This window comes from Nuphar pumila, chromosome 6 (assembly GCF_984573655.1).
Source record: "Nuphar pumila chromosome 6, dmNupPumi1.hap1.1, whole genome shotgun sequence".
NCBI lineage: Eukaryota > Viridiplantae > Streptophyta > Magnoliopsida > Nymphaeales > Nymphaeaceae > Nuphar > Nuphar pumila.
In genome coordinates, this window is record NC_143254.1 from 68,347,917 (window position 1) to 68,420,005 (window position 72,089).

At 37.6% G+C, this 72,089-nt stretch overlaps 1 non-coding gene across 1 annotated transcript; it reads left to right on the plus strand.

Moving 5' to 3' along the window:
• The first annotated feature begins 22,512 nt into the window (after positions 1-22,512).
• Positions 22,513-22,615, plus strand: LOC149834910 (small nucleolar RNA R71). The gene has a single exon (XR_016432872.1). It is a non-coding gene; the product is annotated as a small nucleolar RNA R71 (small nucleolar RNA).
• Positions 22,616-72,089: the final 49,474 nt, after the last annotated feature.

The window sequence follows — 72,089 nt, forward strand, 5'->3', positions numbered from 1 at the left end:
CAGCCTTAAATGGCACAGCCGAATTTTCCTAAAGCAATAGATTTGATTTTGTCTAAAACTTAGGGAATTAAAAACCAAAATTTGAAAAAGAAAAGGAATGCGCCTCTCTTGAAACGGCCATTTCAAAAAAAATTTTAAGATGAGGTAACGGAACCTCATAAATGAAAGGGGCTGCGTTTTCTTTTTGGAGGGGGGATTCAAAATTCTTTAAGAAGGGGGGAGGAAAATTGTTTTAGAGGGTTTTTGGCAAGGGAGGAGAAGCCGAGAAGAATTGGAGACGTTTTGGGTCTTTGCAGGGGGCTCTCAAGTTGGAAAAGGGGTCGTTTTTCACCTTCTTCAGCCCTAGCCGGAGGGTCTTCCACCATCACCAACAGTTGCAGATCTTCAGCCACAGCCCAGCATACCCATTTCAGCCCCAGCCACTTGCTATCCAGATCCCTCTTCAGCCACTCCAGCCCAGCCGCAGGAGAGCCACCGCTGTTTTCCCTATTTTCAATCCAGCCCATCAGCTGGCCTTCAAAAGCTTTAGTCGAGATAATTGATCCTCTGCAGAACCTTCAACAGGAAAGGACCTTGTGGACTCGGCTAAATCCAAGGTAAAGACTTTATACACCCGTTTTATGTAAAGTAGAAATCTTATTTATGTCACGTTTTCCTGCAAATTCGTTTCAGCAATTGACGTATTTTGCATTCTGGTTGTCTAAGGTAGCAAGAGTTGAGGATATCGTTCAATGATGTTCTCAACTCAGTCCTAACTTTCAGCAGATGACTGCATTCTTTCATCATTTTTTTTTTTTTGTGCTTTCCCTAAAGTTTTCATATGATTTGATCCAGCATTATGAACAATTCCAAATAATTTTACTTCAAGTCATAATGTTCTTATGTTCATCTGATTCATACTCTCATACACCTGTACTTTATCATTGAAAAGGGTCGTTTTATCAGAAATTACTACCTTCAGTCCGTTGCAAAATGTGATATTTGAAGTTTTAGGTGTTACTTATGACCATTTTTTTTTTCTTATGGTTTTTCTAGCTTAAAATCTGGTTACAAACCTCTTTTCCATGTCAGGTGATATCTTTTTCTTTTCCTTTGCTGAAGACATCTGTAGATTGAAAGACACTGTGATAGCCGATAAGGCTCATCCTACAGAAAAGGGTGCTCTTAACCAGAGCACTACATTTAAACTTCGTATATTATTTCTTATATTCCCCTTCGTCAGCCATTTTTTTTTCATATAGCCTTCTGTTTCATGGTTTTACATTTTTTTTTTTTTAGAAAATTTTGTTTGTATGTCTCAAAATGACAAAGAGCTGAGCATTTTATGATTCATTGTGCATTTCTGAATGTTAGCATAGATCTGAGGCTGATGAGTGTAAGCAGGGTCTGTTTAAGTTCTGATGCTTCATTTGATTCCGGCCTCTTATATTTTTATATCTCACATCTCTTATATGGAGGTCGTTTCTTTGAGATTATAGCAGCATGAATAGACTCATGTCTGTTCAGATTTGCCCACAACAGCTATGATCAGAGATATGGCATTTATGGCTTAATTCTTATTAAGAAATTCAGACGATGAAATGGAAAGAAATTGCAACTTAGTTTTTTCTAATTCTGTGGAGAAAATACCTTCAGTTTTTATTTTTTTTTATTTTTTGTTTCTTTCCAAGTAACAACGTTGAAAACTGTTTCATAAGAGAGCAAGAACAATCGATTTGGCTGGACAACATCCGTTTGGCTCTCAGTTCTGAAAGGTATAATCTCATAGAGGAACTCAGGGCAAAAGCATGGCTTAACAAGTTGGTATTCATATGTCGCCCTCTTTATGTTATGCTATGTAGAATATTCAATGTCAGAAGTATTATTGGACCGAACAAGATAAAGTCCAGATTAGTTCATCCATTTTATACACTGTGGTGCTTATTCTGTCAGGGTATATGATGTAAATTTGTTGTTCACTATTCCTGTAGGATCTCTAAACTGGCTGTGTTCTGTTTTGATTTGATAATGCACCTATAATTTCCTTACACTTGCATCTTCATATTGTCTCATTCCATTGCCTATTTGATTTGTTGTTCCCTTTGTCTATTTGATGTCACGTGGTTCCCTTGAATTCGGGATGCTCAATAAAGAAACATCCACAATTCCTGTTTGGAGTAGCTATAAAGATGTTTGTATTTAGTTGCCTTCATTCAAGGGATCCGGATGTCTCGATAATTTCTTTGGACAAGGCATCCCCAACATATCTAAAAGACAACATTAGTCCCTTGGGTAGACTGTAATTATAGCCATACATAGGGTATGAGTATTGAAATCAGTGCAGGATTGTGATTATAAGGATAACTTGAGAATATAAAAAGTATGAGAGAATGACAATTGGGCCTAACATATTTTCTTTAGGTAAGTATAAGTAGTTAGGTATATTTTGTCTTCTTTCACTTAAATTTAGTAGTTAGTCATCTTGTAATCATCCCCTGCACCTTTGAAATCATTCCACAATACCTTTGCATCATGTGTTATACACGTTTTGGATATCATGCATTTAGCTACTAAATTTTCTGCAGGAGCGCAGTCTTGATATTTGGCCACGTCCATGGATGAATATTTTAATATCCGTTCAAGATCTCTTGACCATCTTTTGCACGTTTTATTATTGATATATAGAGAAGCTCTATACCCAATTTTATCGAAAAATATGATATAGTTTGGAAATTACGGCTGTGTAAAATTGCCTACAGAAACTGTATATACCTGTAATTTCTGGTTTTACCCATTATATGTAATTTCCATTAGCATATATATTTTCTCATTATAAATATATATATATATCTATGTATATGTATATTTATTGTATATCTACCTATATGTATGCATACATATATATATGTCTATATATATATATATACATGTATACATACTTAGATACATATATATATACATTCCTTCATGTGTACTTGTCATTACATATATTTTCCTTTTCTCTTACTCTTTGTAAATATATCTTCATTATCATATATCATTTATCATAAATTCAAGTATTTCTACATTTACTTGTATATCTTTGTTGTATATATAGTATATATACCAATTTCCTTGGTTATTTTGTACTAACTCTCATTTTGCAGGAAAATCTAGAAGATGCAAATTCCTTGGATCCATTTCAATTTTACTTTACTTTATGTTATGCAATGTAACAATTCAATGTAAACCTTGGAATAAGATTTACTTTCATTGCTTAGATTAGGCCGCATCTCATATAGTTTGATTTCAGTAATATCCTGATTATATGATGCATATATCTCAATTTTCTAAATTCACTGTGGATGAACACGAATGGCACGTGCACTAACTCTTAGAGCGTTGATGAACTCGGTGGAGTCCATATTTACGGCCCTAGTCGGAATATGGACGAGACCCAGATCCATCATCTCTCTACCAGTCACACTGAGCCTACACTCTTAGGCTATCTTAAAAATGCACCTCATATTTCCAATGTTTTCAAAATATTGTGAATTAACTCAAATAAATCCTGAATATATTCATGGCCACAGTCAGAATATATGAAGGATTTACTTTGGCTTAATCTACATTTTTCCAATAAAATCTTCAGAAATCTTTTCAAAAGTGCATTCATTCATTCACATCATCTGCATCATTTGTTTTTCTCATGATTTTCTCAAAAGATTTTCACTACATGGAATCGATTTTCTCAAGAAACTATGATGATATTCGAAGTTGGATTTCCCAAATCAAATGTTTTCCTGTGATCTTCCTTAAAAAGTTATTTTCTTAAGATCCATTTTCAAAAGGAATTTTCATATTTCTCAAGAATCAGAAATCAATTTTCCAACATTTCAAAAGACAAGATTCTCAGGAATTCAATTTCCTAAGTTTTGAATTTCCTTCTCCAATGAATTTTTCCTACAAAATTTTCTATCGTTTTCTTAAGAAAATTCTCAAAAATCCGAGTTTTTTTTTTCTGACAAATGCTTCCCTTTTCAAATATTCATCTTTTCTCAAGAATTCCTTATCTTTTCCCAAGATTCTCATTTCTTCATGGATTTCCAAGTCTTTCTAAACTTTCTCAAAATTTTCCTGAGATTCCCATTTCTTCATGATTTTTCAATTCTGATAAACTTTCTCAAGATTTTCTCGAGATTCTCATTTTTTTTCATGATTTTCCAAGTCCTTATAAACTTTCTCAAGATTTTCTCGAGATTCTCTCTTCTTCAAGATTTTCCAACTCTTTATAAACTTTCTCGAGATTTCAAACCTTCTTCATCTGAGTTTTTCTGAGAGATTGATTTCCATCTTTTCCTAAGAACTACTTTTTAACTTTAAATATTTTCTAAGCATACATCATAGTTTTCCAACTTATATTTTACCAAATCTCATAGCACATGCCTGAATTCTCTCTGCATTTAGGATAGAACATAATTTCAATGATTTTACTAAGTCAAGCATAATTTTGGTCCTTGGTTCGATTACCCCTGTTAAAGGCGGCAGGAACGGTCGAACCTCGTACCGACAGGTCGAGCCCCATCCCATGGATTTTCCCGCAATTTTCAAAACGGAGGCGAGTATTTCAAAACAATTTCCAAAATCTGGTCAAGTTTGAATCGCGAAAGCATTTCCCACTCTCTTCCGCAAGGAAGGAAAGACGGGAAAAATTTTGCGACGATAACAGTTTTGGCGACCGAGATGGGACCTGTCCTTGTCTGACCTAAATTATGCTTGACTTAGTTTAATTATCAAAATTATGTTCACCAAATGTCAGCTCTTTTACTTTTGATATCATGTGAGCCTAGGAGCCTAGATTCTGACCTAGCTGACATTGATTGCATATAGCTTAGGCATGGTTTGGTAGGACCATATTGAGGAGAAATTTTCATGCTCACATAGACTTAGGTCTAAATACAACTCTCCTCAATTTAGGATCTGAATGCAAACAATGTATGCTTCTTCAAAGTTTTCAAAAGTCTATCTCTCTAGGATTTAGAGCCCTCTATTTCTTGCATGTGATCATTTTTTTTAAAACCCCAATTACCTATCATTACCCGGTCTTCACGTTGCTGGGCTCTCTTCCAGAACCATAGTTCGGGACAGAGCCTCACAACTGGGCCAACTATTTGGGTTAATACCCCCCTACCACGTACCGCGGGCCACAGTCCGAAGTATATCGGTAGGCGCTCAAGGATGTTAGAAAACCTTACCTTAGAACCGGAGTTGAAATTCTATGCCACGTACCTCAGATTTCGGTTCGAGTATATCGGCATAACTGGACTGGACAAAGATGATCTGAACCTAGAGTTAGGATTAGGGTCCTACAACTGTTTTCAAAATGATGCATCTAGAGTCAGCCTTTTAGGGAGTGCTGAATGTGCATAAATGTTTGTGCAGGATGTGATTGTATGTGTATGATTTCCTTAATTTTTTATATTTCCCAATATTTTCCAACTTATTAGGCCTTTTCCAAAGCATCCTTATTTTCCCACAAGATCTTTTTCTCAAACCCTGGACGATTTTTTTTCAAATATCCCATTTCTTCCAAAACTCCAGGCGATTTTACATTCTTCCTTTCTACTGGATCTCGAATTTCTAGCTGCATTTTTATCCTGCCTGCAAAATTTTTTCAAAATTTCTCACATTTTCCTAATTCTCATTCTGAGTCTTTCTCTGTTTTCAGTTCGATGGCATCCAGTCAAGTCGATCCTATCTTTCCTGAAGGTCACATCTTCTTCGAGGTGCGACAAGGTCGTCCTGAACATCGAGCCCTTAGCACCGGAACTTTCATTCCCCGGTGGTATTATTCATGGCTAAAAAGCTTTTCCCGAATGTTCCCGGACCATTTGAGCGAGTGCGGATTGGAGCTGGCATCAGCAGTCGGAAAATAGACCATCAATGGCAACCTGATCCATGCAATGGCAGAGCGATGAAATCCTCGAACGTGTACCTTCTGGTTCCCGTGGGGAGAGATGACTGTTTTAATGGATGAATTTTTAGAAATCATGGGGTTGCCAGAACCAGCTGGTCGACCAAGCGACCCATTAGAGCATCAATTCCTTATCAATGTCAAGGGTTTGGACCCCCGAGACTCCTTAGCTCGTATGACAGGCCGCCGGTCTTGGCCCCTAATCCAGTTAGAAGGAAATGAATATGTTGACCTACTTGAGTTGTACCGCCAGTACGGGACCTTCGTCAAAGTTAGCTCGCTATCAAGAACAGCCAAAGAAAAGATTCAGAATGCAATGGTTCTATGCACTGTAGGACTGTCCCTTTTCCCAGATGGACAAAACTACATGGACATCAGAATAATTCAGCTCATGAGAAGATGGGGAAGTCGGCAGACTAATCGCCTCTCTATAGCCATGGCAGCGCTCGCCTTCCTATATCGAGGTCTGACTCGATTCTCACATTGAGAATCCATCTTAGTTGAAGGATGCATCTACGCGCTTCAATCCTGGTTCTTTCAGCATGTTCCAGCCCGAGCAAGCTCTTTCAGATATAATGGTCAAGAACTTCTTCCAGTGGCACAATACCGGTCTATGATCAACAACATTCAAGAAGATGATGTAGTCTGGGACTATTTTGATCGGCAATTATCTCCTCCCAGATACACCTATGCTTATGGCAAGAGGTTCAAGTTACTGGGCCCATTCTTCTAAACTTACTACCAACCAGAGAGATGTGTCCGGCAGTTCTCCCAGAGACAGCAGTACGTCGAAGCCCGATTGTTATCAGGTGTTATGGCAGAGTTTGATCTCACTTCCGCGCAATGGTCCGGGGCATATCATTCTACCCGCTACGGCTGGGATTCCTTTGTCTCTCTTAAAATTTTCCCTGGTCCTAGAGTGTCTGCTGATTATCGTGAATGGTGGCAAATTGTTTGTCCTCCACCTCTTTGTCAAGATCAATAAAATCATGTTTTCTCATTTTAATAAAATTCTCTCTTTTTCTATTATGGCTTGATGACCTCGCCTAGGTAACAAGGCATATTTTCGTTGTTTGTTTCTCGTGCTAAGAATTGACAACACAATTGTCGCGATGACTCAGTCCCTAGTAATGGGACATCTTCTTCAAATTGTCTATCATATTTTTCAATAAATATTTCTTCCAAAAGCCAATTCCTTCATAATCTAATCAGGTCTTTGCCCTGCAGAGAGCATCCGCAGCAAAATCTGAGAGCATCCATATCATTTGATGGTTGAGACAAGATCAGGCAAAAGAACAACGGTATCGCAGTACTCGTCAGCCTCAGAAGAAGAGATGGGCTATCCCCGATCCGAGAAGAGTCAAGAGCAGCAACAAGAGGATGATGGCATAGACCCTCAAATGTACGCCATGTTCCGAAAGATGATGAATAAAATGATGAGTGAACAGGCTGGGACTAGTACAGAAAAAAATCAATTCAGAGAAAAGTTCTACGGGCACAAGAATAAGAAGGCTCCCAAAAAGCAGATTCAATTAGAAGAAATCTCAGACGAATCTGAATCAACTGAAGACACTGAGGAAGAATATGAGGTGCCTCCAGCATTTCAGAAACGTGGCTGAGAACAAAGGAGGAGCCGCAAAGCAAAGAATCAAGTTACAGAGGAACCCCTGCAGTCGCAATTCAGGGAAATGGCCCGAGTTGTTAAGGATCTCCAAGCCCGTGACAAGGGCAAGAAAGTCTTTACCAGTGAGGACTTCTATGACGGCCTCAAAGGGGATGATGATCTCGAAAACCTTCCCCGAAAATTCATCAAGTTCGATGGCTCTGGCGATCCGAAAGCCCATCTCGCCACTTTCTTCGCAGAGTGTTCAAGATTCAAGAGAGATAACAGAGCACTGTTCCTGTGTTTCCCTCGCAGCTTGGAAGGAGTTGCAGCTAAATGGTATGCTGAGCACATCAATCCCATCGAGCTCAAGGAGTTCGATAAAGTGGTAAATTTATTTATTGAACGCTTTTTGTTCAATACAGAAGCGCTCCCGACATTAAGTCATCTCTGCAGTCTGAGGCAGAATGAGAATGAAAAAGCACGGGACTTCATTCACAGATGGAGGTCAGCCTGTAATAAGATGAGAGATCCTATCTCGGAAAGGCATGCATTGTCCCTAATCCTCAACAATTTTTCGCAGCCGTTAAGAGGATTGATCTCCACAGCGCCATCCAGGACCTTCATTGAATTAACTGAGCGAGCAGAATGGCTCGAGCTAAGCGTAGAGAATGGAGTCTATGAAGGCTTCACTTTATCCAAGAGTAACCCTCAAGGTGAGCAGAAGAAGAAAGCTCACTTCACCTTCTCTGCCAACAACAACAACAACAACAACAATAGCCGAAATCAGTATAAAGGGCAGAAGAAAGATTACTGCTACGGCGCAGGCAATCCCAACAATAAAGGAGATCAGAAAACGAAGTCTGCTCCTCAATACAGCAAGCCTTCTCAGCAAGACCAAGGGCCGAAACTGCGCGAAAAAGTTAAACATGAAGGATGGAGCTATGATCAAAAATTCACTCCTCTCGACCAATCACTTGAAGATGTGCTCGAGTATATGCTGTCGAAAGAAATGGTCAAGTTGCCTAGACTGGCTGATCCCCCTGTGCCTATGGGGAAATGGAAGGATCAATTCTGCAAGTTCCACAGAACAGTAGGACATAGCACTGAGAATTGTTTCGTTCTCAAGAACATTGTACATGATCTTATCGATAAAAATCTATTGGTAGAAGGAGAAGAAGAAGAAAAAATGGATATTCTTAAGCAGCCTTTTCCTTCACACACCACAGCAGTAGTATCTGCCCAACCATTCCTGCCACAAGAGCACATCAAGCCATGTTCTGCACAAGATCTTCAGGTTCAGCACCAGGTGTCAGTACTTCGACAAGCGACTCCTGACTCTAAGAAGATGGATCTAATCTCAGCATTGGGTAAGATGAAAGTCTCCGAAGCATCGGTAAAGTCAGTCCCCAAGTCAAAGGGACTTTCTGATTTTCTCAATCAAATCATCAAGCCCAAGCCGGGGAATTCAAGTCAGAAGCCTCTGATCGCTCTGTCCAATGTTTCCATTTTTGACTTGGCCAAAAGTTCCTGCAAGCATCAGCAAGTACTGGACGATCTGCTCAGAAAAATCAAAGTTAAGCCCAGTACCACTCCTGAAGACATGGCACAAATAGTTAATTCGGCCATGACCAATGCGCCAATCACTTTCTCGGATGAGGACCTTCCAAAACCTCATTCCTTTCACAATAATGCTCTTTACATCGTCGTTCGGGTAAGGGGAATGACAGTACCCCATGTGCTAATAGATGGAGGCAGCAACCTCAATATATGTCCTGAGATGACCGCAAAGGCGCTAGGCATTAAGGAAGAAGAATACATTCCAGATCCTATCACCATCTATGGGTTTGACAACCATGGTCAGACGGCAAAAGGCAAGATATTCTTGGAAGTATTCATTAATTATTCGATACATTCAATGCTTTTTCATGTGGTCAATGTGCCACCCACCTACAATTTGCTGCTCGGAAGGACATGGATTCATAATGCAAATGCAGTACCTTCCACCTTACATCAATGCGTAAAATGGTCAAAAGGTGGAATGATTACAACAGTGCTCGGAGAGGACCCGGAAGAATGGCTCCCATAGCCTATGATACCTCGACCATCATTTACTGCAGATATTCCTAGCATCAGAGAGAATGAAGAAATCAGTCTCAAAGAAAGTCAGGAGATACTCCAGGCAACATCAGAAATATCCCTGCACACTGTAGCTATGACTCGATGGAAAGGTCCCAAGTTCTTCAAGATTGGAGGTCGTGTCAGCTACGACACTGTCAAAGATCATCCATTGTTTCCACAATTCATGAAAGTAAGAAAGGGATTCGATTTACTTCTGAAGCATGGTTATCAACCCTTTAAAGGACTGGGCAAAAATGAAGATGGTCGTGTCGAGCCAATGATCCAAAAGCATCCCCACAGGGCAGGACTAGGGTTTTCCGGCAGGAGCTCACCAAAGAAGATTGTTTTTGTTAAAAGGGCACATTGAGAATCGTTGTTGCATTTCCTTTCTATTCCTTTCAAAATAAATGTCTCAATGTCTTTTATCAATTCAAATCAATAAAATGTCAATTTTCTTTGTCTATTTGGATGCCATCTGCCTCTTTTGTCTCTACATCCTCATTTTATAACTCAATGTCATTTTATGCATAATTCTTTTTAAATGGTGGTTTGTCGTATGATGGACGATTTTTCCTGAATCCCATTTCTTATCCAAAATTTCAGAAATGTCTTCCCGAGCAATCAAGAAACTCGTTATCAATCCAAAGGCTTTCCAGAAATCGGCAACAATTCACCGAGTCAAAGCAAGCACAGGAGATAGCAAGGTTGCAAAGCAGTTAGATGATTATGCAGAATTTGATCCGTCTCTTCAGGAATTACCAGAGTTTGCCTCAGTTCAGAAGCAAGATGAACCATCCGCTCTAGTACAAGATCCTACTGAAGATGTCAATATCGGCTCAGAGGAAGATCCCAAGATTCTCAAGATCGGTACCAGTCTAAGTCCGAAAGAGAAAGAAAGGCTTATAAAGTTCCTCAAGCAATATGAAGAAGTGTTCGCGTGGACATATGAAGATATGCCGGGTTTAGATCCCAAATTGGTCGAACACCGACTCGTTTTGAAGCCAGAGGTAAAGTCAGTTAAGCAAAAGCTGAGAAAAATGGATCCTAGAATAGAGCAACAAGTCAAAGAAGGACTTGAAGATCTGCTAAAAGCAGGATTTATTCGAACTATTGACTACCCAGACTGGTTAGCCAATATCGTCGTTGTCCCAAAGAAAAGTGGCAAAGTCAGGATTTGCATAGACTTCAGAGACCTCAACAAGGCAACTCCGAAGGATGATTATCCACTGCCAAGCATTGATCTGCTGATTGACAGCACAGCAGGACATGCCATGTTCTCCTTCATGGATGGATATTCCGGCTACAACCAGATTAAGTTGGCCGCTCGCGACCAATCTAAAACTTCCTTTACTACGCCTTGGGGCACTTTTTGCTATACAGTTATGCCTTTTGGGCTCAAGAATGCTGGAGCAACATATCAACGGGCGATGGCCGTTATCTTTCATGATCAAATGCGCAAAATCATGGATGCGTATGTTGACAATATTCTCGTGAAATCTAAAGAGGGAGAAGATCACCTCGAAGCCCTTGATCAAGTCTTTAAGAGACTCATTCTTTACAAGTTAAGGCTTAACCCGCAAAAATGTGTCTTTGGAGTCGAATCAGGCAAACTATTGGGTTTTCTGGTCAGTAAAAAGGGAATTGAAGTTGACCCAGCTAAAGCCAAGGCTATCATTGATATGCCACCCCCGAAAAATCTCAAAGAGCTGCGTAGCCTTCAGGGACGCATGCAATCAATCCGGCAATTTATTTCCAACTTGGCGATGAGATGTGAACCTTTCAACCACCTGCTCAGAAAAGGAGTAAAGTTCGAATGGGGACCAGAGTGTCATTTATCGTTCGATCGGATCAAGAAGTATCTTCTCAATCCTCCAATCCTGAAGCCGCCAGAATTAGGAAAACCTCTTCTGTTATACATCTCAGTCAATCAAGTCGCATGTGGCGGATTCTTGGCCCAATACAAAGAAGGCAGCCTGATAGAACATGCCATCTATTATGTGAGTAAGACTTTCATAGATTATGAAAAGAAATACTCTCAAATAGAGAAGACCTGCCTAGCTCTGGTATGGATGTGTCAGAAGCTAAGACACTACCTGCTAGCATCAGAAGTCAAAATCTTGTCTAAACTCAATCCTCTCAAGTATATTTTAGAGCAGCCTTTCCTCAGCGGACGAGTCGCAAAATGGCAAGTCTTATTGATGCAGTATGACTTAGAATATGTCTCGCAGCAATCAATCAAAGGCCAAGCAATCGCAGACCAATTGGCGGATTTTCCTCTGGCAGAAAAAGTGAAAGCCGAAGATGATTTCCCTGATGAGCAGATTTGCAATATCCAGCAATTTCCAGTATGGAATTTATTTTTCGATGGTTCTAAGAATATGGCCGGAATAGGCATCGAAATTTTATTAATCACTCCTGAGAAGGAGATGATTCCATTTTCCCTCAAGTTAGATTTTCAATGTACTCATAATATGGCTGAATATGAAGCCTTGATTCAAGGTCTAAAGATTCTACTAGACTTCAATGTCAAGAGAGTACATGCCTACGGTGACTCATTACTCATTGTCAATCAAGTTTGAGCCGAATGGCAAGTGAAAGATCAGAAGTTATTCCCCTATCAGAAAATTGTTTTAGCTCTTGTCAGCAAGTTTAAAGAATTTCAGTTATTTCACATCAAAAGAGATTTTAATCAAGTGGCCGATAGTCTAGCCAGTTTAGGCTCTATTATGGCATTCAGAAATGGAGAATCTTGTCGCTCTTTTGAAATTGGCCGACTTGACCAACCTGCTTTCCTTCCAGCGGAACAAGTAAACCAGGCTGAGCAAAGGAAGAAACCTTGGTATTACAACATCAAAAATTTCATAGAAACCGGCGAATTTCCTCCAGAACTCTCAAAGAAAGAGCAGCGAGCAATCCAGCGTATGTCTACTCGATACTTCATTTTGGCCAATGTCCTCTATCGCCGTGGATTCAGTTCAGAGTATTCCAGATGTTTAGATGAAAACGAAGCCAAAGAAGTCGTGCGAGAAGCACACGAAGGCATTTGTGGTGGCCACGTCGGCTACCAAACCCTTGTCAAGCAAATCATAAGAGCAGGGTACTATTGGAAGACTATGCAACAAGACTGTTATCATTATGTGAAGAAGTGTGTACAATGTCAGATACATGCACCTTCCATCCATGCTCCAGCAACTTATTTACAGTCGGTTGTTTCTCCATGGCCGTTCTCCATGTGGGCCTTCGATGTCGTAGGTCCCATCACTCCTTCAGCTTCAAATGGCCATAAATATTTCCTTGCTGCAACAGAATATTTCACCAAGTGGGTAGAAGCTATCACTCTTCGCACAGTAGAAGGCCGACATGTGGTCTCTTTTATTCACAAGAACATCCTTTGCCGTTTCGGCATCCCACATGACATTGTGTCAGACAATGGCAGTCATTTCAAGAATGAAAAGATGAAGACATTCTGCTCAAAATTCAAGATCTATCATCATTTTTCCGCTCCATATTATCCTCAAGGGAATGGTCAAGCAGAGGCCACCAACAAGATTTTAATTCGTATCTTGGAGCGAACTGTAGAAACAGGCCGTGACTGGCATGAGAAGATCCACGATGCACTATGGGCCTACCGGACCACTATTCGCACCCCAACAAATGCTACTCCATCAGAATTGGTATATGGAACAGAAGTAGTATTGCCGCTACATGTTCAAAAGCCCGCTTTGAAATTTGCATCGCTGCTAGAATTACCCCTTGATCGATATCAACAGCAGCGATTGGTATAGTTAGACTTACTCGACGAGAGAAGGCTGAAAGCAGCAGAACATGCTCAATCCTATCGCCAGAGAGTAGCCAGGCAGTATGCGAAGTCTGTCATCGAAAGAAGGTTCAAAGTCAATGATTTAGTACTTCGATCCACGGCTTATCTCAAGCATCATACCGGCGGGAAATGGTCGCCAAATTGGGAAGGCCCATATGTGGTCAAAGAAGCATTACCCCGAAACTCATATCGGCTCATCAACGCCGATGGGGTAGAATTGCCAGATCCCATTAATGCTCGACACTTGAAAAAGTTTTACACTTGAAACATTTAGTCTCCTCTTGTAATCTGCCCGTTTCCTTCAAATAATGATTCATCTTTCCTAGTTACATTGGGGCATTTTAAAATTTTGTTCTGTATGCAGGCAGGATAAACAAATTCCTCATTTCACGCACTTGTGCATTCATGTGCATCAATTCATATTCATTTGCATTCAACTACATTAACAACAAGCCCAGTCAGTAGTGGGATTTCAATAAACAGTCCCATCACAATTTTTAATGATTCAAAATTTGAAGGTAATTACCAATACTGAATTAAAACCCAGTGCTCGAACTGATATTATTTCAAAATCCAAATACTCAAACTGGCACATTTTCAAAATCCCAGTTTTTCAGAAAACCGAGTTCCGACTCGGGTTTTTTATTCAAATCATTTTCATTTATTAATCTGGGTTCCGACTCGAGATCTCTCTATGTATTCGAGCTCAGATTCGAGCTCCTCATTTTCATTTGTTGATCCGAGTTCCGACTCGTGATCTCATTATCTTATTCAAGCTCAGATGTGAGCTCTTCATTTTCTTTTGTTGATCCGGGTTCCGACTCGAGATCTCTTTAGTTACTCGAGCCTTGACTCAAGCGTTCCATTTTCCTTTGTTGATTCGAGTTCCGACTCATGATCTCTGCATTTTATTCGAGCTCTGACTCGAACTCATCATTCTCCTTTGATTAATCCAAGTCATTTCAATCATTAAAGTCTGTCAATTGCTCAAATTTGACATTTTGCTCTCCAAATTCCAATTTAAATCTTCAAATCAGGCAATTCTCCAATTTCGACCTCTGGGTCACCCAATTTTCAATTTCAATTACCAATCTCAATTTCGACCCTTGGGTCAATCAATTTCCAATTCTCGACCTTCGGGTCAACCAATTTCCAATTTTCGACCTTCGGGTCACTCAATTCTTTAATTTCGACCTTCGGGTCAACCAATTTCCATGTTTCGACCTTCGGGTCATGCAATTTCCAAATTTTGACCTTCAAGTCAATCAATTTCCAATTTTCGACCTTCGGGTCATCCAATTTCCAATTCTCAATTTCAATTTCCAATTTCCAATTTTCGACCTTCGGGTCAATCAATTTCCAAATTTCGACCTTTAGGTCAACCAATTCTCAATTTCGACCTTTTTGGTCAAATCAATTCTCAATTTCGACCGCCAGGTCATCCAAATTTGTGACCTTCGGGTCATTCAATTTTCAGCAACCAATTTTCCAATTTCCAATTTCGACCTTCGGGTCAATCAATCTCAATACCCAATTTCAATCATTTCCTCTTGCGAAAGACCCTTTTTAGGGAGAGTTTGAGGGAGCTCATTTTTTTCGCATGCTATCCAATTCGTTCACTTAGCCCCTTTTTAGGGAGAGTTTGAAGGGACTCGCGTCTTTGTGAACCGTTTGCAAAACAATTTCCAATTTCACACGAGGAACCCTTTTTAAGGGAGAGGCTCGACGGAGACTCGTTTTTCTTGTGACCCCCCAATTTCATACTAGGCCATTTTTGTCATAAAGGACCCTCTTTGCAGGGAGAGTGTGATGGACTCGTTCCTTTCATGACCCAATTTTCAGACCTCACTATTATCGGCCCCCTTTCCATAAGAGAAGCCTAATATTAGGGAGCTTTGACGAAAGCTTAATTTCTCTTCGAAAGTTCGTTTTGCAAACACCTCCTCTTCAGGGAAGAGAGGAGTATTTCCCATTTCCCATTCAGGTAAGGGCTAAGCCTGAGTCTCTCTTTTTGGGGAAAAAGAGAGGAGAATCTTCGTCACGGATGTGTTGAGCCGGATTTCAAATACTCATTCTCACCAAGGATTTCAAGAAAATTTTGTCAATTTGTCAATCAATTGTTGATTTCAGAATCTTTATTGTACAAATCTTTATTTCAGTTTACCGTCAGCATTACTTCCAAAAGAGTGAAGCTTCTGCGAAAAGAGATTCAAAATTCAAATTCTTTTTATTGGCCAACCAAAAGGATGAAGGATAAGTCCTCGATATGGCCAGGAAAAGAAGATTCAATGTTATTGAAAATCGTAGATGATTGATATTGATCGCAGTTATGGCACATCTTTAAAGGCTATTCTTGTAAGGACGAGGCAGTGGAAATATCCTGAGTGCTAGAAAAGAGAGAATTCGCCCTAACCCCGTCTCCTCAAAATCACCTAAGCTGCAATTAAGTATCCGCAAAAGGGATCTCTCACCTATCGTCAAGATGAAGGCGAATTAGGCGAGTAGACCCCCGGGGCCAAAGAAGATTCGAAACATCTCCAAGATGACGGAGTTTGTGACGGATCCTTCCAGAGAAAGTCCAAAGCACTGTCGAGATGAAGGCAGATGCGATGAACTTCTTGACAATCCCTAAAAGATATTTAATTTCAGCTATCAGCCAAAGATCTCCAAACCCATCGTCCAAAAAGGATCGAAACATCTCCAAGTTGAAGGAGTTTGTGACGTACCCTTCCCAAAAGAGAGAAAGAGAGGAAAAAGAAAGAGAGAAAGAGTCAGAACATCTCCAAAATAAAGGAGAATGTAGCAAAAACCCAGAGAACCAAAAGAGGGCAGAAAGATTATCATGAGAAAAGCCCTCAGGATATCAAACTGCCAAATTTATCAAGAATCCTCTTTAAATTTGTGAAATTCTATTATCAATACTCTTTCATTAATTGCTTTCATAACATCAAATTTTCTTTCCTACTCATATCAAGGAAATTGATAACTTCTTTGAAGAAGGTCAATTGTAAACAATTTGGGTTTTCAAGTCTCGATTCTACAAAGTGAACCTTGTGTGGAGGTAATGCTTTGGGTAGAAAAGAAAGAATGTCTTTGCAACAATGTGCAACATTTTCAAAAAATTTGAATCAACAGCAGAATTTCCAACATTTTGACAATATTTTCTAGCTGTCCTGACATGAAGTGAGAGCTTGATGTCCATTTTCGATGCATCCTGACACCAATTTTAAATCCCTCCTAAGGACTTGAGTCTTTCCCTTCTTTGAGAGCATGAACTCTCAGATTGCACACTTCCCTGTGTCCCCACTGTTCCACCATAGACAGTCCCATTTCGGTTCGAGGTCGAACCACCAATCATTTTCTCGCAAGAGGCAATTTCAAAAGCTGGTTTTAGTCTCAGCAATGAGACGTCCAAGATTAGCCCTTTTCAAGCTTTAGGGACCCCATTTCCCTTCCTTTTGCAAACCCTGTAGGATTTATTGTGCAAAATCCGAAGGTTCCATCATACCATTCCATTTTCTACCCGATCAGGATAAGGGTATAAACCTGAGCCTCCTTCAATGAGGTCTTCCATTTTCTACCCGATCAGGTTAAGGGTCAAAGCCTGAGCCTCGTTCCATACGGAGCATTTTCTGTCTCATCCAGGTTAAGGGCATAAACCTGAATTTCACTCTCACAGAGTGAGTCTGTCCTCTTCATTTCTCCATTTCATATCTACCATCTTCCTCGGGCTAATTTTCTTCATACCCAGGCAGATCCTTCTAACTGAGGCATTTTTATATAGCCCAAATTTGGTGTGTTTTCTTTGCCACTAAGCTCGACCATAAGCCGGCTTAGTAGCAAAGAGGGGCATATGTAAACACCCCAAATTTTCACTCACATTCTTGACATTGCCCTTAATCGGCACATTTCAGTTCTCCACAAGCAATGAAGGGCAAAATAGTCATTTTCCAAGATTGAACCTTGCAGAAAGTCCTAAATTTCATTCTTGAGCCTCAAAATTTCTATATTTAGGTTCAGAGACATCTTCAAATTGAAAATTTTCAAAATCCTTTTCCTGGAGAAGAAAGTAGAATTTCCACTTCCTGGTTCAGAGTGACATTTCACTGAAACATGTCTTTGCATCGCATTGCATGAACACTTTGCATCATTTCATTGCATAGCATATCAGTTTGAGATCCAGAACTCCTAATTTTCAAAATTGTCCATCCAGATTTGATTTTTAAACTTTTCAAAATTGATTTTTTTTAAAAACCCTGAGATTTCAAAATTGCCAATCTTTCCCATTTTACCCCCAGGACTTTGAATTACAAAAATTTTCTCAAGAAAACAATCTGGATATTTGGATATTGATTTTAAAGATTTTATCTCAAAACTTTTTGCAAAAGATTTTAAATCTCTTTACAAATTTTGTTTCTACATTTATCCATATTTTCGCCCTGAAAACCCAATTTTTCCAAATTCTTGAAAAACAAATCATGTTTTATCTCGTATTTTCAAATAAATGGAGCGGGACCCGCCTTTGAACTAGCATCATACTCAGACTCTCAGGTAAGTATCTTATTCTCAAATGGGACCCACCTGGAGTTCGTACCAATTTGCAAAATTGTCTTTTTCATTTCTTATTTATTTTTATTTTATTTTTCTTTAGTTAGTAGACCCACACACATGTGGCACCCCAATTGAAAATAAAAGACTTTCAAAAACAAAACAAAACTTTATTTTCAAAAGGATTTTAAAAGTGAGTTGAGGTGGCATTTCCATAAAAGCCTCTCATTTTTTTTTATTTTATTTCTTTTTATTTGTTTAAATAAATATTTTTTTTAGAAAGAGGCAGCCTTAAATGGCACAGCCGAATTTTCCTAAAGCAATAGATTTGATTTTGTCTAAAACTTAGGGAATTAAAAACCAAAATTTGAAAAAGAAAAGGAATGCGCCTCTCTTGAAACGGCCATTTCAAAAAAAATTTTAAGATGAGGTAACGGAACCTCATAAATGAAAGGGGCTGCGTTTTCTTTTTGGAGGGGGGATTCAAAATTCTTTAAGAAGGGGGGAGGAAAATTGTTTTAGAGGGTTTTTGGCAAGGGAGGAGAAGCCGAGAAGAATTGGAGACGTTTTGGGTCTTTGCAGGGGGCTCTCAAGTTGGAAAAGGGGTCGTTTTTCACCTTCTTCAGCTCTAGCCGGAGGGTCTTCCACCATCACCAACAGTTGCAGATCTTCAGCCACAGCCCAGCCAACCCATTTCAGCCCCAGCCACTTGCTATCCAGATCCCTCTTCAGCCACTCCAGCCCAGCCGCAGGAGAGCCACCGCTGTTTTCCCTATTTTCAATCCAGCCCATCAGCTGGCCTTCAGAAGCTTTAGTCGAGATAATTGATCCTCTGCAGAACCTTCAACAGGAAAGGACCTTGTGGACTCGGCTAAATCCAAGGTAAAGACTTTATACACCCGTTTTATGTAAAGTAGAAATCTTATTTATGTCACGTTTTCCTGCAAATTCGTTTCAACAATTGACGTATTTTTCATTCTGGTTGTCTAAGGTAGCAAGAGTTGAGGATATCGTTCAATGATGTTCTCAACTCAGTCCTAACTTTCAGCAGATGACTGCATTCTTTCATCATTTTTTTTTTGTGCTTTCCCTAAAGTTTTCATATGATTTGATCCAGCATTATGAACAATTCCAAATAATTTTACTTCAAGTCATAATGTTCTTATGTTCATCTGATTCATACTCTCATACACCTGTACTTTATCATTGAAAAGGGTCGTTTTATCAGAAATTACTACCTTCAGTCCGTTGCAAAATGTGATATTTGAAGTTTTAGGTGTTACTTATGACCATTTTTTTTTTCTTATGGTTTTTCTAGCTTAAAATCTGGTTACAAACCTCTTTTCCATGTCAGGTGATATCTTTTTCTTTTCCTTTGCTGAAGACATCTGTAGATTGAAAGACACTATGATAGCCGATAAGGCTCATCCTACAGAAAAAGGGTGCTCTTAACCAGAGCACTACATTTAAACTTCGTATATTATTTCTTATATTCCCCTGCGTCAGCCATTTTTTTTTCATATAGCCTTCTGTTTCATGGTTTTACATTTTTTTTTTTTTAGAAAATTTTGTTTGTATGTCTCAAAATGACAAAGAGCTGAGCATTTTATGATTCATTGTGCATTTCTGAATGTTAGCATAGATCTGAGGCTGATGAGTGTAAGGAGGGTCTGTTTAAGTTCTGATGCTTCATTTGATTCCGGCCTCTTATATTTTTATATCTCACATCTCTTATATGGAGGTCGTTTCTTTGAGATTATAGCAGCATGAATAGACTCATGTCTGTTCAGATTTGCCCACAATAGCTATGATCAGAGATATGGCATTTATGGCTTAATTCTTATTAAGAAATTTAGACGATGAAATGGAAAGAAATTGCAACTTAGTTTTTTGTAATTCTGTGGGGAAAATACCTTCAGTTTTTATTTTTTTTTATTTTTTGTTTCTTTCCAAGTAACAACGTTGGAAACTGTTTCATAAGAGAGCATGAACAATCGATTTGGCTGGACAACATCCGTTTGGCTCTCAGTTCTGAAAGGTATTATCTCATAGAGGAACTCAGGGCAAAAGCATGGCTTAACAAGTTGGTATTCATATGTCGCCCTCTTTATGTTATGCTATGTAGAATATTCAATGTCAGAAGTATCATTGGACCGAACAAGATAAAGTCCAGATTAGTTCATCCATTTTATACACTGTGGTGCTTATTCTGTCAGAGTATATGATGTAAATTTGTTGTTCACTATTCCTGTAGGATCTCTAAACTGGCTGTGTTCTGTTTTGATTTGATAATGCACCTATAATTTCCTTACACTTGCATCTTCATATTGTCTCATTCCATTGCCTATTTGATTTGTTGTTCCCTTTGTCTATTTGATGTCACGTGGTTCCCTTGAATTCGGGATGCTCAATAAAGAAACATCCACAATTCCTATTTGGAGTAGCTATAAAGATGTTTGTATTTAGTTGCCTTCATTCAAGGGATCCGGATGTCTCGATAATTTCTTTGGACAAGGCATCCCCAACATATCTAAAAGACAACATTAGTCCCTTGGGTAGACTGTAATTATATCCATACATAGGGTATGAGTATTGAAATCAGTGCAGGATTGTGATTATAAGGATAACTTGAGAATATAAAAAGTATGAGAGAATGACAATTGGGCCTAACATATTTTCTTTAGGTAAGTATAAGTAGTTAGGTATATTTTGTCTTCTTTCACTTAAATTTAGTAGTTAGTCATCTTGTAATCATCCCCTGCACCTTTGAAATCATTCCACAATACCTTTGCATCATGTGTTATACACGTTTTGGATATCATGCATTTAGCTACTAAATTTTCTGCAGGAGCGCAGTCTTGATATTTGGCCACGTCCATGGATGAATATTTTAATATCCGTTCAAGATCTCTTGACCATCTTTTGCACGTTTCATTATTGATATATAGAGAAGCTCTATACCCAATTTTATCGAAAAATATGATATAGTTTGGAAATTACGGCTATGTAAAATTGCCTACAGAAACTGTATATACCTGTAATTTCTGGTTTTACCCATTATATGTAATTTCCATTAGCATATATATTTTCTCATTATAAATATATATATATCTATGTATATGTATATTTATTGTATATCTACCTATATGTATGCATACATATATATATATATGTCTATATATATATATACATGTATACATACTTAGATACATATATATATACATTCCTTCATGTGTACTTGTCATTACATATATTTTCCTTTTCTCTTACTCTTTGTAAATATATCTTCATTATCATATATCATTTATCATAAATTCAAGTATTTCTACATTTACTTGTATATCTTTGTTGTATATATAGTATATATACCAATTTCCTTGGTTATTTTGTACTAACTCTCATTTTGCAGGAAAATCTAGAAGATGCAAATTCCTTGGATCCATTTCAATTTTACTTTACTTTATGTTATGCAATGTAACAATTCAATGTAAACCTTGGAATAAGATTTACTTTCATTGCTTAGATTAGGCCGCATCTCATATAGTTTGATTTCAGTAATATCCTGATTATATGATGCATATATCTCAATTTTCTAAATTCACTGTGGCAATGTACCCTTGTGTCTCAGTATGAAATAGGCCTCCAGTCATCTGGTCCTTACCCTTCGGGTTCATGACAGCCTGACTCGGCAATGTACCCTCGGGTCTCCTACTAATAGCCTCAGCTAACTGTCCCATTTGCGACTCTAACTTCGCAATGGACTGCGTATGCGAGCTCAAAATCTGGCTACACTTCTCGAAGGCGTTCTGATTAGAGGTTTTCACCTCTTGGAATGCCTGGAGAAGTCTCTCCTCAAAAGATGTCTGCGGGGCAGACTCCTGCTGAATCGGGGGAGTAACAGAAGAAGATTGAGCATAGTTCGGTCTTTGAAATGACTGAGTAAAAGATGGCTGCCGAATTGGCTGAGAGGATGTAGGCATCTGCATGGAAGACTGTGGATTCTTCCATGAAAAATTGGGATGGTTACGCCAACCCGAATTGTATGTCGATGAAAATGGGTTGTTCGGCGGTCTGACGTAACCCTGAGCTGCCTGAACTTGTTCTTGAACAAATTCAGGGTACTGAGCTGCCGAAGGGCACTCAGTGATCTCGTGTGCCAGACTGGCACAAAGAGTACACACCTGCTGTGTAGTGGATGGTCCTGAGAGAAGCTGGTCCAGCTTCTGAGCAATCATGTCTACCTTGCACTGTAGTGCAGTAGATGGACCAACTTCAAGAACACCAGCTTTCTTCTGAATGCTGGGTGTGGCTCTATTAGATTGAGAGCTCGAAGCATGGTGGAGTGAATTCTCGGCCAATGTATCAAATAGCCTCCATGCTTCGTCCTCGCTCTTCAACATGAATGTCCCTCCGCATGAAGAGTCGATCATCTGACGATTCTTGTCAGACAATCCATCATAGAAGCTCTGCACCAGTTGCCATTTCGGCACCTGATGATGGGGACATTTTCTGAGGAGATCCTTCATTCTCTCCCAGGTCTCATGAAAGCGCTCACCATCTAGCTCTGAAAAGCTAGTGATGGCTCTACGATATTGGTTCGTGCGACCAATAGGAAAGTATTTCCGAAGAAACTCCTGTTGCAACTGATCCCAGGACTCTATTTCTACAGAATCTAAGGACTTTAGCCAATACTTGGCTTTGTCCTTCAATGAAAAGGGGAATAGAGTCAACCTCAACGCATCATCATCGAAATTCTGTATCTTAACAGTAGAACAGATTTCGAGGAATTCATCTAAGTGTCGGTAGGGATCCTCATGACTAAGGCCATAAAAGGATGGAAGCATTTGAATAATGCTGGCCTTAATCTCATAATGTGGCGCTCCTACATCGGGTCTCCGAATGCAGGATGCCTGAACATAGTTTGTGGGAATGAAGTATTCCCGCAGAGGGCGTGAAAGAACTGGGGGTGGAGGTGGAGGATCCATGTCAGCCATTGTTGCCGAACTTCGATGAGAATGTAAAATTCTCTCTGGGTTGTCAACAAATGGGTGTAATGGGGTTCCTAGACCTCGTCGACCCTGCATACACTGGTACTAAGACCAGATGTAAGCGAACGACCTAACTCTAAGAAATATAAACTAACACAAATACTAAAATGTAAATAAACAAATAACAGTAACTAAAAACAAACAGATATGCTATATAGCTATGTCAGAATTCTATACTAAATGATTAAGTAACAAAGTAAACTATTCTAAAATGCTAAAACAAATAAATACAGGAAATCACAAACTATGTTTTTCTAAAACCCACCTATCTAATCGCTCCTTGCAGAATGAATTTTAAGTGAATCCTAGAAAGAACAGAATGTAAATCCTATATTTACTAACTATGTTAATCCTATATTCACTTACTAATCCTACTAACTAAAAATAAAATGACTAATTAACTAACTAAAACAAATTAATAAATCAAACTCTAAGAAATAAAGTAATTAATTCGCCGTTCCCCGGCAACGGCGCCAAAATTTGGTTGATATTTTGGAATGATCTTTTTAAAACAATTATTTTCAATAAAACTTTTGGAAAATCGTCAACCAAAAATTTAAAAACCGACTTTCCACAAAGTGGTAAGTATGGGTCGAATCCACAGGGAACAGGAATTAAACACAATATTTCTATAAAATTCAATTTATTAATAACAAATGTCAACCTACAATTATAAAGTTAATACAACTGCAAATAGTCACTAAAAGAAAAGTAATCAAGCAATCAATCTTCTGCTCCACGCCAAGGGTATTTCCGTTTTTTTGCCACGTAGAGAATCTTCTCACTTGGTCAATAACCCTGGACACTAAATATGCTTTTCAACCTAAAAATGCAGAAAAATACAAAGTTAGTTTTCTATTCTAACAATTAAAACAATAACTAAAACTATTTCTAATTTTACGAAAATTGTAAAACAAATACTATTTATCAAGCAAAAATTAAATAAAATACTAAATTAATGCTAAAATTACCCAATTTCACTCTACTAATGCTGTATGATGATGATGCAAATCCTAAAATGCAGAAATTATGGAAAACAAGTCTAATTACCGAAACTATGAAAATTACGAAACTGCCCCTAACTAGTGTAAAATAGCATTCTGACAGGTTATCGGAAAACCACTGTTTGACAGGGCAAACAAGGTCCGATTTTCCCGAAATTTGTTTTGTTCTGCAACTGACAGATTGAAAAAAATAACAGTTTTTACAGAATTGAAAAACAGTATCTGGAACTCCAGATATAAGCATTTCAAATCTGGAAAAAATCAGGATATCGCCAGTCCTGTAATTTAAAATCCAGAAAAAGCGGTTTTCGCAAAACGCTTAAAAATCAGACCAAATCAACTCTGAATGAGCTGAAATTTGGTCTGCAGTTAAATAACACGTCAATAAAGTGAATAGAAAAAAAAAAATTGGAAAACACAGAATTTTTGCACAGAAAATAATTCTGTTGCAACAGGGCAAAAATCTGGTTTTTATTTGAGTGCACTATTCACTTTATGAACCTATGTAAACACTATCAAATGCAATCTACACCTAATGCAATCTAAATGACACTGTATAACAGTGTATATGAATATGATAATTAGGAAAACACTAAATGCACGACAAACAAAACACGACAAGCAATTTATGACTAGAACTACGTTAACTAACAATGGAAATGCAACTATGCTAAATAATAAAATACAATCTAACTACTAAGTTAACTAATATCTAACTATCATTCAAACCACAACAAAACACATTTCACACATACTAAACAAATACGCTATACGTATACACACTTCTACACTAAAACTAAATTAGATAAATAAACTAATTAATATAGAAATAAAAAAAAAATAATACTAAATGAACTTACTTCACTAAAGACGAGGTTAAGGTTAGGATGCACTCGGGTGGGATTAGGTAGGCTCGATTTTGACTAGGTTGAAAGAGATAGGCTCGAGCTAAGGTTGACTCACTAATTGGGTTCGGTTTTGAGTTGCCTTAGTCAACTAGGTTCGGTTGACTTAGGTGGACTCGGTTTGACCTTAGCTAAGGTTGGGTTGGGTTTGGTTAAGGTTGACTCGACCTCGGGTTGGTCTTAACTTTGACTTAGACTAGGTTAGGGTTTGACTTAGTCTTGACTAGGGCTAGGTCTAGGTCTTGGACTTAGGCTTATTAAGACTAGATTGAACTCGGTTTAAGTTTGACTTAGTCAACTGGGTTCGAGTTGACTTAGGCTCAACTAAGTTGGACCCAACTTAGGGTTTGACTAGACTCGAAGGGGCTAGGGGTTGACTCGACTAGGTTTAGGTTTGGGCTCGGCTAGGTTTGGTTTCAAGTTTCGGGTTTGACTTGATCAACTAGGTTCGAATAGGATAAGGTAAACTCGGTTGACTAAAACTAAGGTTGACTTGACTAGGCTCAAGTGGGTTGAACTAGGTTTGGTTCAACCTAGGCTCGGTTTGGGTTAGGTCTAGGTCTTGGACTAGGTTGACTGGGGTCGGTTAGAAGGATAGGCACCCAATAAAAAATCAAAGATAATTTTAGAAATGGAGAAGTCCAAAAATCATCCTTTTTAATGGGGAGTTACAACCTTAAAGAGCTTTTAAATTTCCTTGGGAAACAAGGAGTAATGCTATTTCCAAAACCAAGGTGAGGGAAAGCCTTTAATTGCAATTAATTCCTTTTTGAGAAGCCAAATCGTCCAACCTAGATAATCACACTATTTTAGCTTTCCAACCAAGAATTTAGGGCAATTACTTCTTTCTTGAATTCATACACCTACTTTGGAAATTTAATTGATTTTCAAATTGGCTTTTCAAATCTCAATTTGTAACTCCCTATTAATAGGCACTCAAGAATTAAATCTTTCTTCAAATAGTCCACACGATTTTTGAAACTTATCTTTTTCCAAAAACTTTTCACATTTCAATGCATTAATTGCTTCTCCTCTCAAAAATCGTCAACTCTAAAAATGGCTACACTTTCTAAAAAGTAGTAAATCTACCTAGGGAATAAAAGGAATTAAAGAGAAAAACAATTTCCTAAGAGTTTAATGCTAACCTAATTCTCAAAACCTACTTAATTAACCTCTAAAAACGGCTAGAAAAGAAAGACCTAATACATTGAAACTAGACACCTTCCTAACTCAACTAATGACCATTAAAACTTTCTAAAAATCGACCAAGAGCTCAAGGAGAGCTCTAATGGCTGCCGCCCCACCTAGGGGAAGAAGAAGAACCACACGAAAATAAAAAAAATAAAATTTGTAAACTAGCAAAAAACAATAAACGAAATAACCACTATTTTGATAAAACTAACTTAGAAAATAATTCAAATGACTCCTAATTACATAAAAGCTAACAAGAACAGCACTATGCTGGAATTAAAAACATGAGAGAAAACAAAAACTTGATTTTTGTAATTTTCTACTATAGACTCAAAACACAAAAACGAAAAATGATTAATACAATTAATTAAACCAATCCTAAAACAATGAAATGACAAACACCAATTTGTACTACTGTTAACATACAAAAACACAGCAAACTCCACGGTGTATCCACATCAACACAAACATTTAACCAAGATACAAAGATCGGCTAGAATATCTCTACCAGATTTTTTCTTTTTAAAAAAAAATAAAATCAAAACGAAACACCAACACAACCCACGACTTAGAATAAACTAAAATGACATTTCCTAATGAGATTTTCAGCAACACAATACAAAACACATGCTGGACAAAACAAAAATATCAAAACAGAAAAATATTTTTGGTAAAAATCAAGAATCGGCTAGAATAAGTCTAGCCGATTTTTGAATTTTTATTTTTAATTAAAATCAAATGCAACCCACACACAAAACCGACTAAGATGAATCAAAATAAACACTTTCTTTATTGGATTTTCTGTAAAACAACACCAAGAACAATTATGACAAACTTGAAGAATCGGCTAGATGAAGATCTAGCCGATTTTTATAAAAAGGATGAAAAAGCAATAAAAAAAACTCGATTCCAATGAATCAACCAAACACATAAACCTAATCTAACGTGCTGGTCTATGCACGGATGCTACTCCAAGGTTGAAACAAAAAGAAAACTAAGAAACATACAGAAAATAACAAAACAAAATCCACACACACAAATCGGTTTTATCTAGAAGAGAAGAAAGAAGAAGACCTACCTTTTGGAAGATCCGACGACCGGGGGGATGAAGAAGAGCGGACCGTGGCTGGAGATGGACGTCCTCTACAGTTCAAGGATGCTGTACTTCAGCAAAAACGGCACCTATTGCAGCTGCTACACGTTGGAGATCCACCGATGATGAAATGTGAGCCGATTCGCGATCGGAGGGTGTAGAAAGCCGGATGGAGGTAGGGCCGGCTCACCTTGGTGGTGTGTTGCGCACTCCCACCCAAGGTTAATGGTCTCTACCTCTGCTACACCTGCAAAAATACAGAAAAATGGTGAAAAGACAGCAAGGAATAAGAAAGAAATGAAAAGAAACCAAAGAAAGCTTGAAAATATGCTTGATAATCAAGCATAGATCGGTCTTCAATGGCCAACACGTGGGGAAGATGGAGAGGAAGGAGCTGCTGCTGTAGAGTCACTGTAGGGGGCATCCAAACACAGCCAAAGACGCCTAGGGTTTGCTGGAAACTATAATTTATACTTTTGATAGTTTTCAGAAACAAGGTTATAAAAAAATATTTTACTAGGCGCCACTTTCTGAGGGGTTTTCTGCAAAACTTTTTGAAATGGATCTGGATAGGCGTGTGGGTTGGGTTTTGGACTTTTAAAGAGTTGATCCAAGGTCCAATTAACCTAATTGGGTCGGATATGGATCCGATCCACCTCGAAATACGTGCCCAAACACTGAAATAGCCATAACTCTCTCATTTTAACTCTGATTTTTCTGAAATTCGAACCATAGCCCCTTACTATCAAAACACATCTAAACATGGGTTTAAAACCTTAAACTTGATACAAAATGCATGAAAAACTTGTTTACATGATATGCATTTCATGCATCATCAGTCTTCACCAGCGAAGACTTCTATGATGGTTTAGATGGGGACGACGATCTGGATAATCTCTCCAGAAAATTTATCAAGTTTGATGGTTCTGGCGACCCTAAGGCTCATCTCGCCATGTTTTTCGCTGAATGTTCACGATTCAAGCGTGACAATCGGGCACTCTTCCTTTGCTTCCCTCGCAGTCTGGAGGGAACGACAGCTAAATGGTACTCGGAGCACATCAACCCCATAGAGCTGAAAGAATTTGATAAGGTGGTGAATATGTTCATTGAACGCTTTCTGTTCAATGCTGAGGCGCTCCCGACCCTCAGCCATCTTTGTGGCCTAAAACAGAGAGAAAATGAAAAGGCCCGAAATTTTATCCATCGCTGGAGGTCAGCTTGTAACAAGATGAGAGACCCCATATCAGAAGGGCAAGCTTTGTCCTTGATTCTAAGCAATTTCTCGCAGCCTCTAAAAGCCCTCATCTCCACCGCACCATCTAGATCATTTATTGAGTTAACAGAGCGGGCCGAATGGCTCGAGTTAAGCATGGAAAATGGCTTCTACGAAGGTTTCACTTTCACCAAGAACAGTGGCCAGAGCGAGTCAAAGAAGAAGACTCACTTCACTAATTCTGTCAGTAATAATAAATGGAATCATCGCAAGGGAGAGAATAGAGACTTCTGTTATGGGGCAGGAGGTTCAAACAGGAATGATCAGAAAGGGAAGCCGATCCCGCAATTCAGCAAGCCGCTTCAGCTAGAGCAGGGACCAAAACCCCGAGAGAAAGTGAAGCATGAAGGATGGAGCTATGAGAGGAAGTTCACTCCATTAGATCAATCACTCGAGACTGTGCTCGAGTACATGTTGACCAAGGAGATGGTCAAGTTGCCAAGGCTGGCCGATCCTCCTGTTCCAATGGGAAAATTCAAAGACCAATTCTGCAAGTTCCACAGAACAGTGGGGCACAATACTGAGAACTGCTTCGTTCTAAAGAATATTGTTCAGGACCTTATTGATAAAAATCTTCTGGTAGAAGGGGCGGAAGATGAAAATATAGATATTCTAAAAGAACCATTTCCTCGTCATTCTACAGTAGTCATCACCGAACAGTCGTTTCAACCGCAGGAGCATATCAGGTTGTGCTCTGAAAATGACATGCAAGCTCAGCATCAAGTCCTGGTATTGCAGCAGGCTCGGTCCAAGGCCCAGAAGATGGACCTTATTTCAGCTTTCGGCAAATTGAAAGTATCTGACAAGCCTGCTGGGATATCTCCCGAGGTAGCCAGAAGTATGCCATGGCTCCCTAAGCATCTCATTAAGTCCACCACAAAGAAAAGCGAGACATCCACTCTAAATCCTATTACAGCATTATCCAATGTCTCAATTTTGGACCTAACCCAAGCTTCCGCTAAACATCAGCAAGTATTAAATAATCTGTTGCAGAAAATCAAGGTGAAACCAAGCATAACTCCGGAAGACATGGCCCACATAGTCAATCAGGCCATGACTAATGCTCCAGTTACTTTCTCCGATGAGGATCTCCCTAAGCCTCATGTGTTCCATAACAACGCCTTGTATATTGTGGTTCGAACCAGAGGGATGACAGTTCCTCATGTGCTGATCGATGGAGGCAGCAACCTCAATATATGTCCGGAAATGACCGCCAAAGCTTTGGGCATAAAAGAAGAAGAATACATTCCAGATCCAATCACCATTTATGGGTTCGACAATCATGGCCAAACAGCGAAAGGAAAAATATTCCTAGAGATCTTCATTGACTACTCGGTCCATTCAATTCTCTTTCACGTGGTCAATGTGCCGCCCACTTATAATCTACTTCTCGGGAGACCATGGATCCACAACACGAACGCAGTACCGTCTACTCTTCATCAGTGCATCAAGTGGTCAAAAGGTGGTATGATCACGACAGTCTTAGGCGAAGATCCAGAGCAGAGGCTAGCATAGCCCATGGTTCCCAGGCCCTCTTTCACTACTGATATCCCTAGCATTAGGGGTATTGAAGAGGTCAGCTTCGAAGAGGATTCAGGAATAATACAGATGACAGAGCAACCCGAGCATACAGTGGCTGCGACCCGATGGGAAGGTCCACAGTTCTTCAAGATTGGAGGACGAATTGATTACAGCACACTTAAGGATCATCCGCTATTCTCCCAATTTATGAAAGCTAAGAAGGGATTTGATTTATTAGTGAAGCACGGCTACCAGCCTTTTCGAGGCCTAGGCAAAAATGAAGATGGTCGTCTTGAACCAGTGATTCCTCAGCGCTGCCCTAAAAGAACCGGATTGGGCTTTAATGGCCGAAGATCTCAGAAAGGGACTGTTTTCATTAAGGGAGCGCATTAGAAGAATTCCTTTGTCTTTCCTTTTCTATTCTTTTGTCGGGATGATATCCCATTTCATTTTCATCATTGTCATTTTGATTAATTCTATCTTTCAATAAAGTTGCCAGTTTCCTTTGTCTATCTTGGTGCCGTTTGTCTCTTTACTCCTCAATATTAAATCTTCACAAAATTGAAATTATTTTGCTCTTTTATCTTTCCAATTATTTTCAATAAAAGCAATTTATTTCATGATGAGCAATTCCCTAAATCAATTTATCCTCCAATTTTCAGAATGTCTTCCCGATCTATCAAGAAGCTCGTCTTTAATCCAAAAGCCTGTTCGAAATCAACAATAATTCATCAGGTCAGAATAAGAACAGAATGTAGTCAGACCGCAAAGCAGTCAGAAGAATCCGCAGAGTTCGATTCAGCTCTTCAAGAACTGCCAGAATTTGCATCGGTTCAGAAGCAAGATGAGCCATCATCCTTAGTTCAAGATCCGACTGAGGATATCAATATCGGATCAGAAGACGATCCTAGAATTCTCAAGATTGGCAGTGGTTTGAGTCCAGGAGAGAAAGAAAGGCTCACTAATTTCCTCAATCAGCATGAAGAAGTATTCGCATGGACTTATGAGGATATGCCAGGTTTAGATCCGAAATTGGTGGAACATCGCCTCGTTTTGAAGCCTGAGGCGAAACCAGTCAAGCAGAAGTTGAGAAAAATGGATCCTCGAATCGAGCAACAGGTCAATGAAGGACTTGAGGATCTGCTTAAAGCAGGATTCATTCGAGCAATTGATTACCCAGATTGGTTGGCGAATATCGTAGCAGTTCCTAAGCAGAATGGGAAAGTGCGAATCTGTATCGACTTCCGTGATCTCAATAAAGCCACTCCAAAGGATGACTATCCGCTCCCAAACATTGATCTCCTAGTCGATAGCACAGCCGGGCATGCTATGTTCTCCTTTATGGACGGATACTCTGGATATAATCAAATCAAGTTGACCGCTCATGACCAATCCAAAACATCCTTTACCACGCCATGGGGCACTTTCTGTTACACGATTATGCCTTTTGGGCTTAAGAATGCTGGAGCCACTTATCAGCGCGCTATGGCCGTTATTTTCCATGATCAGATGCATAAGACTATGGATGCATATGTTGATGATATTCTGGTGAAATCCAAAGAAGAGGAAGATCACATCGAAGCTCTCAATCAAGTTTTTAAGCGACTCATTCTTTACAAGCTAAGACTCAATCCACAAAAATGTGTCTTTGGAGTCGAATCAGGCAAGTTGCTAGGCTTCTTGGTCAGCAAGAAGGGGAGAGAAATGAATCCCGCTAAGGCCAAAGCTATCATTGGCATGCCGCCCCCGACTAATCTCAAAGAATTGCGTAGCCTTCAAGGACGCATGCAATCAATTCGGCGATTCATTTCCAATTTGGCCATGAGATGTGAGCCTTTCAATCATTTGCTCAGAAAAGGGGTGAGGTTCGAATGAGGACCAGAGTGTCAGCAGTCGTTCGAACGCATCAAGAAATATCTTCTCAATCCTCCTGTTTTAAAGCCGCTAGAATTAGGGAAACCCCTATTGCTATACATTTCAGTTAATCAAGTTGCTTGCGGCGGATTCTTGGCGCAATACGAAGAAGGCAGCTTGATAGAACATGCCATTTACTACGTGAGTAAGACCTTTATTGATTATGAGAAGAAATACTCTCAGATAGAGAAGACATGCCTAGCTCTGGTATGGATGTGTCAGAAATTGCGACATTATCTATTGGCGTCTGAAGTCAAGATTCTATCTAAATTAAATCCTCTCAAGTATATTCTTGAACAACCATTTCTCAGCGGACGAATCGCCAAATGGCAAGTCCTATTAATGCAATATGACTTGGAATATGTCTCTCAGCAATCTATCAAAGGCCAAGCAATTGCAGACCAATTAGCAGATTTTCCTCTAGCGGAGGATGTTAAAGCTGAGGATGATTTCCCCGATGAGCGGATCTGCAATATTAAACAATCCCCAATTTGGAATTTATTCTTCGACGGTTCCAAGAATATGGCAGGCATAGGAATCAGAATTCTGCTAATCACACCAGAGAAAGAGATGATTCCCTTTTCTCTTAAACTGGATTTTCAGTGCACTCATAATATGGCCGAGTATGAAGCTTTGATACAAGGTCTGAAAATTCTACAGGATTTCAATGTCAAAAGAGTGCATGCTTATGGCGATTCTTTGTTAATCGTCAATCAAGTTCTGGCCGAGTGGCAAGTGAAAGATCAGAAATTACTTCCTTACCAGAAGATTGTCTCAGCTCTTGCCAACAAATTCGAAGAATTCCAACTTTTCCATATCAAGAGAGATTTCAATCAAGTTCCAGACAGTTTAGCCAATCTAGGATCCATCATGTCTTTCAAGAACGGAGAATCTTGTCGCTCATTTGAAATTGGCAGACTCGATCAACCTGCTTTCGTCCCAGTAGAGCAGATAAACCAGGCTGAGCAAAAGAAGAAGCCCTGGTATCATGATATCAAGAATTTCATTAAAACTGGCGAATTTCCCCCAGAATTATCAAAGAGAGAGCAGCGAGCAATTCAATGCATGTCTGCTCGATATTTTATTCTTGCCGACGTCCTTTATCGTCGTGGATTCAGTTCTGAGTATTCCAGATGTTTGGACGAAGAAGAAGCCAAAGAAGTTGTGCAAGAAGCACATGAAGGTATTTGCGGGGGTCATGTTGGCTATCAGACTCTCGTCAAACAAATCATCCGAGCAGGATATTATTGGAGAACTATGCAACAAGATTGCTATCGTTTTGTGAAGAAGTGCGTTCAATGTCAGATGCATGCGCCTTCCATTCATGCGCCAGCGACATACTTGCAATCTGTCATCTCGCCATGGCCATTTTCCATGTGGGCTTTCGATGTCGTAGGCCCCATCACTCCTTCAGCCTCCAATGGTCATAAATATTTTCTGGCCGCAACAGAATATTTTACTAAATGGGTAGAAGCAGTCACTCTACGCACAGTAGAAGGTCGGCACGTGGTTTCTTCCATCCATAAGAATATCCTTTGTCGTTTCGGTATACCGCATGATATTGTGTCGGATAATGGCAGTCATTTCAAGAATGAGAGAATGAGGACATTTCTGCTCAAAGTTCAAGATTCATCATCATTTTTCCGCTCCTTATTATCCTCAAGGGAATGGTCAGGCAGAGGCCACCAACAAGATTCTGATCCGAATCTTGGAGCGAACCTTAGAAACGGGCCGTGACTGGCATGAAAAGATTCATGATGCATTATGGGCATACAGAACCACCATTCGAACTCCAACGAATGCTACTCCGTCAGAACTTATCCACGAAACTGAAGTAGTACTGCCTCTACATGTTCAGAAACCTGCTCTGAAATTTGCATCACTTCTAGAATTACCTCTTGATCAGTATCAGCAACAGCGACTGGTACAACTTGATTTGCTCGATGAAAGAAGGCTCAGAGCAGCAGAGCATGCTCAATCCTATCGCCAGAGGATAGCCCGACAATATGCAAAATCTGTCATTGAGAGAAAATTTCGGGTCAATGATCTAGTGCTCAGATCAACAGCTTATCTCAGGCACCGCCCGAGTGGCAAATGGTCGCCAAATTGGGAAGGTCCTTATGTTGTCAAAGAGGCACTACCTCGCAATTCATATCGGCTCATCAATGCTGATGGAATAGAATTACCCGATCCTATCAATGCTCGACATTTGAAAAAATTCTATACTTGAACAATTCCCTATTCTTTGTAATTCTTCCAAATTTTCTTCAATAATAATCAAAATTCTTTTTCCCAGTTACACTGGGGCATTTTAAAATTTTGTTTTTATCTACAAATATCCTGTATGCAGGCAGGATAAACAAATCTCGCATTTCACGCACTTATGCATTCATGTGCATCAATTTGCATTCATTGGCATGCAATCGCATTAATAACGACCTGGTCAGTATTGAGATTTCAATTATCAATCCCATCACAATTCCTAACGGTTCAAGATTGAAAGACAATCACCAGAACTGAACCAAGATCCAGTATCCAAACTAGTACATTTTTAAACCGGTATGCATACCGGTATCCTTTCAAAATCGAGCACTCGTGTTAGTGTTCCACTGAATGGTCATGTCAGTCGACCTCTTGAGTTCAGTCTTCGTGCTGATCACTCATCAAATTCCAAAATTCCCAATTTCTAATTTCCAATTTCCAATTATCAATTTCCAAATTTCCAATTTCCAATTTCCAATTATCAATTTCTAAATTTCCAATTTCCAATTTCAAATATCAAATTTCAAAATTCCAATTTCCAAAATTTGACCCTTTTGAGTCACCCAATACCCAATTTCAATTATTTTCTCTTGCGAGAGACCCTTTTTTAGGGAGAGTTCGAGGGAGCTCGCTCTTTTCGCATGCTATCCAATTCGTTCACTTAGCCCTTTTTCAGGGAGAGTTTGAAGGGACTCGTGTCTTTGTGAACCGTTTGCAAAACAAAATTCCAAATTTCACACAAGGAACCCTTTTTATAGGGAGAGACTCGACGGAGACTTGCTTTTCTTGTGGCCCCATGATTTCAGACTAGGCAATTTCATCATGAAGGACCCTCTTTTCAGGGAGAGTGTGATGAACTCGTTCCTTCATGACCAATTTACCAACCTCACCAATTCCGGCCCCCTTTCCATAAGAGAAGCCTAATGTTAGGAAGTTTTGACGAAAGCTTAATTTCTCTTCGAAAGTTCGTTTTGCAAACACCTCCTCTTCAGGGAAGAGAGGAGTAATTCCCAATTCTAATTTCTGAATCTTCTCCTTTGGGGAAAGGAGAAGAGAATTTTTGTCATGGATGTGTTGCGTTGTGCTTCAAATGCTCGCTTTCACAAAAGGATTTCAAGAAAGTTTTGCCAATTTGTCATTAAATATTTGTTAATTTCAAAAATCTTTATTGCACAAAATTATTACCTCAGAATACCCTCAGTATTACTTTCGAAAGGACAAAGCTTTCGCGAAAAAGGATTCAAAGTTCAAAATCTTTTTATTGGCCAACCAAAAGGATGAAGAATAAATCCGCGATATGGCCAGCAAAGAGAATTCAATGTTGTTGCAAAGCCATGAGTGATTGATATTGATCGCAGTTAATGGCACATTTTTAAAGACCATTCTTGAAAAATAAAGCAGTCGAAATATCCTGGGTGATACAGAAAAATCCACTCAATTTTCATATCTCCTCAATCACCTAAGCTGTAATTAAATATCTGCAAAAGGGATCTCTCAATTGTCGTCAAGATGAAGGCGAATTAAGCGAGTCGACCCCCGGGGCCAAAGAAGATTTGGATCATCTCCAAGATGACGGAGTTTGTGACGGATCCTTCCAGGGGAAGTTCAGATCACCGTCGAGATGAAGGCGAGTGTGATGAGCCTACCGACAAACCCTAAAAGATATTTAATTCCAGCTCTCATCAAGAGATTTACTACCAAAGATCCAATAACTATCAAGATAATCCCTGAGAGAAAATAAGGATCGGAACATCTCTAAGATGAAGGAGTTTGTGGCGTACCCTTCCAAAAAAAAAAAAAAAGAGAGAGACAAGTCAGGACATCTCCAAAATGAAGGATGATGTAATTCCCAAAAAATCCAAGAGAGCTCCAATCTGCTAAAAAAAAAAAGAGTGCAGAAAGATCATCATGAGAAAAGAATCCCAGGATATCAGACTGCCGAATCTATCAAGAATCTTCTTTAATTTTGTGAAATTCTTTTATCAATATTCTTTCAACAATAGCTTTGGCAATATCAAGAATACTTTCTTTCCCGTCCATATCAAGGAAATTGATAGCTTCCTTGAAAGAAAGCCAATCGCAAGCAATTTGAATTCGAATCTTGATTCTACGGAGTTAAGCCCAGCCAGAGTTAATACTTCAGGTAGAAAAGAGGGAATACTTTCAAAACAATGTGCATCATTTTCAATTATTTTGAATCAACAACAATTTTCAACATTTTGACAATATTTTCTAGCTATCCTAGCATGAAGCGAGAGCTTGAGGTTCATCTTTGGTGCATCCTGACATCAGTTGTTATCCTTTTTAGGACTTGATAACGGGAGTTTTCAAGATTCCTTCCCTTCTTTGGTATAATCTGAGTGCACGGGCTCTCAGATTCTCACACTTTCCTGTGTCCCCACTGTCCCACCATAGACAGTCCAATTTCGGCTTGAGGTTAAGCCACCAATTTCAGCAAAAGGCAATTTCAAAAGTTAATTAGTCTCACCAATGAGGCGCCCAAAATCAATCCCTTTTCAAACTTTAGGGACCCCAATTTCCTTTCTTTTGCAAAACCCCTATCGGATTCATTGTGCGGAAATCCGAAGGTTCCGTCACAGTCTCTTCTTTCGAGGATTCCGTCCATTTTCTGCCCAATCAGGATAAGGGTATAAACCTGAGCCTCCTTTGATGAGGTATTCCATTTTTTGCCCGATCAGGATAAGGGTATAAACCTGAGCCTCCTTTGATGAGGTATTCCATTTTCTGCCCGATTAGGATAAGGGTATAAACCTGAGCCTCCTTTGATGAGGTATTCCATTTTTTGCCTAATCAGGATAAGGGTATAAACCTGAGCCTCCTTTGATGAGGTATTCCATTTTTTGCCCAATCAGGATAAGGGTATAAACCTGAGCCTCCTTTGATGAGGTATTCCATTTTCTGCCCGATCAGGTTAAGGGTATAAACCTGAGCCTTGTTTGATGAGGTATTCCATTTTCTGCCCGATCAGGTTAAGGGTATAAACCTGAGCCTCCTTTGATGAGGTATTCCATTTTCTGCCCAATCAGGATAAGGGTATAAACCTGAGCCTCCTTTGATGAGGTATACCATTTTCTGCCCGATCAGGTTAAGGGTATAAACCTGAGCCTCCTTTGATGAGGTATTCCATTTTCTGCCCAATCAGGTTAAGGGTATAAACCTAGGCCTCCTTTGATGAGGTATTCCATTTTCTTCCCAATCAGGTCAAGGGTACAAACCTGAGCCTCCCTTGATGAGGTATTCCATTTTCTTCCCAATCAGGTCAAGGGTCAAAACCTGAGCTTCGTTCCATACGAGGTATTTCTCGTCCCATCCAGGTTAAGGGTAAAACCTGAATCTCATTTTGAAATAAAATTTTCTCCTTATTCCCCATTTCATATCTACCATCATCATTTGAATAAATTCTTTCATACCCAGTCAGATTCATCTAACTGGGGCATTTTTATAATCCAAATTTGGTGTGTTTTCTTTGCCACTAAGCTCGGCTTTCAACCGGCTTAGCAGCAAAGAGGGGCATCTGTAAACACCTCAAATTTTCACTCTCATCCAGTGTTTGTCCATGTCATAAGTCATTACAGATCATTGCATGTCATTGCATCTCATTTTCGAGATCCAGCACTCCTATTTCAAAACATTCAATCCAGATTTGAATTTTAAAGCTTTATTTCAAAATCAATTTCAAAGCCTGGGTTTTTAATCAATACTCTGTCATTTTTCAACCCCAGGACTTTATATTTCGAAATATTTTCTCAAGGAAACAATCTGGATTCATTTCAAATTCAAATGTTAATCGATTTCAATTCATAGATGAGACCCATTGAGGTGGTGTCGCTTCTGAATTCCTCTATTCATCAAATTTCTCAAAATTTTGAAAGTTTCAGTCCGATCAGGACTCTGTCTCCGAGTCCTGATCCGGTCAGGAGTCTGTTTTGAAGTCGGTTTTACTTCCATTTTCAATCGCTTTCAAAATTTAGGTCATTTTACAGAGTCTAGTTAGTTCAGGACTCTATTTTAGAGTTCGGTCGAGTTAGGAGTCTAACCCTGACTGTGTTTTCTGACTTATTTCATCATTTTTGATAAAATCTTTCGAAAATTCTTTCATTTGAATTCTAAAAATTTAGAATCTCAGAGTCTTAAGAGTTCAGGACTCTAACTCGGAGTTCTAGTTCGCTTGAGACCCTATTTTCAAAGATCTTGAAGTTCAAATATCGATTTTAACCCCTTTTTCAAAGCCATTTTCAGTGTTTATTTCAAAATTTTCAAAACTCGATGTGGGCCCACTCAGTTGGCACCATATCCAGAGGAATTCTAATTCAGTTAGAACCCTATGCCATTTCAAAAATTCTAATTTTAAAATTGCTTTTGAAAATCCTTTTGAAAACTCCTTCAATTTCAAGTTTTAAAATCACTTTTTGAAAAAAATCAAGTAGGGCCCACTCGGGGTGGCGCCACATTTGAGAAAGTCAGGGTTAGCTTAGGCTTAGTCAGTGTCTTGGTTAGTTTTAGAAGTTTAGAAGAGTCAAAATCTATTTTGAAAACTCATTTTTAAAGTTTAGTTTTTAAATTGTTGTTTTTAAAAGTTTTAGTTAAAACTTTAAAAACCCAATGTGAGAAAACGCCAAGTGGCGCCACATTTGGGGGATTCTTAGGTTTAGTTAGGGGTTAATTAGGGATTAATTAGGATAATTTAGGTCAAGGGCATATAGGTAACTCCACCCAAAAATCACCCCCCTTAGAGAGTCCAAAGTTTTCAAAATTGTTGATTTTTAACCTAAAAATTTATTATAAAAAGAGGTTATAGGGGGGACGATTTTCATGATTCACTTACCTTCAATTCTTGGAGATTCTCTCTCCTCTCCAGCCCATCCTCCATTGCAGCAACCTCAAGGTAATTATTTTCTTTAATTTTTAGTTTTTATTTAATATTTTTCATTGTTTTAAGCATGATTTAGCCATTGGCACCATCACCTTCATGGATTAAACCATGGATTCAACCTCAAGAACCATCAAGAATCAGCAAGAACGATCCAAGAAGGTGATCTAACCCTGTTTTGGATGATTTACAGAGATTTTAATCCATTAGAATTAATTTTAATATGATTCTTTGCATTATTAACCTATAAAATACATGATTTACCCTTTTAATGGGTTAAATCTATGTTTTAAAGGTGATATCAAATTCCAGCCATTGATTCCCTGTTTTTATTTTATTTTCATGGTTTATTCATGTTTGTTTTACGTTCTATAGCATAGAAATAAGTTTTATTTACTGTTTTATGGTTTATTTTATTTATTTACATTAGTTAATGCATGGTTTGTCAAGTTTCTTAAATTTCTGTGTGTTCTAGGTTTAGAACAGTAAAGATAATGTTATTTCGGGTTTAAGTTATCATTGTTTATTTCTGATTTTTTTATATGTGATGAATGCATGAGTTATTGAGTTACTGTAGAAAAATCAAAGGTTTTGGATCTCGGGAACTTTGTCAACAAAATCAGACATCAAATCGGGTTTTTAAAGCTTTAAAATCGTAGTTAAAATCAAGAAGGTAACTTGCTGTTATGATATTTTTCTCATCTTATATCCGATTTTAGATCTGTAAAATGCTATGGATTCACATTGAGTAGATATGTCTACTGTGAAAGTTTCGGATTTTTTGATCACTGTTTACTATTTTTCCCCTTTTAGAGAATCTGTTTTTAAATTTAAAACTCGTTAGGGTTTACCAAAACTCTAATCAGACTTGTGTTAGTCATAAATCCCAAACCACAGATCCGATTCTAGATCTGTAAAAAATGAGTATTGTTATTTTTCTGTCTACTGTTCACCACTAAAATTTCAGAGATTTTTGTTTAGTATTGCTATTTATGTCTGTATTTTCAATCTGGAATAGCTGTTTTAATCCCTGTTAAGAGTGATATATTTTAGCTCAAATTGTCGGAAGGGTTTTTCCCTAACCGGAGATGATTTTTCCGATATGTAAATTGGTAAATCTCTGTTTTTCTTCTTAGTTAGTCTCTGTAAAATTTCATAAATTTCCATGGAGATTTGACCCCTGGTTCAGGTCTTGGATTGAGACTGGTTGGTGAATTAGGTCAAAAATAGCATATTTTAGGGTTTAATGCAATTTTTGGATTAATTTAATGTCAAAAAATTATTTTTATAATTCCAATTCGACATTAGGGTTATAACAAGTGCAGGTACCAATTTTTATGGATTTTGGAATCCATTTGATGGCTGAATTAAGCAAATTGTAAAACCGGGTTCCTGAAAGATCCAAAAACACTGCTAAAATCACAGTTTTTGTGATATTGTTGGATTTTTGTGCATAAGCATATATTTTTAGGGTTTAATCATGTTCATAATCATATTAGGATGCTTTAGGTTTAATTTTGTGCTCATTTGATTTCATTTAGTGCATAAAACCTAAGTTTTTACCAAAATCTATTTCTAAAAACCCTGATTTCAAGGCCATAGTCTTGCTATCAGGGGCAATTTGGTCATTTGACCTAAATTTCGAAATCCCTAACCTTAATTTTCATGTGTTTAAGTATGTCATATCATATTTTAGCCTAGTTTATTCTCATTTGTATTTCAAAACTTGCATTTTATCAAATATCTTTCTAAAAACCCTAATTTCAAGGCCATAGTCTTATTATTAGGGGTATTTTGGTCATTTTGACCCCAATTTCGAAATTTCAAATTCAATTTTCATATTTAGTCAATCTTATTTTATATTTTATCAATTTTTATTTAAGGGAATCATGGAAAAGGCTTATATCTAGCAAAATCCAGTAATTTCTAGATATTACTGGATAAACCTAGAAAAGCCAACATATCATCACTAACAAAGTTTTCTAGTTTTGCAGGTACATTGAAGACTTTATTTTTCATGTATTTAAATTTCAATAGTGATGTAATATGTAATTAAACTTTGGAATAAGAATTTACATTTCCTGCTTAGCTTAGGCACCATTGCATATAGTTTATTTTTATTTATTTTTTTAATAATGTGTGATGGATGATGATTCATGCATATTTTTACAAATTCACCATGGTCTACACGAATGACACACACACTAGCTTCTATGAAGTTTATAAACTTGGTGGAATTTGTATTTATGGCCATAGTCAGAATATGAATGATACCCAGATTTATGATCTTCATATTAGCCACATTCAGCTTACACTCTTAGGCTAACTTCAAAAATGCACTGCATTTCTTAAAAATACAAAAAAGTATTTCTCAATTCCTCAAATTCATATTCATTCATTTCATGCATTTGCCAATTCCAATTCAAATTCTAAGTCAAAGGAAATTGAATTCCTCAAAATCTCCTAAGTCTTATAGCAAAATCGATTTTCCCAAAAGCATTGAATTTCAAAGAATATTTCAAGTATTTCCCAAGTTCCAAATTCAAATTTTCTAAGTTAGAATTTCAATTTCAAAGTTTGAATTCAGAGAAACCAAGTCTCTCAGAATCGATTTTCACTAAATGTCAAGGATTCCTCAAAATCGATTTTTATTTCTCTCAGAAGTATATTTCAAATCCCATTTCACGATTTCTCATGTGATATCATTTCCAAGATTTATATTTTCTAAATATTTCAATCATTTAAAGCAAACATCATGTTTTCAAATGTGCATTTTCTGAAAATTCATAGCACATGCCTGATTCTATGTGCATTTAGAAATTAGAATATGATTTAGACAAGTTGAATAGAGTAGAGCATAAGATTGATCCTTGGTTCAATTACCCCTGTTAAAGGTGGCAGGAACGGTTGAACCTCGTACCGACAGGCGAGCCCCATTCTTCGGAATTTTCCCGCATTTTAAAAACGGAGGCGAGTTATTTTCAAAAATCTTTTTCAAAGGTCAGTTTGATTCGCAAAAGTTAAAAATTTTGCGATGATAACACAAGGTCAAGTGAAACCCCGCAAAAGAGTTCCTCTTCTCTCTTCTTTCTTTTCTCTACTTTTTTTTTCTTTTATTTATTTTTCTTTTTTTCTCCCTTCAAAAAGGAGGAAAATAGAGGCTAGAAAAGGAAAAGAGATGTAAGAGAGAGAAACCACCAGAGAGGAAAAATTTTGCGATGATCACATTGATCCGACTAGGACTCTGGAAAAAAAAGTCCTGTTCCAACTGGAACTCTAAATTTTTTGAGAAATTTGATAAATAAAGGAATCCAGAAGTGACACCACCTAAATGGGTCTCATCTGAGAATTGAAATCAGTTGAAAATTGAGTTTAAAACGAATCTAGATTGTTTTCTGAGAAAACATTTCAAAATATTAGGTCCTGGGGGTTGGCAAATGACAGAATGTCGATTTAAAAACCCAGGTTTTAAAATTGATTTTGAAAGAAAAGTTTTAAAACCCGTATCTGGATTAAATATTTTGAAAATAGGAGTGCTGGATCTCGAAAATGAGATGTAATGACATGCAATGCTATGCAATGCAATGAAACAACATGTCAGATGCATGCAATGACCTGCAGTGACACATGAAGTGTAAGTACTGGATGAGGGTGAAAATTTAAGATGTTTACAGAATCCCTTGTTTTTCTCTTCTCGCAAACCCCTTTTCGGATTTGTTCGTCCAAACTCCGAAGGTCCCATCATGGTTTCTTTATTCGAGGATTCTGTATGGTCGCCCCTTTCAGGTTAAGGGTTAAGCCTGAACCTCGCTCCATGAGGAATTTTCCAGGTTAGGGTTAAACCTGAATCTCGCTCTGACTAGATATCTTTTCTAGTCCCATCACGGTTTCTTCATCCGAAGATTTTGTACCGTCCCCCACTCAGGTCAAGGATTAAAACTAAATCTCGTTCTGATGATATATTCCTTCCTATCCCATCACGATTTCTTCGTTCGGGGATTCCGTATGGTCATCCCTTTCAGGATAAGGGTGAAGCCTGAACCTCGCTCCACGAGGTGCCTTTCGTTCAGGTTTGGGTTAAACCTAAGCCTCATTTTGGCGAGGTAATTCTCTGTGATCATCGCAAAAAATTTCCTCTCGTAATATTCTATCTCTTCTTTCTCTTTTCCTTTCTAACCTCTATTTTCTCCTTTTTGAAGAGAGAAAATAAAAGACAAAAAAAGAAGAGAGAAGAGAAAAGAAAAGAAGAGAAGAGGAACTCTTTTGCGGGGTCTCACTTGACCTTAATTTTGAAAATATTTAAAATAACTCGCCTCCATTTTGAAATATTTGCGGGAAAATTGGGAGACGGGATCCGCTCGTCGGTACGAGGTTTGACCGTTCCTAGCGCCTTTACCAGGGGTAATCAATCCAAGGGTTGAATTCATGCCTTTTGCTTTGCCTTAATATTACCTAAGAATTTATCCTAAAATGCACAAAGAATCATGCTTGTGCAATGCAAAGATGTATGCTTTTTCGAAAATGATTTTGGAAATTTCCTAGTGTTTTTGATGAATAGAGTGAAGAAATGGTTTTTAACTTAGAACTTAAGATTTAAAGTTCTAAGTTTTTGGAATAATCAGAGCTTGGGAAAATAAATCTGAACTTCGAAAGGAATGATTTTGAAATTGAGATAAAAGGAGAAGAAAGGAAAATTCAAAGTCATAAATGGACTTTAAATTAGGATTTTGAATCAAGATAGAGATGAATTTTGGAATGTAATTTGAATTTCAATTGTAAAGCTTAAAATTAAAATAAGATTTGAGAAATCAAAATAGAATTGAGGAATAGAATTGGTTTTTGGATTCAAGGTAAACTTGGAATGGAATTCAGATTTGGAGATAGAATTTTGATTTGAAATTTAGAGTTCAGAATGGAATTTGAATCAAAAGTCTGGATTTTAAATAGAGTTGGAATCCAAGATGAAATTGAATTTTGGATTTAGAATCCTAAATGAGAATTTAATCAGAAATTTGAGATCCGATGATAAAGTTAAATTTTGAATTTTAAATGGAATTGGATTCAAGATTTGGAATCCAAGATGGAATTTGGATCTGAAGTCTGAGATCCAAGGTGGAATTGGATCTGGATTTTGGAATGGAATTTGGATCTAAAATCTTAGATCCAAGATGGAATTGGATTTTGAATCCTAAATGGAAATTGGATCTGAAATCTAAGATCCAAGATGGAATTGAATTCTGGATCCTAAATGGAGTTTTGGATCTGTAATCTGAGATCCAATATGTAATTGGATTCAGGATCCTAAATGGAAGTTGGATCCGAAATCTGAGATCCAAAGTAGAATTCGGTTCTGAATCCTAAAATGGATTTGGATCTGAAGTCTGAGATCCAACAGTGGAATCGGATTTTGGATCCTAAGATGGGTTTTGGATCTGAGATTTAAGATGGAGATTTGTACTTGGAAATCTGGAACCAAGTTGGGATTAGGATCTAACTTTGGATTTGGATTCTAAAAGTCCAAATGGGACTACTGAAGATGGATCTGGGTTTTGAAAACCCAGATTGAATTTAAAATTTAAGAAGAGTCAGTTTTTTGAGATTCAAAATCAATCTCAAACTTTGATTTTGATTTTGAAGATGAACTTGATTTCGAATGTGAAATCAGAAGATAACTCAGAAGTTTCAAAGTTAAATTGAACTTTGAAAAATGGAATTGAATTGAATTTGAATCTTGAAAATGAATTTGGAATTTCAAAGTTGATTTGAGAATTAAATTTCGAATATACAAATGAATTTTAAAGTCAAATTGGACTTTGAATTTGAAGCTTGAATTTTGGAATTTAGAAAATGAATCAAGTTGAATTAAACTTTGAATTTGATTTCAAACTCAAAATTTGGACTTTGAAAATGAGATAGAATTGATAAATTGAAATAGAATTGAAGAAGAGATATTCAAAATCACTTGGATTTTGAAAAAGGAATTTTTGAAAATATGATGCAATTCTATCCTAAATGATGAATGAATTTAAATAATTTTGAAATTGGATTTGAAAATCATATTTCATTCTTTAAATGAATGCAAATAGGATTAATGATATAATACACTCCTGACTATGGTCATTGAATGTATTATATAATAATCATATCTAAATTCAAATGAAGAATAAAATATATTTTGGTGCTTTTATAGGGTTTAGAAAGAAATTAACTCTCAATTTACCCTGACTATGGCCATTGGTATACATATTGAATTAATTTTAAACTAAACTCTGATAAAAGAGGAAAATATTTTAAAGAAAACATGATGAATTTTGAAAAGGATCCAGTGTGGATCGAGTGTTATCTTATAAAAGATAAAAATACTAAGTTTTGTTTACATCCTGACTATGGCCATTGATGTAAATCATCAACTTAGGATTAATTATCTCTTACGAAATGGTGCACGTGCCATTCGTGGTCCCATTCGTGAGATTTTGAGAAATAAAGGCGAAAAGCATGAGAATAAGCAATTTATGATATTAACAATGCTCAATCATTCTATCTAATGTCAAAAATGAAAAATTCTTATTAAAATCTAGCTATAGAAATCTGAGAATGAAGCTCTAATTTAGATGAGGGAATCAACATTTCTCATATACCCCTGCAGAACAAGTTTGGCATAAAACAAGATACAGAAAAGAGTAAAGAATACATAAGAACTGATATGTATAGGAGATGCCTTATTGTTAAAAATCAGAAGGCATATTCAGGTAAGGTACAACAATATGATCAATTTATCTGCATATCAAAACGTAATATAAGGACATGATTTATGCTACATATATTTTTACATTATTCAAAATGAATCAACCTCTATAGACTAATTTCAGTATATACTGTTGAAGGCTATCAATAGAATCATTAGAGGAATTTCAATGGCCTTACCTGATGTATCTTGACCGATTAATTCTAATAAAACCTGAGCAGCAAAACTAAAAAGTGAATATCAATGTCAGCAGGATAGTTTTACCCCGGGGACCACAGCCTTTTAAATTCTTAGATAGACAGTAAGAAATTAATATTCCCCAATCAGCAAATGACAGGGGTCTTCACACAACAATATCATAAAGGAGGTCTTAATAACATTGACAGTAAGCATCTAACTTGCGGCAATATGATAAAATGGAAGGTAATGATGTGCAAGTGGATAAATAACATACAACTGCAACAGATAAAAGGGCGACAGGGACCCGTGCAAGTATGTGTTGAAGTAAGCGGCTAATAGCTAGTACAACAGGGGGGTGATATGAGATATATATTGCATGGTAACAGTTGTGCATAGTAAGGGCTTTAGCAATGCTACTGCCCAAAATGCAAAGATAAAGACCACAACAGTGATTGTCGCTATTAGGAGTGCTGAAGTCACAGCCAACCCTGTAGAGATTACAGGTATCACAATGTAAGTGCAAAAGATACAACAGTGCAGTGGGCACGATGGTCTGAAATGATGGTGGTGGAGATGTTGTGTGCAAACAAGTTGTATGGTGACAGGTAGGGTGAAATAGCAGGGAGTGAATGATTATGTGAATGTTATTGCAATGAAATAAATTCATGCTGGAGATGGACATAGCGCGAAATATGGTGAAATGTGTAATAGGTAGGCACTCGAATACAATTGGTTGATATTTTGAAATGATCTTTTTAAAAAAATTATTTTCAATAAAACTTTGGAAAATCGTTAACCAAAAGTATAAAAACCGACTTTCCACAAAGTAATAGGTAGGCACTCGAATACAAGTGGGAAATAATCAGAGTATTTCTTAAAATTTAATTTATTAATTACAAATGTCAATCTACAATTATAAAGCTAATACAACTACAATTTATCACTAAAATGAAAATGAAAAAGCAACTAAGTCTTCTGCTCCACACCAACGGTATTTCCGTCTTTTCGCTAATTATTCGCTCTTCGCACTTGGACAATAACCCTGGAAACTAAATATGCTTTTCAACCTAAAAATGAAGGAAAATACAAAGTTAGTATTTTAATCTAAGAATGAAAATATAAATGAAACTAAGTCTAATTTTATGAAATTAATAAAACAAGTTCTAATTATCAGACAATAATTAAATAAAATACTAAACTAATTCTAAATTTAGCTAAACTAATTCTAATAATGCTGTATGATGATTATGCAGCTCCTAAAATGCAGAAACTACTGAAAATAGGTCTAACATGCCGAAACTATGGAAATTATGAAAATGCCTCTAACTAGTGTAAAATAGATTTCTGACAGGTTATCGGAAAAAACTGTTTGACATGGTAAACGAGGTCCGATTTTCCCGAAATTTGTTCTGTTCTGCAACTGACAGATTAAACAATCTGACAGTTTTTACAGAATGAAAAAACAATATTTGGAACTCCATATATAAGCGTTTCAAATCTGGGAAAAATCAGGATATCGAAAGTCCTGTAATTTAAAAACCAGAAAAAGCGGTTTTCGCAAAACGCTTAAAAATCAGACCAAATCAACTCCGAAAGAGCTGAAATTTGGTCTGCAGTCAGATAACACGTCAATAAAGTGAATAGAACAAAAATTTGCTAAAAACTCAGAATTTTTGCCTATGAAATTACGACAGTGCGATGCAGCAAAAATCAGTCTTTTCTTACAATGCACTATTCACTCTATTAATCTATTTTACACACTAAGAATGTAATCTAAATGTAACGCAGATTTAAATGATCCTATATGACTGATTATATGCTAATATTAACTACGATGAAGCTAAATGAAATCTAAATGAAGTATGATATGCATTTTATGACTAATAGTTAAATGAAATAATAATGCACTTACAACTAAGGCACTAAATCATGCAATTAACTATATGACTAAGTACTGCACCAAATATAAACTAAATGCACTATACTAACTAAATTATTAACATACAACAAACCAACAAGCACACATCAAATCAACAAATATAAAATTCAACTAAAACAATTAAATAAATAACTATACTAGCTATTCTAAAATCACTATGGATTAAATCTAAAAAGAATGAGAATAAAAGGAAACAATAAAATATGGAGTTGAAATAGGACTAAGGTCGACTCTACTAGGCTCGGTTGACTTAGGTGGACTCGGTTTTGACTTAGCTAAGGTTGGGTTAACTTGGCTAAGGTTGACTCAAACTAGGCTCGGTCTTGACTCACCCTGGGTTGGACTAAGACTCGACTAGGGTTAAGTCTTGACTAAGTTAGGTTTAACTAAGACTAGGTTGGACTCGGTTTAGGGTTGACTTAGTCAACTAAGGTCGGTTTGGTTTAGGTGGGCTCGGTTTTGGTTAGGTTGGGTAAGACAGGCTCGGACTAAGGTTGACTCAACTAGGCTTGGCAATGACCAAATTGTAAAATGCTAAAAAAAATCTAATTAATTAATTATAACTACTAATATAATAACTCTATACTTAACACGCCTAAGATAAGGACCTAATTACGAACTAGGGTTAATACAACTACTAAATTAACTACACTAATTAATTCTATCTTATTATAGATGGTTAGAGGGATAGGCAAGCAATAACGGCTCAAAGATAATTTTGGAAATTGATAATTCACAAAAATCGTCCTTCTAATGGGGAGTTACAACCTTTAATAGCTTTAAAGTCCCCTTGGGAAACGGGAAAAAATCCAGCCTAGAGAATCCCATGAATTTTTTTTCTTTCCAAAACAGAATTAAATTGAAATTACTCCTTTCTTGATAAGCCGAACCGTCCAACCTATATAGTTACACGATTTTGGTTTTCCAAACAAGAATTAAAAACAATTAATTCTTTCTTGAAATCGTGGACATCCAATTTGGAAATTGAATTGAATTGAATTTCAAAATGCCTTTTCAAATCTCAATTCGTAACTCCCTATTAATAGACAATCTAGATTTAATTCCTTTTTTAAATACCTCACACGATTTTTTTGAAACTTAACTCTTCCCAAAAACTTTCCAAATTTCAATACATTAATTGCCTTCCTTCTCAAAAATCGTCTACACTAATTGAGGCTATTTAAACTAAAAGAATTTAAAATCTACCTAGAGTAATGAAAAGACCTAAGTTGAAAAACACGATTTCCTAAAAGTAAATGCTACCCTAATTCAAGACCTACCTAGGATAATGAGAGGTTAGTAATGAAAAACACGAATTTCTAAATTAATTGAATGAGCTACTCTAATTAAAAACTCACCTACCTCATTGGACTCCTAAAAATGTCTAAGGCAATAAACTCCTAATACATTGAATGTAGACAACCTCATAACTCTACTTAATTGCAATTAAGTCCTACCTAAAATAGCCTAGAGCTCAATTGGAGCTCTAATGGCTGCCGCCCCTCCTTGGGGAAGAAGATGACCTAAAAAAATCGATTTACACTAAAACAAAATTTTCTCTAACGAAGAAAAACGAATGCAAACATTACACAAGACTCACCACGATAAACAAAACAAATCTAAATCAAAACTTGACTAGAACTAACTAATTTAAACTAATGACAGCATAAATAAGACATATAACATGCTGGAAATCCTAAAAACATCGAAAACATCAAATTATATGAACAACTATTCTAATGAACAAAGCATGTGAAATTAAAACTAGGAAATCTATTTCTAAAACTATCTAACTTCAGGAAACAAGAATTAACAATGGAGAATATTGAAAAACTAAACTAAATATCAACCATGCAGCCGGCTAAACAATCAATACAATCAAGAACACAAGAACACTCGATTTTTGGTATTTTTTTCTCAATAAAACAAAACACCTAAAGCACTAAGACATCAAAACGAAATTTGAAAAGACCCAACCATGATGAACTCGAATCACAAAACCTCACAAGACTGTTAAAATGCAAACACACAGTAAACTACACTACATCCACAATGATTTCACACGCACTTCACTAATTTCAATCCCAATCCAACGACTATTGCAAAACAAATCACATGAAATACATGGACTCAATCCTCACCTAAAACGAAAATGGAACTCGCAGGAAACACATGAACAAACTCAGATCCTGAAGTAGAACCACAAAAAATTTACAAAACTTAGCTTATGAAAACCCAAAGATCGGCTAGATTTAGTCTAGTCGATTTTTCTTTTCTTTTTAATTGAAACACTAAATATTCAAACCCACAACTAAACTAAATCAAAACAAACTTTTGTAAATGAAATTTTCACTAAAAAGAACACAGTAAAACACGCTGGACAGACTTGAAGAATCGGCTAGATGAGGATCTAGCCGATTTTCACGATTTGGGTAAAAAAATCCTAAAAAGCAAGATTCAACTGAATCAATCAATAAAATAAACCTAATCTAACGTGCTAGTCTGTGCACGGAATCTATTCTAGGGTTGAAACAAAAAGAACAAATAAGAAACACACAGAAAATAAGAAAAGAAAATCAACACACAATTCGGTTTTAGCTAGAAGAGAAGGAAGAAGAAGACCTACCTCTTGGAAGATCCGACGACCAAGGGGATGAAGAAGAGCAGACCGTGGCTTGATCTTGACATCCCAAACAGTTCAAGAATGCTGGACTTCACCAAAAAACAACACCTTTTGCAGCTGCTACACGTTGGAGATCCACCGAAAATGGAGTATGCGCCGATTCTCGATCAGAGGGTGTAAAAAACCGGATGGGAGTAGGGCCGACTCACCTTGTTAGAGTGTTTCGCACTCCCACACAAGGTTAATGGTCTCCACCTCTGCTACACCTGCAAAAGTACAGAAAAATGGTGAAAATACAGCAAGGAAAAAGGAAGAAATGCAAAGAAAACACAAGGGAGATCAAAATATGCTTGGAACCCAAGCATAAACCGGTCTTCAATGGCCAAAACGTGGGAGAATGAAGAGGAAGGAGGTGTTGGAGCTAGAAGCACTGCAGAGGGCGTCCAAACAAAGCCAAAGACGCCTAGGGTTCTTCAAAAAAAACTATTTATAATTTTGACATTTTTCAGAAAGAGGGTTAAAAAATAAAATTTTGCTAGGCGCCACTTTCTGGGGGGTTTTCTGCAAAACTTTTTAAATTGGATATGGATAGGCGTGTGGGTTGGGTTTTGGGCTTTCTAAGGGTTGATCCAAAGTCCAAATAACCGAATTGGGTCGGATATGGATCCGATCCACCTCAAAATCTGTGCCCAAACACTGAAATAGTCATAACTCTCTCATTTTAACTCCAATTTTTCTGAAATTTGAACCATAACCCCTTACTATCAAAATACATCTAAACATGGGTTTAAAACCTTAAACTTGTTACAAGATGCATGAAAAACTTATTAACATGATGTGCATTTCATGCATCATCAACAACTATGAAATGGTGTGGGTGAACATGATATGCTGATAATGCATGGGATGCTGCAAAAATGACTGTAGCCCTCTCCCACCTTTTACTCCTTGATTAAAATCTAATAACTGATTCTTTGTGAAATAACCATTTGATCCTTGAAGCCAACATATTTATGATGGCTAACTATTTTTGAAATGGTCATTGGACTAGAAATAAACTCATTCTGCAAACATCGTGACTGTCTCATAGTTTGGTTATGAGCCAGATCTAATTACCACTTCTCAAAAGCATACGGTGTCATGTATTCTGTGGCATAAGAATCATCAAGATCAACATTTATTGAGCTATCCAAGTGACATTGTGCCCACCTCCCTTGAACCTGTAAGGCATCCGTCATTTGCTCCGTTATTCTCAACATCTGTGTCGGTTGATAGGACTGTTCCTGATCAGATCAATAGAATTATCACAAGACTCTAGGTATTCATGGTAAGTTGCACTAGGAACCGCTGGGGATGGTGTTTCTGCTGGAGGAGATGCATCGTCATGTGGGTCCAGCACAATATCCTTAACATTTTCTGCACCCGCACCTTTTGAAGGTAATGATAGGGGAACGTGACAAATACTAAATGGGCTTAGATGCCATGTCAAAATTTGATGTAACAAAGAAATAAGGATATTACAGGAAAGATTTTCAACAAAGCAGGGATAGGTCATCTTTTGACAGCAAAATCTTTCAAAGGGGTCACTGTAGGATGGGATGAATGGTGACTTTCAAGTTCTTTTGTTATGAATTCATCACAACTTCATATCTTTAATGAATTTAAAGCTTAGCACAGTGGTTTCATGGATTAACTGTTGCCATAAAAGATATCCTGAGAATTTTGCAGGACACACATACGTACCCATTCAGAATTAACTAATGTGTATATCATATGCTATTGACATATGTATGATAAAGCAAAAGAGGGTTGTAGCTGTGATATATGCTTACCAACACAAGAAATCAAAGCAGGCACACAAAACTAGCAGAAAACAAGGTTAGACAGAAGCTTTCCCTGGTGAATCAGGAGACTTTTCAGAAAGTCTTTTACAACCTACTTGTGCTTTCACATCTTACTTGAAGGCTCCTTTTTCTGTAGTCAAAATATCCCTTATAGTAGGAGGAAATTCCAGAGTTCCAACAGTTTAGCAGCAACGTCCCTGCCACTCAAGTGAACACTAAAAAAAACATTAGTGGCAGATGACTTTATGGAGAACGTTACCTGTGGACAGGACAAGATCTGCAAAACCTAGCTATGATTATACCATAGTTTATTGCTCCAAGCACACACGCACCCGACACAGTTGAATATTTCATTTCAATTTGAGATCCTAGCTTGTTTTTAGGAAGATTTTCCTCTTTCAGGTTCATAATCAGCAAGAATGATGAGCAAAAACAACCACAGAATAAGTTTTGATCATTATGAATCATAAAGTGCCTCAGTTTTCATAACCATCATCCCCAAAATCTGCTCTAAGCAATAAAAATCATAGCCTTCCACACGCATGTATCTGAAAAGAAGTGATATCTACTAGGAGCAAGCTTTGAACTTATGATAACCACGAATCTCAAAATGCCTCAAATTTGAGAACCATCATCCAAAATCAGTTCTAAGGAACAAAAAATCATAGCCTTCCACACCCTAAAAAAAAATAAAAAAATGTAAACCAACAACAAAGTAAAAAAAAAATGTAACTCAAAGGAGGGTCGAATTACTGTTTCAAATGGCAAATCGGTACTGCTATAAGCAGTTCGACATTGCATATATTGCTAAAAAGAAGAAATTAAAATAAAATAAAATAAAATCAAAAGAAAATTGCAAGAAGAAGAAGAGGGATCGATAGATGGGATTCAGTGAATGATTTTAATAGAATTACATATAGGCCTGAAACTAGTGAGCTTGCAGAGCCGATATCAGTCCGTTGATATTGGTGATTGCAACATGAACCAGACTCAGATAAAGGAGCGAAATATATGAAAAAAAAATGTAACAAAAAGAATGAAAATGTGGATAAACAGAATTTAAAAAAAAAAATAATAAAGAGAATCTATCGAGTAGCAATCTTAAGCAATGGATCTGATTCTTAAGAAGAAGAAGGATAGGGGGGGGGGGGGAAGCGTCTTACCAGTTTAGCTGAAATGAGATGGCCTCCCATAGGTTGGCTTCTCAGGTGATTCTCGATTTGCTAGGGCTCCTATTTGGGGAATGAGTGAAGCTTCCCGTATGCAATGGATATGCTAGAGTTTGGTTACTACAAAGATAATCGACTTCTTTCAGATTTCATGATTTTGCAGAGTTTCTGAGAGAGTCGAGGCTTCTTCTACCGTTCTTGAGGGGAGGCACTAGAGGGAGGAGATTGAGAGAAAAGGGGAGGAGATGTGTGAAATGTGCTGGGGTGAAAACGGATTGAAAGAAGCTGAAGAAGGGAACATGCGGGGGTGAGGAGAGATGATGTGGAAGGTTTGCCTCTGCCGATTCTTAAAGAAGAAGAATCTCGAAGGGAGGTTTGTTGTTGGAGATGAAGGGTTTAGGGAGGATCTGGGCGATAGACGAGAGAGAAAGAGAGAGGCGATAAAGAGGGTCGGCCCTTTGCGAAAGCTCTTGAAACCCTAAAAAATATTTGTAACGGGGGGGGGGGCTCTTTCAAAAAAAGAATTTTCATAAAAAGGGTTTTCAAAATGAGGTTTTTAGCAAAAATTGATTTTAAAAGCTTAAACTCATTTGTTTTTCTCGTAATTTTTCCATTTTTTTTGGTTTTTTGTGTTTTTTTTTGGTTTTTTGTATTTTTGAGAATGAAATTCTAAATATTACGAGAATCAAAGATTTAAAACTAATTTTTTTGGTATTTTTGAGAAATATTTACAAAGAAGGGTTTTCAGAGCATTTGGACTTGGTTTTTTTCAGAAAAAAGGGTGTAGGGGAAAACATGGATTATTTACAAAGTTTTTTTGAAAAAATTGGGGTGTTCACAGATGCCCCTCTTTGCTACTAAGCCGGTTGAAAGCCGAGCTTAGTGGCAAAGATAATACTCCAAAATTTTGAAAAATGCCCCAGTCAGCAGATCTGAATTGGGTGTGAAAGAATTAATTTGAAAAATATGGCTCTTCAGGCTTAAAACCTTATCCTGAATGGTTTTTGGGAGACGAAATCTTCGAGAATGACATGACTGAACAATAGAGAATGAGAAAATCGTGATGGGACTTTTGGTGAACATCTTAAAATGGTGGAATAAGAATTTTGATCAAGTCTCATGGGTGAGACAAGATATGCTTTTTGGAATGATTCAGGTTTAACCCTTAACCTGGATGGGACGAAGATATATCAAAATGGATTGAATGAGGAAAGGAATACATGAGAACCTTGATGGGACATTTTCGGAAAATTCCTCGTGAAATGAAGCTCAAGTAGGATCCTATCTTGGATGGATATACAAAGCATGGATTCTTTGATGGGAAGAACCATGATGGAACTGAAAGAAAACATCTCGTCAGAACAAAGAATCTCGTCGCAACGAGACTCAGGTTTAACCCAAACCTAAGAAAGAAAGACACCTCGCGAAGCGAGATTCAGGGTTAACCCTTAATCTGAATGGGAAATCTACCATACGGATTTCTCAAATGGAGAAACCATGATGGGACCTTCGGAGTTTGGACGAACAAATCCGAAAGGGGTTTTTGCGAAAGGAGGAAAATAGGGTTCCCTAAAGCTTTGAAAAAAGGACGAAATTGGGCGTCTCATTGCTGAGACTGAAATAACTTTTGAAATCAATGACCTCTTGCAGAAGGTTCGGGTTTGACCCTTAACCTGACTGGGGAAATCTACCATACGGATTTCTCAAATGGAGAAAACATAATGGGACCTTCGAAATTTGGACGAACAAATTCTAAAGGGGTTTTGCGAAAGGAGAAAAATAGGGTTCCCTAAAGCTTTTAAAAAGAGGAAGAAATGGGGCGTCTCATGGCTGAGACTGAAATAACTTTTGAAATCAAATGACCTATCGCAGAAGGTTCAGGCTTGACCCTTAACCTGAGTGGGGAAATCTACCATACAAATTTCTTAAATGAAGAAACCATAATGGGACTTTCAGAATTTGGATGAACAAATCCGAAAGGGGTTTTGCGAAAGGAGAAAAATAGGGTTCCTTAAAGCTTTTGAAAAGGGGAAGAAATGGGGCGTCTCATTGCTGAGACTGAAATAGCTTTTGAAATCAAATGACCTCTCGCAGAAGGTTCAAGCTTGACCCTTAACCTGAGTGGGGAAATCTACCATATGGATTTCTCAAATGGAGAAACCATAATGGGACCTTCAGAATTTTGATGAACAAATCTGAAAGGGGTTTTGCGAAAGGAAGAAAATAGGGTTCCCTAAAGCTTTGAAAAGGGAAAGAAATGGGGCGTCTCATTGCTAAAATTGAAATAGCTTTTGAAATCAATGACCTTTCATAAAAAAATTCAGGTTTGACCCTTAACCTGAGTGGGTCGACCATACGGAATTCTTCAATGAGAAAATCGTGATGGGACAGGAAGAGATACTTCAACCGAATGAGCTAACTTTTTCCTGGAAGATATAAACAACGCTAGGTTGCATCAAATTGGATATTGAATGTTTATTTCATTCTTGGAATAGCTAGAAAATTTTGCCAATAAGATAAAATTATAGCTGATTCAAACACTTGGAAATGTGCACATATGTGCAAAGATATTCTCTCTTTTACCTAGAGTATTTCCTCCAATGAGGTTAACTCCTCAGTTCTAAGAGTCAAATTTAAAATTTTAGCACTGATGATTTTCTTCAAGGAAGTTATCCATTTCCCTGATATGAGAATAGAAGAAATATTCTTAATTTCATAAAAGAAAGTAGTGAAGAGATATTGATAAAAGAATTTTGCATGAGCAAAGATGACTTATGGCAATTTTGGCAGTTTGATATCTGGGTGTTTTCCAATGATGATCCTTTTGCACTCTTTTTGAGTCATTGCACTTTTTTTGTTTTTTTAACATCATCCTTCATTTGGATGTGTCCTAACTTTTCTCTCTTTTTCAGAGAAGGGTACGTCACAAACTCCTTCATCTCGAAGATGTTCCGGTCCTTCTTTTATCTCAGGAATTATATGGGCTCAAAGGGTCTTTAGATGATAGCAGAAATCAAATATCTTTTAGAGTTTGTCGGTAGGTTCATCACACTCGCCTTCATCTCAACGATGATCTGAACTTTCCCTAGAAGGATCCTTCACAAACTCCTTCATCTCGGAGATGATCCGAATCTTCTTTGGCCCTGGGGGTCTAGCTCACATATTCGTCTTCATCTTGACGACAGTTGAGAGATCCCTTTTGCAGTTATTTGATTGCTGCTTAAAACGAATGAGAAGATATGGGTTAAGTGGATTCTTTTTATTGCCCAGGATATCTCCACTGCCTAATTGCCAGATAGCCGTCTTCAAACATGTGCCATAGCCATGATCAACATCAATTTGCTTCTGGCTTTTCAACAACATTGAAGATTTCTATCACTGATCATATCGAGGACATTTCTTACATCCTTTTGGTTGATCAACAAGAAAAGATTTGAATTTTACCTCTTTTTCGCAAAAGTTTCACCTTTTTGGAAAAAAAATATTAGAGGTAATCTCAGGAATTTCTTTTGTGTAGTAAGAATATTTGGAATCAACAAATGTTTTTAGCAAATTGGCATAATGTTCCAGAATTCTGTTGTGAAATAATCTCTCAATATAGATTTTGATGAGACCTTGAGTTGAATCTGTGATTTTGGAAATACATGACCAGCAAAAGCTGGAACCTTTGAAATACATGACCAGCCGAATCTGGAATGTTTGAAATACATGACCAGCGAAAGCTGGAACGTTTGAAATACCTGACCAGCGAAAGCTGGAACGTTTGAAATACCTGACCAGCGAAAACTGGAACGTTTGAAATACCTGACCAGCAAAAAGCTGGAACGTTTGAAATACCTGACCAGCAAAAGCTGGAACGTTTGAAATACCTCACCAGCAAAAAGCTGGAACGTTTGAAATACCTGACCAGCAGAAGCTGGAATGTTTGAAATACATCAAATTTTGGAAGTTCAAGTCAGAACATGATTTGTAGGAGGGAAAGCTTTGATCAGAAGGTTGAATTTAGGAAGTTACCGGTGCGAGGACCGGATTTTGAAAATAAGCTCAATATAGGATTGAAAAAGTTTGAGAAATAACCAGTGCGAGGACTGGGTTGTGAAGATGAGCTAGATTAGAAAGTAAAGTTTCTTGATGAAAATTCTGAATTCAACGAACCATCACATCTTAACTGTAAGTGGTCTGCTTTCAGCATTTGCTCATTTATCTTGCATGGGGAAGGAAGGAAAGAAATACCTCGTTAGCAGGACTCATCAGGTTTATCCCTTAACCTGAAGGGGAAAGGAAAGAAAGAAATACCTCGTCAGCAGGAGGCATCAGGTTTATCCCTTATCCTGAAAGGGCATAGAAGGATTTTCAAAGAGAATATACCTGAATTTTGAAATTTGAAATGGATTAGCCGGAAGGCTAGATTTTGGAAGAAGGTCCCGCCTGGTAGTTGGGTTTTTTTGAAAAAGAAGAGAGTCCGAGTTGGAACTTGTATATTTAAAAAAGGAAGGTGGAATATATAAAAAGGAGAACTCGAGTCAGAACTCGGATGTTCACGATTAAAAGATAAGAGAGAAATTTTGAGTTGGAAAACTCGAATTCTCGACGCAATCAATTGGTCCCAACGTGAGCATTGGATTCAAAAGGAAGTCTGAGTCGAAACTCGGATCTTCAAACGAAAGAAAAGGGAAAGCCCGAGTGGGAACTCAGATCTTTTAAAACAAAGGATAAAAGAAAAGTTTTGAGTTTCAAAAATTCGAAATTTCGACGCAACGATTGGTTCCAACACGAGCATTGGATTCAAAAGGAAGTCTGATTCGGAACTCGAAACTTGAAACGAAAGAAAGGGAAAAACCCGAGCTGGAACTCAGATCTTCAGAAAATAAAAGATAAAAGAGAAAACCCGAGTTTTGAAAACTCGAATTTCTAAATAAATGATTGGTTCCAATGCGATCATTGGATTCAAAAGGAAGTCCTAGTCGGAACTTGGATCTTCAAATGAAATAATAGAGGGAAAAACCCGAGTGAGAACTCAGATCTTCAAAACAAAGGATAAAAAGAGATTTTTGATTCTGAAAAGTTTGAAATTTTGATGCAACGATTGGTTCCAACGCGACCATTGGATTCAAAAGGAAGTCCGAGTCAGAATTCGGATCTTCAAACGAAAGAAAAGGGAAAGCCCGAGTGGGAACTCAGATCTTCAAAAACATAAAAGAGGAACCCGAGTTTTTGAAAAACTTGATTTTTTGGAGGAATGATTGGTTCCAATACGAGCATTGGATCCCAAAAAAGGAAAGCCCGAATCGAAACTAGGATTTTTGACAGAAAGTTTTAATCAGAATATTGAATTTTGAAGATTTGCCAGTGCGAGGACCGGATCTAAGATTGAGAATGACCATTTCGGGGACTGAATTTATTTGCATGTGATCTGACTGCCCCATTATCTTGACTGCGGAGGAAATAATAATTTGAAAAGAACTGACGAGAAGAGATAAAAATAAAAGAGAAGAATCAATGAAATTTTATGGGAATTATCTTTGTAACAGAACTCTCACAGGTAGCATTGTTGCTCCTATGAGTGGTTTCAGGATTATCCCTTATCTTGAATGGGAAGGGAAATTAATAAAAGGCTTGATAAATAATCGAAATAATCGAAAAAAATTTAAAGAGAAAATAAAACTGATAAAATTGGATAAAGAAAAAGATTTGACAGAGATTAATGAAGCTTTAAAAGAGGAAGAAAGACATTCAGGATTATTCCTTATCCCGAAGCAAGAAGGACCTCGTAGGATGAGATTTTAGGTTATCCCTTAACCTGAAGGGGGGCAAAGAAGGAAAAAGAAATACCTCATGGGAAGGAGGCATCAGGTTTATCCCTTAACCTGAAAGAGAAAATTTTGAAATAAGAATTGACAAGAAGAATTAATAAAAATTTTTTTTTAGGAATTTTTGTATCTCTATTTTCTTATCTATGTCGCAAGACCCTTTCAGTTTCCTATTTTTTTTTATCATCGTTTAATCTCTGAAATTTGGGCAAAGCTTTTGAAAACCAGTGAAAATGAAGTGATAAAATCAATTTTGGATAGAGTCCTACTTCGATCAGGACTCTGGGGTAGAGTCCTGATTTGATCAGGACTCTAAGATAAAATCTCAGAATTTTGAAATTCTTTGATAAAAGTGTAATAGTTTTGGTATATCGAAAGATTTCTGAAAGATTTATCTCAAAATTGAAATCAGGATCATAGTCCTGATCCAACTAGGATTCTCTGAACAGAGTCCTGCTTTGACTGAAACTCTGAGTTTCTGACTCATTTTGAAAGATTTTGAAAGATTTGATTGAAAATGGATAAAATAGCTGTAAAAGATTAGAGTCCCAATCTAATTGAAACTCTGAAGAAGAGTCTTGATCCGACTGGACTCTTGAAGAAGAGTCCTGATCCAACTAGGACTCTGAAATTTTGGCCAAAACAGAAGATTTTGAAAGTTTTTTTTCCGAAAACAGGTAAAAAGGTAGTAAAAATTAGAGTTTTGATCCGACTAGGACTCTGGAAAAAGAGTCCTAATCCAACTAGGACTCTAAGATTTTGGCCAAAATGGAGAAAATAGACAAGGGATAGGACCATAACTGGTTCAAAATCAGAATGATGTTTTAAAAAGGTTCAAAAAGATTCAAACTGATGAAAATACAGAGTTCTGATCCAACTAGGACTCTAAAAGTTTTGAGATTTTTGATAAATGAAAGAATCCAGAAGCGACACCACCTAAATAGGCCTCATCTGAGAATTGAAATCAATTGAAATTGAGTTTGAAATGAATCCAGATTGTTTTTTGAGAAAATATTTCAAAATATAAGGTCCTGGGGGTTAGCAAATGACAAAATGTTGATTAAAAACCCAGGTTTTAAAATTAATTTTGAAAGAGAACTTTTAAAAACCCAAGTCTGGATTGAATATCTTGAAAACAGGAGTGTTGGATCTCGAAAATGAGATGTAATGACATGCAATGCTATGCAATGCAGTGAGATGATATGTCGAATTCATGCAATGATATGCAATGACACATGAAATGGATGAATACTGAATGAGGAGGAAAATTTGGGGTGTTTACAGATGCCCCTCTTTGTTGCTAAGCCGGTTTGAGGCCGAGCTTAGTGGCAAAGAAAAACACACCAAATTCAGACTATAAAAATGCCCCAGTTAGATAAATTTGACTGGGTATGAAAGAATTAGTTCAAATGATGGTGGTAGATATAGCATAAAGAATAAAGAAGAAGATTCACCTCATTGAAATGAGGCTCAGGCTTAGCCCTTAACCTGGATGGGACGACAAATGAAATACCTCATCAGAATGAGGCTCAGGTTTAACCCCTTGAACTGAAAGGGGACGATACCTCGTGGAAAAATGAGGTTCAGGCTTAACCCTTAACCTGAAAAGGGATGATACCTCGTGGAAAAACGAGGTTCATGCTTAACCCTTAACCTGAAAGGGGACGATACCTCGTGGAAAAACGAGGTTGAGGCTTAACCCTTAACCTGAAAGGGGACGATACCTCATGGAAAAATGAGGCTCAGGCTTAACCCTTAACCTGAAAGGGGACGATAAACGGAGTCCTCGAATAAAGAAACCATGATGAGACCTTCGAATTTGGCACAACAAATCCGAGAGGGGTTTGCAAAAGGAAGAAAGGGGGTTTCCCTAAAGCTTGAAAAGGGATTGATCTTGGGCGTCTCATTGCTGAGACTGTATGGCTTTTAAGACAGATGGCCTTTTTGCAGAAAAATTCAGGTTTAACTCTTACCCTGAACGGGGACTGCCTTTGGTGGGACAGTGGGGAGCACAGGGAAGTGTGCTAATCTGAGAGCCCAGGCGATCAAATTAAAACAAGAAGGGAAGGATCTTGGATGACTCCCATCATCCGATCCTAAAAGGGATAACAACAATGCCTGGATACATCAAAATAGACATCAAGCTCTCACTTCATGTCGGGATAAATTAAAAAGATTGCCAATAAGATAAAAATTGTGGTTAATTCAAGAATGATAAGCACATATATGAAAAATATTCCCTCTTGTCTACCTGAAGTATTACCTCTGACTGGGCTTAACTCCATAGAATCAAGATTCGAATTCAAATATCATTGCCTTTGACTTTCTCTCAAGGAAGCTATCAATTTCCTTGATATGGGCAGAAAAGAATATATTCTTGATATTGCGAGAGCTATTGGTGAAAGGATATTGATAAAAGAATTTCACAAAATTAAAGAAGATTCTTGATATATTCGGCAGTCTGATATCCTGGGATTCTTTTCTCATGATGATCTTTCTGCACTCTCTTTTTGACAGAATTGGAGCTCTCTTGGATTTTTCGGGAATTACATCATCCTTCGTTTTGGAGATGTCCTGACTTTTCTCTCTTTTTGGGAAGGGTACGTCACAAACTTCTTCATCTCAAAGATGTTCCGATCCTTCTTTTCTCTCAGGGATTATCTTGACGATTATTGGCTCATTGGTTGGGAATCTCTTGATGATAGCATAAATTAAATATCTTTTAGGGTTTGTCGGTAGGTCCATCACACTCGCCTTCATCTCGACGGTGATCTGGACTTTCCCTCGAAGGATCCGTCACAAACTCCGTCATCTTGGAGATGATCCAAATCTTCTTTGGCCCGGGGGTCGACTCACATAATTCGTCTTCATCTTGACGACAATTGAGAGATCCCTTTTGCAGATAGTTAATTGCAGCTTAGGTGATTGAAGGTTGAGTGGATTTTTCTGTATCACCCAGGATATTTCGACTGCTTATTTTCCAAGAATGATCTTTAAAAATATGTCATTGACTGCGATCAATATCAATCACTTTTGTCTTTATAACAACATTGAATTTTCTTTGTTGGCCATATCGCGGATTTATTCTTCATCCTCTTGGTTGGACAATAGAAAGATTTTGAACTTTGAATCTTTTTTCGCGAAAGCTTTGTCCTTTCGAAAGTAATACTGAAGGTATTTCGAGGTACAATTTTATGCAATAAAGATTTTGAGATCAACAACTATTTTTCATGACAAATTGGCAAAATATTCTTGAAATCCTTGGTGAAAGAAATCACTTGAGATCTAAATGACACATCCGTGGCTAGATTCTCCTCTCCAGGAGAGACTCGGGCTTGACCCTTACCTGAACGGGTAATAAAAAGATACTCCTCTCTTCCCTGAAGAGGAGGCGTTTGCAAAACGAACTTTCGAAGAGAAATTAAGCTTTCGTCAAAACTCCCTATTTCTAGGCTTCTCTTATAGAAAGGGGGCCGCTAACAAAGATTGGAAGGATATCATAGAGGAGCGAGTCCATCACACTCTCCCTGGAAAAAAGGTCCTCAATGACGGGGGTGGCCTAACAAAAGACATTTAAGATTACAAGGAGGATGAGCTTCCGTCGAAACTCTCCCTGAAAAAAGGGTTCCTTGCGTGACAATAAAGATTATTTTACAAACTGTTCGTGACGCACGAGTCCCTTCAAACTCTCCCTAGAAAAAGGGGTTCAACGAACGAACAATAAAGACATGCGAAAAGAAACGGGCTCCCTCGAACTCTCCCTGGAAAAAGGGTCCCTCGCAAGAGAAGTACTTGACGATTGATTTTGATAGATTTTGATAACTCAAAGAACTGCTTGATAACACGAATGACTAGAGGTCTGACAAAATCAGCAACCCGAATGTCAGATTAACAGAATGGAACGACCCAAGGGTCTGATACAGATTGTTTGGTTCGCAGGTTTGAAGATTAACATTGAGTCTGAACCCCAATATGAGATTTATGTTACGACCAGTATGAAGACCGAATTTTAATAAAATACCAGTATGAGCACTGGATTTTAAAGGATTACCAGTCCGAGCACTGGATTTTGGAAGATTACCAGTCCGAGCACTGGATTTTGGTAGATTACCAGTAAGAGCACTGGATTTTAAAAAGGTTATTAGTACAAGCACTGAATTTTACAAAGGTTACCAGTACGAGCACTAGGTTTTGAAAGATTGCCAGTACGAACACTGAGTTTTAAAAGGTTACCAGTACGAGCACTGGGTTTTAAAAGGTTACCAGTACTGGATTTTGAGAGATTACCAGTACGAGCACTGGACTTGGAAAGATTACTAGTACGAGCCCTGGTTTTTTGAAAGATTATCAGTATGAGAGCTGAATTTTAAAAGACTACCAGTACGAGCACTGGATTTTAAAAGGTTACCAGTACGAGCACTGGATTTTGAAAGATCACCAGTACGAGCACTGAATTTTAAAAGACTACCAGTACGAGCACCGACTTTTGAAAGATTACCAGTACGAGCACTGGATTTGGAGAGATTATCAATACAAATACAAGATTTGGTAAAGCAATCAAGACGATGTTGGATTTCATAAAAGGACCAATTTGAAAATTGGATTTAACCGGACCAGTGGAAAACTGGGTTCGGTCGGAAGCTTTGAATCAGAATTCAAATCTTCAAGGAAAGACTAGATGAATTAGATTTTGAAAGAGAATTAGAGTCGAAACTCGGATCTTCTAGACCAATTGCCAAATTTGCAGGAAAGTTTGAGTAGAAGTTCAAACTTTTAAAGGAAAGCTAAGCGAATTGGATTTGAAAGAAAATTCGAGTCGGAACTCTGATATTCTAGACCAATTCTGAATTGGATTTAGAAGAAAATTCGAGTCGGAACTCGGATCTTCTAGACCAATTCAAGACATTTGAAGGAAAGAAAACTAGATGAATTGGATTTGGAAGAAAATTCGAGTCGGAACTCGAATTTTCTTGACCAATTCAAGACATTTGAAGGAAAGAAAACTAGATGAATTGGATTAGGAAGAAAATTCAAGTCGGAGCTCGGATTTTCTAGACCCATTCTGAATTGGATTTAGAAGAAAATTTGAGTCAGAACTCGGATCTTCTAGACCAATTCAAGACATTTGGAGGAAAGAAAACTAGACCAATATGTTTTGTGTTTGGAAACATTGACTAGAAAGAAGACCAAAAGAGTTTCAACAGGATTTAGAAAAGTATTAGCACGAGCACCGGATTTGGGAAGAATACCAGTACGAGCACTGGATTTTAAAAGGTTTGCCAGTACGAGCACTGGGTTTTAAAAGGTTGCCAGTACGAGCACTGGATTTTCAAAAAAAAGGTCACCAGCACGGGCACTGGGTTTTAAAAGATTGCTAGTACGAGCACTAGATTTTTTTTTTTAAAAAGGTTATAAGTACGAGCACTAGATTTTGAAGGGTCATCAATTGACGATGACTTGGACGACTTGCCGGGGTCTCAGGATTTATCCCTTATCCTGAATGGGAACCTTATGAATTTGGTGCATATGAATGCGAATGAATGCATGCAAATGCAAATGAATGCAAAATGATGTAAATGGATGTGCATGCATGCAAAATGAGAGATTTATTTGATCCTACCTGCACACAGATTGTTTTTAATAAAAGGCAACTTTATAACAAGAATGCCCCAGTATATTCTGGGGAAGAGAGATATTTCGATAAATGAATAATTGATCATTTATTGAAGGGAATTTTTGAAGAATACAAAAGATAGAATAAAGATTTTCTAGGTATAGAATTTCTTCAAATGTCGAGCATTAATGGGGTCAGATAGTTCTACCCCGTTTGCATTAATCAGACGATATGAATTACGGGGCAACACTTCTTTCACCACGTAGGGACCTTCCCAGTTTGGTGACCATTTTCCACGTGGACGATGCTTGAGATGAGCCGTTGATCTAAGGACCAAGTCATTAACTTGGAATCTCCTTTCGATGACTGACTTGGCATATTGCCTTGCTATCCTCTGACGATAAGACTGAGCGTGCTCTGCTGCTTTGAGTTTTTTCTCATCAAGTAAATCCAACCGTACCAATCTCTGTTGCTGATACTGATCGAGTGATAGCTCTAAAAGAGATGCAAACTTAAGGGCGGGTTTCTGAACATGAAGAGGTAACACCACCTCAGTCCCGTAAACAAGTTCTGAAGGAGTCGCATTGGTTGGGGTTCGAATGGTAGTTCGATATGCCCAAAGTGCTTCATGGATTTTCTCGTGCCAATCACGACCCGTCTCAACGGTTCTTTCCAAGATGCGAATCAAACTCTTGTTGGTTGCTTCTGCCTGACCATTTCCTTATGGATAATAAGGAGCTGAAAAATGATGATGAATTCTGAATTTTGAACAAAAGATCTTCATTCTCTCATTCTTGAAATGAGTACCATTATCTGACACGATGTCGTGCGGTATACCGAAACGACAAAGAATGTTTTTATGAATGAACGAGACTACATGTCGACCTTCCACTGTACGCAGAGTGACGACTTCAACCCATTTGGTGAAATACTCTGTTGCGGCAAGGAAATATTTATGACCATTGGAAGCTGAAGGAGTGATGGGTCCTACGACGTCGATGGCCCACATAGAAAATGGCCATGGAGACACGACTGATTGCAAGTACGTGGCTGGCGCATGAATGGAAGGTGCGTGCATCTGACACTGAATGCACTTCTTCACAAAACGATAGCAGTCTTGCTGCATGGTTCTCCAATAGTATCCTGCCCGAATGATTTGTTTAACAAGGGTTTGGTAGCCGACATGACCACCACAAATACCTTCATGCGCTTCTCGCACGATTTCTTTGGCTTCTTTTTCATCTAAGCACCTAGAATACTCAGAACTGAACCCACGACGATAAAGAAAATTGGCAAGGATAAAATAGTGGCTGGACATATGCTAGATTGCTTTTTGCTCCTTCTTTGATAGTTCTTGTGGAAGCTCACCAGTTTCAATAAAGTTTTTAATATCTTGGTACCAAAGCTTCTTTTTCTGTTCCGCCTGATTGACTTGCTTTATCGGAACAAAGGCAGGTTGGTCAAGTCTACGGATTTCAAAAGAGCGACAGGATTCTCCATTTCTGAAAGACATAATGGAGCCTAAGCTGGCCAAACCGTCAGCTATTTGATTAAACTCTCTTTTGATAAGAAAAAGATGAAATTCATCGAAATTGTTGATGAGGGCTAAAACGATCTTTTGGTAAGGGAGCAACTTCTGATTTTTTACCTGCCATTCAGCTTTGACTTGGCTGACGACAAGCAATGAATCGCCGAAAGCGTGTACCCTCTTAACATTGAAGTCTTGCAAAATTCTCATATCTTGTATTAAAGCTTCATACTCAGCCATATTATGGGTACATTGAAAATTCAGTTTCAGAGAAAAGGGGTGAAATTCCACTAGAGGGGGGGGGTGAATAGTGAAATTGTATATAAATCGATAAATTAAAAACTTAATGCAATAAAGGCACAACACATAAACACAGAATTTATACTGGTTCGGTCAAAACCGTGACCTACATCCAGTCCCCAAACAAACCACTTGAGCTTTCCACTATAACATCCGAGTCACTGGATAAATAGTATAACACCCTCTTCCTCAGAGGTCTTCTTCTTTTAATAGAGAAGGGGCACACCCTCTTCCACAAAGGTCTTCTTCTCTCAACAGAGAAGGACAACACCCTCTTTCACAGAGGTCTTCTTCTCTCAACAGAGAAGGGCAACACTCTCTTTCTCAGAGGTCTACTGTGAACACCCCAAATTTTTCAATTTTTTTTAAAAATGACCCTTTTTGCCCCTAACCCCGTTTTCTGAGAAAATCAAGTCATTTCTTCAGATTCTCTGAATTAAAATGCATATTGATATATTCAAAATCAACTCCGGATCCGAATCCAGCACTTTAAATCCATATTTCCTCAAAATCCGGATCAAAACCCATGTCTGAAGAAATTTTCTCAAAATAGTTTTTAAATTCTCAGAAAAATTCTTTTTTGTAAATATTTTTGCAAAAACACAAAAAAAATAGTTTTAACCTTTGTTTTCTCACAAACTTTAGGATTTTATTCTAAAAATACAAAAAAAAAATTGAAAAATAAGCCAAAGACCAAAAAATTGGAAAAAAAATACAAGAAAACGAAGGATTCTTAAGCCTTTTTGCCAAAAAAAAAAAAAACTCATTCCCCGACCATTTTTACAAAAATTTCTTAAAAGGAGTCTTCTTTTTGGAAAAAGAGAAAAGCTACAACAACTTTCTCCCGCGCTTCCTTCCTCTCTTCTCACCATCGTCCATCCTGAACGAACTCCTCTCCCCTCCGCCCTCAATCTTCAACCAACCCCATTCTGGAAGCCTCCATTGAGCCCTCCACCCTCCGATCGCTGGCCTCTGGCTCCCACCATTGATCTACAACGGAAGGGTGTTTCCTCGAGTTTCCTCCTTTTCCCTATAAAGAAGGGCCAGCCATAAAGAGGAGGGGATCCATTTTTTTTCATTACAATCCATCTTTTGCTCCCCTTCATTGGTCTTTCTGTTGAAGCACCCATTCATCCATTATCGACTTTTCCTCTGGAACCACCCATTATCTTCATTACCTTGGCTTTGCACGAATCCACCTTCTTCTCTCTGAAGCTCCTCTGAATCACCGTGTGCTGAGGATATCGAAAGAACGATCGCAAGGCCCCTAAAGAAAAGAATAAGATAAACAGAATCCCCACCACAGAGCGAAGGAGAAGCTTCTTTCCCCTCCTCTTCCAGGTCATCTTCAGAATACAGTAAGCGTTCCTCTCTTTTTCTTTTTCTTTTTCTTTTCTTATTTATAATTTTCCTTGTTTTTAGTTTAATCGATGCATCATCTATGGACTTGATTTACATATAGTTAATCAAGTTATAGATAAGCAAGATTGAAAAGGAACAGGTATGTTCCTACATTTATCCGTTTTATGATTTTCTTACTATGGTTCTGCTCATACCACTCAGTACCAGTAGCACTCGACAACTTACCTGAATTTCAGTTTAATCTTCATTTACTTCTGTTGGCTGTATTTTTGTCCATTTTTTTTTCTTCTTCTTTCTTGTTTTAATATTACCATCGCCAATTTTGCCACTTTTGCAATGCATCTCATCTAAATTGACCCTTTTATATCAAGTTGATGACCTCTCATTCAGCTCGACATTTCATATACGTTGAACTCAACCTAGCATTAAGATCATGTCCCTTGCGTCTATCCCTGTGTGATCCCTCCATGGACAGATCTCCCTGTTGGCTGATCTTTAACCCACATATCCTTGTGAGTCGCCACAGGTATATGATAATCCTCTGCATCCCATTATATGTCATACTGCTGGAATTACTTGTGATTCATCTTTCCTATTATTTTCATACTTCCTTCCTATTTCTTTCAGAATCTTTCAATGTTTCCCTTTCATTTTACTCATTTTTAAGAAGCACCATGCACAATATCGAATTGCTCATAGCACCCTCGATTTGTATCTGTGCAACAGTGAGATAACCCTTCTCTGGATATACCTGAGGATAGTTGGCTCAGCAACTCTATCCTTTACACTCGATTTCACTGGTGAAGTCATGATCCAAGTTGATTTCACTAGGAGATCCAAAGTTGAAAATACCATGGGGACGCACCATCTACCCTTCTGATAATCTTTGTTCTATATTTATCAGGATGTATACCCTGCTTCCGATTTAGGCGTGTATATTCAAATTCTGCCACCAGTAGAGTGTCAAGTTTCCTGCATAGAGTAATGTAGGTATCCAATATATGGCATTGTGTATGATCTAGTGTGTCATTTTCTACATCTAATTACAATCAAGCTGGTGTAATGCTTTACTGGGAAGAACGGGTGCATTTGTCATTTTGTATATGATGAGTAAAATGTCAAAAAAAAAAAATGGGAGAGGCTTAAACTGTGTAGAATGAAAGAAATTTATGCTATCGACCCCCTTTTATAATAAGGATGGCCTTCAGAAAGATTTGGGACCTAGTACATATGCAGTAGGTTTTGCTTCTGCCAATTTTATTGCTTGGTGATGCACCAGAATTGCAAAAAAAAAAATGATGAATATGTGATGGTGCTTGCACTTTTGCTCAAGAAGACAGTCTTTATGCTGCTATAAATCATGGCTATTTGCACCATGTTAATGTTTATGTTATTAGAAGTATGAACTGGATTGAAGTTATTCGGGTCTTTGAAAGAGAGCCTATCATCTGCATGGAAGTACTGTCTTCAACCCATGTCCTTGAACATTTTGAAAACTGGATTGCTGTTAGAGATGGTAAAGGAAATACAACAGTTGTCAAAACCATCATGGATCCAATATAAAGTGATGGTTAGGACAGGCGATAAAAAAAAAAAACAAGAGCACCATTGGCCAAGTGTTGGGTCGTTGAGTAATTTTGCAGATATTTGCAGGGAAATGCATTTTGTTTATTAGAGATCTGAACAACATGGATATTTCGTTAAATTTATGGTGACTGACTCTGTTTGTTTTCATGTTAGCAGCCTGGTAAAAGTGTTGTGCTCCAAGCATATCGTGCTCTGAAGGTAAGTTTTAGTTTTTATTTATTTTATTTTATTTTATTTTTTTATTCATTAGATTAAAAAAAAATGGAAATTGCTGAAAGTTTAGGTCGTTGAACTGTACATCAATAGGCCGCACTCACATTCTCATCTGCACCTTTATTTGCCTATATCATGCACATGTAAGCAGCAACACTCCATTGACCTAGCCTCCATTTTCCTCCTGTTTTCTTAATACCTCTATTTCCCTATTTTACTCTTTGTGCACTACCCTTACAATATTGATCACCTGCACACCCATCTTTTACCCTCCACTGTGTACACCACCCTTCAACCACCTAAGTGCTTACAGCAGATACTTTGTATTGCTGTAAGTGCTTACAGCAAATCTTTTATATTGCTGTAAACACTTACAATAGATGCTTTGTATTGCTGTAATGGTTTTTAGTAAATATCTTATATTGCTGTAAACACTTACAGCAAATATTTTACGTGGCTGTTAGTGCTCCCAGCACCTACAATGGTACATTACTATCTCAGCATCCTATTCACTATTCCCATGTCACGGCAATCCTGCTAGATGCCATTGCTACATCATGTAACAACAAAACCCCTCAGTTGTTACACATGTCACCTTCCAACACCTTATTTCATAACACCCCTTACACTTCTTACCCAGTTTCCTTATCTCACCTGTCATACCTATTAGTATACACATTCCCTGTAACACTTGCTGTATTTTTCGTGAACATGTTACCATTTTTTTTTTACCCACAGCTGTGCCTCCTTTTCATTAAGGCATCGAGCCTGTGTGTCATCCTATATCAATCCTCTATTACCACTTCACAGCGTTAGACCACTATCTTTTCATTTTCATTACCTAACACCATCGTCAAACTTGCACTCACCTCTACCCATTCATTTTCCTACACTTTCCAGTCATATAGTCATCTTCCACTACACAAACCACGGTCACCAGTTCTCACTGCCAATCAACTCCAGCTATTCCCCTTTACTGCTGCAACTACCAGCAGCAGTTACACTCATTCCCAGCCACAGCTGGCATCTTCATGTATCACAGTATGGCTGCAGTCTCACTAACCTTTAATGTTATTTTCAATAGAAGGCTTCATTTGTATACCTGTTTGTATAAACCCTGTTATATTTCCTTTCCCAGTACCCTTCAGCCATCCAAATATTTACATCAAAGGTCTTATTGTTGGAAGCTTCTGACAGCAAGTGTTTTGTCTTGCTGTAAGCAATTACAGCAAATACCTTAAATTGTTGTTAGTATTCATGACCATGTCTTCTATTGCTGTGACATCTACAACGATATTTGGCATCACCACAACACTTACCCATTTTTTTATTCCCTCTGTTAATATAACATCTTCATGTTTTGTATATTAATGCATCAACACTCAGGCATCTTTTTCTACTTAGCTGTATGCACAATTCCCAGCAAACTGTATGCTACCATTCACCTACATAGCCACTTTATCATCCACCATTCGTTGTCTATATATATTTTTCATTAAGACCTTGTATATGCTTTCTTGAGTGAGGATTTTTTGTTTGCCTATGACATTGTTTATGTACACCTCTCTCTATATATATATATATAAGTACACCTATATATATACATATCAATATGTATAAGTATATATGTGCACATTTCTTTCATGAACATAGAATATGCCATATGCCTCTTTTAGTATGGCGTAGCATCTTAAGTTAGTATTGATTTCTTCCATTTTTCTTTTATCTCGATGTGGTGCTAATTCTTCTTTCTTGCAAGAATCTCTAAAAATATTGATATCATTCTTAGATTATGATCTCAAATTCAGTTCAAATTGTAATAGCTAGATCTTAATGAGAATTTACATTCCTTGCTTTAGGTAGAATGGATGAGCATTGTAAATATCATCGAATTACTTGTTTTTCATGCATTTTGCCTTTATTTTTCAAATTCTCACAAATGGGAACACAAATGGCACGTGCACCATTTCGTAAGAGATAATAAATACTAAGTTGATGATCCACATCAATGGCCATAGTCAGGGTGTGGACAAAACTTAGCATGTTTTA